The sequence below is a fragment of the Apium graveolens genome, chromosome 8 (genome assembly GCF_009905375.1).
Source record: "Apium graveolens cultivar Ventura chromosome 8, ASM990537v1, whole genome shotgun sequence".
NCBI lineage: Eukaryota > Viridiplantae > Streptophyta > Magnoliopsida > Apiales > Apiaceae > Apium > Apium graveolens.
In genome coordinates this window covers 141,943,157-142,015,245 of record NC_133654.1, presented here as the reverse complement: position 1 = coordinate 142,015,245, position 72,089 = coordinate 141,943,157, and the positions used below count along the sequence as shown (strand labels likewise).

General features: G+C 38.3%; 2 protein-coding genes and 1 non-coding gene across 4 annotated transcripts; 1 reads left to right on the top strand and 2 right to left on the bottom strand.

Annotated features, from left to right (window-relative positions):
* The first annotated feature begins 23,282 nt into the window (after positions 1–23,282).
* LOC141681800 (small nucleolar RNA R71) lies at positions 23,283–23,389 on the top strand. The gene has a single exon (XR_012559224.1). It is a non-coding gene; the product is annotated as a small nucleolar RNA R71 (small nucleolar RNA).
* Positions 23,390–42,479: 19,090 nt separating this feature from the next.
* LOC141676999 (uncharacterized) lies at positions 42,480–43,695 on the bottom strand. The gene is made up of 2 exons (XM_074482730.1): positions 43,224–43,695; positions 42,480–43,101 (listed from the first exon to the last, which is right to left on the bottom strand). Exons 1-2 carry the CDS (start codon positions 43,689–43,691, stop codon positions 42,577–42,579), a joined length of 993 nt encoding a protein of 330 aa, XP_074338831.1. The 5' UTR covers positions 43,692–43,695; the 3' UTR covers positions 42,480–42,576.
* Positions 43,696–45,709: 2,014 nt separating this feature from the next.
* LOC141676647 (uncharacterized) lies at positions 45,710–57,473 on the bottom strand. Of its 2 annotated transcripts, none has more exons than XM_074482340.1 (9): positions 57,330–57,473; positions 56,946–57,027; positions 54,470–56,065; positions 52,961–53,078; positions 52,795–52,880; positions 48,982–49,214; positions 46,469–46,555; positions 46,287–46,386; positions 45,710–46,179 (listed from the first exon to the last, which is right to left on the bottom strand). In XM_074482340.1, exons 2-9 carry the CDS (start codon positions 56,985–56,987, stop codon positions 45,943–45,945), a joined length of 2,499 nt encoding a protein of 832 aa, XP_074338441.1. In that variant the 5' UTR covers positions 56,988–57,027; positions 57,330–57,473; the 3' UTR covers positions 45,710–45,942. The 2 variants fall into 2 exon arrangements, with proteins under 2 accessions (XP_074338441.1, XP_074338440.1); XM_074482339.1 differs by having other exon boundaries at positions 57,334–57,473.
* Between the last annotated feature and the right edge of the window lie 14,616 nt (positions 57,474–72,089).

The window sequence follows — 72,089 nt, the reverse complement described above, 5'->3', positions numbered from 1 at the left end:
TCCTCCACAAGACTCGCACTAAAGATACAGACTTATTCCTAAGCACTCTTTCTTTCTTATCTAAAATCTGTACTGGTTGCTCTACAAAAGATAAATCTGATTGGATCTCGATTGGCTCGTATTCTATCACATGGTTCGAATCAGGCAAATAATGCTTCAACATTGACACGTGAAACACGTTGTGAATATGCTGCATGTGAGGTGGTAACGCTAATTCGTAAGCAACCTTTCCCACACGCTTCAAAATCTCAAAAGGGCCAACATAACGCGGACTCAGCTTTCCTTTCTTTCCAAATCTTGATAAACCTTTCCAAGGAGAAACTTTTAATAACACTGCCTCTCCAACTTCAAATTCCATATCTTTTCTGGTAGGATCAGCATATTTGCGTTGACGATCTTGAGCTGCTGTTAGTCTTTTCCGAATGAGTTCTATTTTCTTCTTCGTCTGTTGGATCAATTCTGGACCCAAAATCTTTCTTTCACCAACTTCTTCCCAACATATTGGAGATCTGCATCTTCTATCGTACAAAGCTTCGTAAGGTGGCATTCCAATACTGGCATGATAGCTGTTGTTGTAGGAGAATTCAACTAATGGCAAATGCTCGTCCCAACTACCTTCAAAATCTAGTGTACATACCCTTAGCATATCTTCAATAGTCTGAATCGTTCTTTCACTTTGACCGTCTGTCTGCGAATGATACGCGGTACTCATGTTCAGCTTCGTTCCGAGACAATCTTGAAAACTTCTCCAAAATCTTGAGTTAAATCGAGGATCTCTGTCTGAAACTATGGATACTGGAACTCCGTGTCTTATCACAATTTCTTTAAGATATAACCGTACCAATTTATCCATTGAGAATCTCTCGTTGATAGGAAGAAAATGCGCTGACTTCGTCAATCTGTCGATAATAACCCAAATAGCATCATGATTCGTCCTGGTCCTCGGTAATCCTACTACGAAATCCATCGCTATATGCTCCCATTTCCATTCTGGAATGTCCAATGGTTGTATCAGTCCACTGGGCCTTTGATGTTCCGCTTTGACTCGCTGGCAAGTGTAACACTTACTTACCCATTCTGCAATTTCCTTCTTCATGCTTGGCCACCAAAAGTTTTCTCTTAAGTCTCTGTACATCTTCGTACTCCCGGGATGAATTGAATATCTAGAGTTGTGAGCATCTCGAAGAATTTCATCTTTCAGCTCGGCTACATTGGGTATCCATATTCTGGAAGAAAATCTTAATATCCCTTTATCATCCTTTTGACTTCCTATCTCTTCTCCTGTCAAACTGTCTTGTTCATGGCTCATAACTTTCTCCTGACATCTTTTAATCTTCTCTAATAATTCTGGTTGAAAAGACATTACACACAACACCTCTGTAGACATACTTGGAATACTAACCTCTATTTCCAGCTTCTCAAATTCCCTGATTAATTCCTCGGATGAAGTTATCATGTTCAATCTTTCTTTTCTGCTCAGCGCGTCGGCCACCACATTTGCTTTGCCTGGATGATATGTAATAGTACAGTCGTAATCCTTGATTAGTTCTAGCCATCTCCTCTGCCTCATGTTCAATTCCTTCTGGGTAAAGATATATTTCAAACTCTTGTGGTCCGTGTAGATCTCGCACTTTTCCCCATAAAGATAATGCCTCCAAATCTTCAATGCAAATACTATAGCTGCCAATTCCAGATCATGCGTTGGATACTTCTCTTCGTGTGGTTTCAACTGTCTTGAAGCGTAAGCTATCACCTTGTCATGCTGCATCAGAACACATCCTAATCCTTTGTACGACGCGTCACTGTAGATCACAAAATTTCCTTGTTCATCTGGCAAGACTAGCACTGGAGAAGATACTAATCTATTCTTTAATTCCTGGAAACTTTCTTCGCACTTCTCATCCCATTCAAATTTCTGATTCTTCCTGGTAAGCTTTGTCAATGGCGTAGCTATCTTTGCAAAATCTTGCACAAATCTTCTGTAGTAACCTGCCAATCCCATGAAACTTCTTACTTCCGTTGGTGTTTTTGGCCTCTCCCAGTTGATTACGGCTTCAATCTTTGCTGGATCCACTTCCACCCCTTTATTGCTAATCACGTGCCCAAGAAATCGTACTTCTTTTAACCAAAATTCACACTTGGAAAACTTTGCGTATAACCTTTCCTGTCGCAGTATCTCCAGAACTATCCTCAAATGTTCTACATGCTCCTCTTCTGTTTTGGAATAGATCAAGATGTCGTCTATAAACACGATCACGAATTTATCCAAATACTTCTTAAATACTCGATTCATCAAATCCATGAAAGCTGCTGGTGCGTTGGTTAATCCAAATGCCATCACTAGAAACTCATAATGCCCATATCTGGTTCTAAATGCGGTCTTCGGAATGTCTGCAGGCTTGATCTTTAGTTGATGATATCCGGATCTTAAATCAATCTTAGAAAACCATACAGCGCCTCTCAATTGGTCAAACAAATCATCGATCCTTGGTAACGGATACTTGTTCTTAATGGTTAGCTTATTCAGTTCTCGATAGTCGATACACAGTCGCATACTCCCATCCTTCTTTTTGACAAACAGTACTGGTGCGCCCCATGGGGATACACTGGGTCTTATAACTCCTTTCTCCAAAAGATCTTGCAGCTGAGATGCCAATTCTTTCATTTCCACTGGTGCCATCCGGTACGGGGCTTTAGAAACTGGTTCTGTTCCGGGTGCTAGAACAATCGCAAATTCAATTTCTCTGTCGGGAGGTAATCCTGGTAGATCATCTGGGAAAACATCTGAAAATTCATTGACAACTGGAATCGCTTCTAGTGCTGAAACTTCTTTACTGGTGTCTATCACATGGGCCAAATATGCTTCGCAATTCTGACGCAATAACTTCTTCACTTGAGCGATCGTTAAGAACTTCTTTTCTTGCTTATTTCCTCGGAATATCACCTTTTTTTTACTATCCAAGGTCTGAAGTCTCACTTTCCTATTCTTACAATCAATCTGAGCGTTATTTTCTGACAACCAATCCATTCCTAAAATAACATCAAATTCTCCCAACTTAAAAGGTATTAAGTCAGCATAGAAATGATGTCCTCCTATCTTAATATCGCACTTCGGGCACACTCGGTCGACGGTAACTTGATCCTTATTAGCTAACTCTATCATTAATGTTTGTTCTAATAACTTAACTTCACAATGCAGTTTATCGACAAAACTTTGAGAAATAAATGATCTTGTAGCTCCAGAATCAAATAAAACTTTAGCATCTATGGAGTTGACTGGAAGCGTACCTGCCACCACGTCTGAACTCTGAACAGCATCCTTCATAGTCATATTGAATGTCCTAGCCTTTGACTGGTCCTTTGTTGGTGGTCCTTCAATCCTTGGCACACCTTGAGATGATGGTCCTGCAATCCTTGGAACATTTACACTTTGTACTTGCTCTTTGCAGTTGTTGGCATAATGTCCTGTCTTCCCACATCGGAAACACGTAACTTCTTGCATCTGATTGCGGCACTCATAGGCATGATGTCCCTTCATATTGCACTTGTAGCACACAGAATTAGCTTTACAAATCCCAGAATGTTTCCTGCCACAAAACTTGCAATCTGGCATTGGTGGACGATTGGACCTCTGCTGATTTGAATTCTGAAAACGGTTGACTGGTCCTCCATTTCCTGATTGTGGTCTTCTGAATCCCATATTCGTATTACCCTGAAAATCTGGCCTTTTGTTAAAACGACTCTGAAAATTACTTGACTGCTGACCTCCCTCTGAGGTTTCCATTTTCCTTTTCTTCCCATCCTTTCCTTTCTGTGACATATCACTCCTACTCTCAATCACCATTGCCTTCTGAACCACTGCCACATATGAAGTCAACTCAAACATGGCCACTCTGTTCTGAATCCAAAACTTCAATCCCTGTTCAAATCTTCTTGCTTTCTTTTCATCTGTATCAACCTGGTCTGGCACGAACCTTGCTAACTCAGTAAACTTAGCCTCGTACTCAGCCACAGTAAGATCACCCTGGGTCAGATTCAAGAACTTAATCTCCATTTGATTCTTCATATACCTCGGGAAATATTTCTCCAGGAACAACTCTGTGAATCTCTCCCAAGTTATAAACTCACCTCCTTCCAATGCTCGCGTGGATTCCCACCAATAGTTCGCCTCACCCTTCAGAAAGTAACTTGCAAACTTGGTCTTCTGCTCAGTTCCTGCTCCGACCAATTCAAAAGCCTTTTCCATTTCCTTGAGCCATGCATTGGCTTCCACAGGATCAGCACTTCCCTTGAACTCAGGTGGCTTCACTGCTTGAAACTGCTTAAAAGTCACTACAGATGGTGCTGCTCGCTGCTGTTGTTGCTGTTGTTGCTGCTGCGTAAGATGTAACATCTGCTGCTGCATCAGTCCCAACATCTGGATAATCGCTGGATCTGTACGACTCGCGGTATGATCCTCTCCTGAATTATTCCTTTTCTTTGGAGCCATTATTCTGGTAAGAGAACAAGCAACATATATAATAATATGTCAAGCATTGTGTCAAATATGTAGCAATTCTTTAGCATATTAAAGTTCGCAAACACTATCTCTTCTCAAAATATCATAAACTTGCTACCATATTAACACAAGCGACATGATTATCACATAATCCTGCTTATTATCTCGAGAATAATAACATAAAGAAAATTTACTCCGAATTATCCAAACCTTATAAATCCTTACTTAAAATCTCAACTAAACCAACAAAATAACAGTGCAATGACACAAGGCCTGAGGCTAAACACAAAACAGAAAACCTAAACAACTTAACTATAACCCAGCCCAATATCCTAAATTTAATCCTATAAAAGCTAAACTACACGCGCCTATCTTATGTGATCTTCCTATGACTCATCTATGACAATCCTGCGCCTGTTTCAGTGACCATAACCTGTAGCTCTGATACCAACCTGTGACGCCCTCCAAACCCGGGGTCTAGATTTGGGGGTCACTCTCCAATAAACTAAAATAAAATAATCACAGCGGAATAATAAAATGAATGCGACCCCTTTACCTGCACTGGATCGATCACAGGTTATAGTATGGAACAGGCACTACTACAAATCAAGTGTTATTACAAACCATAGTCTAATTAGTTTTACAACTTATTCAAATTTTATTACAAACCTCTAGACTAATTAAGCGTCCCAAAATAGTCTATCTGGCATACACACCACTATTTACAAGCACTCGACTTCTGGTCAAACTTGGGACTCAAGCCTGCTCTGGCTTAGCTGAAATATTAGAATAATAAACAAGTATGAGCGAAAGAAATGCTCAGCAAGCAGTATAAAGTTTGTAAATGAACAACAATAACAATATCTGAGTAAAATCAGAAGCTGATATAAACTTTAAAGTTTAAGCGACAGTTTAATAAAACACAATTATGCACTATGCTGTTTCTGATGATCAGTCATGAAACAACACCGGTATCCCGCAGCCATACCGTAAATATAGGTATCGATATCCCGCAGCCATACCGTACCTATTGGATATCCATGAAGAAGGCATATATTCGCCTAGCAAGATATTACACTTTCGTATAATAACTCACGCTGGACCGGTGCCTCGGCCCCTTATGCTAACCAAGAATCAATTCACGAAACAATTTTTGATTAAAGGAGTCGAATCAATGACATCCTTATCTATTCAACTCCCCATGTCACATGGTCCGGAGTTGTCTAAACAACTGATGGCGAAATAACTAGAATAATTAGTTATTTGCTAATCTCAATTCAATGTTCCACTGTATAGAGTGATTTATAGCGAAATACATAAAACGTTTAACTATTCTGAACTTAGAATAGTATGGGAATCGAAAGAATAAAGTTCGGAGTCAATATCAATTGAATGATAAATGAAAATAAAGGTACTTGCATAATATAATTCAAAATAAACGTCACTTGAACAATAAGTGAAGTTAGGGGTACTTGCATAATATGAATCGAAATAAACGTCACTTGAAGGATAAGTGAGGTTAATGTACTTGCCTGGTATGCTCAATAACCTCTTACTTTAACTCTGTTTCTAACTGTTGGCTACTATCTCCGTCTAACAATTGACTGCGCTCCTTGCTACTCGATTCTATAAATAAAAGGACTATCTTAAGTGACAGAACTAAACTCAATCGACGTAACTATATGTCTTGACATCTACCCGATCGTTTATAACTAGCATGGCATTTTAAAACTGTAACAGACAACATGTATATCACGTATCACGTAATCATGGTATTCGTATAACACGTACTCACATATTTCATATAATACATAAGCCAGATCATTATGAGATACATCTCAGTGCGTTCAGAATAAAATTTAGGTCATTATTAGCATTTACCGACCAAATACCGACTTAAACTGATACACAAATCAAATGACATTGCAATACAAAAGAAATCAGGTCTCAAAAGTATTTTTATTAAAAGCGCAATATTTTTCTGAATCTGTACGCGTTCGTTTCGTATTAAACGGACAAACGGTTGATTTATTATGAATTTTTTGAACATTTTTCGGAATAAAAACGATCTCCGAATCATTTAATAATTAAAATAATAGAGTTCAAACACCCTAAAATAATTTTATAAGATTTATCGAGCTTGGAAAATAATTTAAAATAATATCTTAAAGCTCGAAACTATTTTTCAGAATTTTTAAATCAATTTTAAATAATTAAATCTAATTAAATAATCAATTAAAATTAATTAATAACTAATTAAATTAATTAATCAATTAATATTTAAATTAATTGAATAATTAAATAATTAATTATCAACTAAAATTAATTAATTAAATAATTTGGATTTATTTTTAAATTAAAAATAAATTTTCAGAATTAAAATAATTTTCAGAATAATTAAACAATGAATTTTTGAATTATTTTTAAAACAACAATTTCAGAAACAAAAACTGATTTGGGAATTAGGATTTTTGGGGATCAAACCCGGGTTTCTGATCGGGTTGGAACCGGGTCGGAGAAGAAAGTCTCGGGTCGATCAAGAATAGGTCGGAGATTCCCCAGAATCCGGCGACCCGCCTGATTCCGGCGAACCTCCGACGAGGCCCCTAGCTGCTTGATTTCATCCCAGTTTTAATTGGTATATATTATGTTCGATTATACGAACTCACAGCAATCCCTGAACTACAGAATCATCGCCTACTGTCTGTTTCCGGCCATAAATCCGGTGAGCTTCGAGCTCATTCCGGCCAAATTCGAATCCAGTCAATTCGTGACGAAAATTAACGAAATAAATCACAAAACAACGCTCTGAATACATAGAATCTATTCATGGAATCATAAACATCTAACAGTCGATATCAAATCCGGAAAATCAAAACATAAAAACATCAAAACCCGAAACTTTGGTTAACCATTTTTAGCAATATAACGTAGCAATTAGTGGCGTGAATCGACTATAAATAAACACGTGAGGCTATAATTATCATCAGTTTGAACCAACAATCACTCAAACAGAAATCCCCAAATTGGTTATAAACCCTAGAAATATGAATTGAAAAATTACTTATCGTTTGATGATTATGATAAGGGATTATGAAAGAACAGATCGAGGGCTTCATTTTGGTTACTAGAACATCGAAATCTGAATTCGGCATCACCTTCAAATTCGAGTTTGATTCACAGAACTCTTCAAGAACACCAAGAACACATATTCAAGAAAATTTTCAGAAAATCAAACCTTAATTTCTATCTGCTGATTCCGAGGACGGAATCCTTATAAGGTGGGTAGATTGTAATATCCCATATTTTCAGATATTATTTTTATAATTATTTGGAATTATTTATGTGATTTTATGTGAATTTTGGTGAATTATCTGATAAGTGGAATTGATGTTTGGGTGTTTAGATGTGATATTATTTGAGTATTTGAATTTTTATATGTCCAGAATAAAATATAGATAATTGTGATATTTTCTGGTAATTTTTAGAGTGTTATATGATTTTATATTAATTTATGAATTATTAATTATTTTCTGAATAATTACCAAAATTATTTTATAAAGCCGGGAATCGTCCGACTTCAACCGTTTTTGCGTTTTTACAACCCGAAACTCTTCCGAAAACTCCTTCCTAACCTAATCTGGTAATTCCGGACATTTTCCGTGTTTTGACTTTTTCGATCTGGATTACGGTTTGACCCGTGCGTGGCCCGGCGCAATATTTTCGATACGATAACCATTTCGATAAATCAATAAAACCCGTATTCTCGAGAGACGGGATATTTTTACGTTATTTTCGTATATAGTGTTTTATAAAAAGCTCGGTTTTGATAATTATCCAATTCTGGTATTAAATTGTATCGTTATATAGCTACTTAGCGGCTAAGTAATGTACTTTCGGATCCGATATGATCCAATGTGATACTTGTTACGTGTTTAAATTGCATCTATACGAATCGATCCGTAATTTGGACGCGTGTTTATTTGCGTCCTTATCGAGGTATTTGTTTTATCTCGTTTATGTGCATTTGAATGTATTTTATGCGTGTTTGGGTTTTTATTAATTTAAGTATCGTTTTTGTTTTCGAAAATAAACGGACCGGGACACCACCAGGACGTCAAACCCCACAAAATTCATGTTTTTATTTTTATAAAATCATTCGTGTTTTAAATACCTAGTATTTCTGCATTTTCGAATTATTCGCTATTTTGGGGGAATTTTGATGCGAACTTTATATTTTACTGCTTTAAAATTATTCCCCGTAATTATAATTTTGAGGCTTAATTATTTTAATTATGGGCATAAAAACACCCCAAAATTGATTTTGGGTATTTATTTTCCAGAAAATATAAATAGCTGCAGAAATTCCATTTTATTTATTTATTTTCATAAAAAATCAGAAAATAGAATAAAGCCAAGAATAAGGGTTGGGGGTGAAATCTTTCTCTTGAGCTTTGATCAATGATTTTGAGCTAACCAGGAAGCCAAATTTGATGTTCTAGTAACCAAAACAATCCTCATGACGAGACCTTTCTGTTGATATCACTTTTGCAATCTGAGAGTAAGTATTGATTAAAATCGATTTTTTCAAGTATATGGTTAGAATTCATTTTTGATGTTTGAAGGATTGTTTGATGTTGTTGATGCTTGATTATCATTAATAGTACTCTGAGGATTAATTTCGTATATTAGAATGTTAATTTTGGTTCTGTTTTAGCAAAGGCCGAGTTTTTGGTTTTTATAAAAGTTTCAAATCGATTTTTAGGATTATTCTGTGATCGATGATTGATTTTGATTGCAAGAACAGATTGTATATGACTCCAGCTTTGTTTTCATCTATAAATCGTCAATTTTTGTTGCGTTTTGACTGAACTCGTTCTTTCACCGGAAAGAGCTTGAAGCTCGGCGGTTTGTATGGTATTTTGGCCGGAACTCGGGATCTCCGAGTCGTTTGTGGATGATTCCGGTGGGAACGAGATGCCTGAGATGCCAGGAATTGTTTGGGGTACAAAGGTTAGCAAAACAGGGTCTGCAGGGGGCGTTTTTGGCTTTGCCGGAACCTGACCGGAAAGTCTGCAACCGCCGGAATCTGCAGATTTTTCCGGCAGTTCTTGGTGTTCTTATTCGACCCGTTTCCCCGACCCGTAGACCCGGTTCCAACCCAATTAGCGACCCAGTTTTAATCTGAAATTTCCCAATTCCCCAATCAAAATGTTGATTCTGCATTTTCTGATTTAAAAATAAATCAAAATTCAGTTTTTAGTTTTAAAACTTATTTTCTTTTATTCTAAAAATCATTATTTTTAATTCTGAAAATTTATTTTAATTCAAAACTAAATCCAAATTACTTAGTTAATTAATTTTAGTTGATAATTAATTATTTAGTTAGTCAATTAATTTAAATATTAATTGATTAATTAATTTAATTAGTTATTAATTAATTTTAATTGATTATTTAATTAGATTTAATTATTTATTTTTGATTTAAAAATTCTGAAAAATAGTTTCGAGCTTTAAGATATTATTTTAAATTATTTTCCAGGCTCGATAAATCTTATAAAATTATTTTAGGGTGTTTGAGCCCTATTATTTAATTATTAAATGATTCGGAGATCGTTTTTCTTCCGAAAAATGTTCAAAAATTCATAATAAATATACCGTTCGTCTGTTTGATACGAAACGAACGCGTACAGACTCAGAAAAATATTCCGCTTTCATTAAAATACTTTCGAGACCCAAATCCTTTTTGTTTCGAAAGGTCGTTTGTTTTACAAGTTATTCTAAGTCGATTATTGATCAATAAGTCATATTTTTGACCTGATTTCAGTTTTAAACGTACCGAGTCGACCCTTCTGATGAACCGAGCCTTATGTGATATGAATTATGTGATATATGAGTTATGTGCTTATGTGCTATGTGAATTATGTGCGTATGTGGATCAAGAGTCCTGTGATTGTCTATTATATTTATGTGCGGGCTATCGTATGGGTAGACGATAGGATTTTGACGCGTAGTTCGTCGAGTGATTATCGTTTAGACGATTAAAGTTCTATATTTTAATTATAGATGTGGATCTCTCGAGTTGATCGGGACAAGACGTTGGATAAAGAATGAGATGGAATGGTATTGGGTAGCTGACTTCTAGTAATCGCAGGAGCAGCATATCAGTAAAGTGTTGGAAGGGAAGACGATGATGTTTTGAGATAGAATGTCAGAATTGATGCGTTATTGCGAGTGTGCTAACTGCTAAAAACCAAAGGCAAGTACCCTAACCTCACTTATCATTCAAGTGACGTTTAATTCGATTTATATTATGCAAGTATCCCTATCATCACTTATTGTTTAAGTGATATTTATTTTGAATCTTATCATGCAAGTATTGCTTTTCCTATTCTCGGTTTAGAATCGATAAATGTTCTACATATCGCTGAATTATCATGCAAATATTCTTCTACTATTCTATGTTCAGAATAGCTAAGTGATTTTACTTATCAACTTATTGGATTTACAAATGTTTTGGATTTTGAGAAAGATGACGTTGTTTTGGTTTTTCTGCCCAAGTAAATGGGGGAATAAAAGTTTTTAAGGGTGTCGAGTATTATGACCCCTCTCAATAAAATGTTTTTAAGATTGGATGGTTGCGTAAGAGGCCGTGGCGGCGGTCCAGTGTGAGCTATGTGTTATACAGGATATAACACCTTGCTAGGCCGATATGTGCCTTGGGTGCCCCTTTGTTTAGTTGGATATGCTTCGGCATACCGGTGTTGCTCCGCGGCTGATCACCGGCGGCAACACACCGTCGTTCGAGGATTCCAATCTAAATTATGATATTGTTTTGATATTCATAGAATAAATGATTTATCAACTGTTTCTGTTTTGGATTAACGGTGAAATGCAGTTTTGATTCAGATTCTGATTTATGCTGATACTTATGTTGTTGTTAAATATCAAATGTGGTATTAGTACAGATGATTGGGGTTGACTTCAGTATGGAATGTTGTTAGCATCAAAGTTCGTATTGATATCTAATTTGATATGACAACAAAATAAGTATTAATCTCAAGAGTTTGGTTTTGAGTAAAGTTTATGATTCAATCCATAATCATTGTTTCATGTTATTGTGGTTTACGATATTTCCGTAAACACTGTTTTACGAGTTTTATTCTCGTTATGATTCAAAGTATTGCTGAAGCACGTCGCTGGAAAATATAAAAAGGGTTTTTGAATACAATTAAGGAATCAATTCTGGGGTTCCACTACTATAATTTTATGATTCAGCAATTATGATTTTTAAATGTTCTGCGCTGATGCAGATGTCGGTTTTATATCAAACAACCCTATATTTACTATAATGATCTTGCTGAGCATTTCTTCCGCTCATACTTGCCTGTTTCTTTTAAATTTAACCTCCAGTGAGGATTAGCTTGCGCTGTTTAGCTGCGTAATTCGAGGAAGCAAAGAAGAAGCTTTTGGAAGGTGGTTGGTCCAGGGTTTACGGACTAGTGTAAGTTTTATTGTATAAAGTTGTTTATATTATATTATATATAGTTGTATATTTTATTTGGGCCTAGTATACTTTATTTCGAAGTTATACTAGTGGGTTTAGTTTTGAGTTGTAATTTATTGAATAGAGTTTTAAAAGAAAGTGAAAAATTTATTTGTGGAATTTGGATTTCTTGTTTCTAGAACTGTAACCTTAAAAGATCTTGGATTAGTTTGGGGTCATAAATGATAAATATCTTCCGCTGGCATTTATTATTTGATTAAACAGGTTATTTTGGATTGAGGTTTTATAGTGACGACCAAATCCCTTGACCCCGGATTTGGGGGCGTTACAGGTTGGTATCAGAGCTGATGTTATAGTAAACTAGAAACGGGAGTGTGTAGGAGTGTGTATAGCTATGTGAGGACGTTTGAGCTCATATCGAGTTCCTGTTGGACTATTGGATATAGTACCAACGAGTAAGTTAAGATAAGGCGTATTCGTTTGAGATGGTTGTGCTGAGCTGGATGGAACTCCTGGCAGTTGCAAAACTTATATGGTGGAATCTTTCGAGGCTACTACGTTTTGACGATGATGAAGATTATCGATATCCTTGGAACATGAAGAAGCGTCTAGAATCAGATGGCGAGTCAACTGGAGAGTTCAAATTGAAGATAAATATTAAGACTTTGGCAATACCTTTTCTTTCTATAATTCCTTTTGACATCTCTCAAAAAGAAGTAATTGTTAGAGGAGATATTCCCTAACACCCATTTTCAATCATAACTGTGTTTTAAATGTGCTGGAGGCTGTCATGAAGCCTATTTTTCAGGTTTTGATAGCTCTGTCAAGTTGTGATATTGAACTTCCACTTTTCTTATATGGTGGATAGTTTCTTGGTGATATGACACCACTTGCTCATTTGGTGCCAGAATTTTGTTCTCTGGATTTCATTTCCTTCAGAAATATCAGCTTTGAAATCCTTTCAGTTTATTAATTTGATTTTGAATTCCTTTGACATTCTTTTATTCTGACTGGGATGAACAACCCTAACTATAGGAGACACAAGGTATACCTGTCTGTGTGATAGGAGTTGGATGGGACGCCATCACTTGTGTGTATTGTGAATACATGAAGGTTAACAACCTTTAGTAGTGTCTTAATTTGGACACGCAATACCAAGTTCGTTTGATCATATTGATCTCTCAGTTTTTATTTCATTGCAACAATACTTTTTCTCCAATTCAGATTCTATCCTGTTATTATATGAAATTCTTTTCTTTTCTATGATTTTATCATTCCAAATATTCGAAGGTATGCCAATCAAGTTAAGTTGAGTATTCTGTTCAAGACAAAGTAAGGCGGTGTGATGGAAAGTTGGTTAGAAACCCTTAGTACTGTCTTCTGCTGATTCCGAGGACGGAATCCTTATAAGGTGGGTAGATTGTAATATCCCATATTTTCAGATATTATTTTTATAATTATTTGGAATTATTTATGTGATTTTATGTGAATTTTGGTGAATTATCTGATAAGTGGAATTGATGTTTGGGTGTTTAGATGTGATATTATTTGAGTATTTGAATTTTTATATGTCCAGAATAAAATATAGATAATTGTGATATTTTCTGGTAATTTTTAGAGTGTTATATGATTTTATATTAATTTATGAATTATTAATTATTTTCTGAATAATTACCAAAATTATTTTATAAAGCCGGGAATCGTCCGACTTCAACCGTTTTTGCGTTTTTACAACCCGAAACTCTTCCGAAAACTCCTTCCTAACCTAATCTGGTAATTCCGGACATTTTCCGTGTTTTGACTTTTTCGATCTGGATTACGGTTTGACCCGTGCGTGGCCCGACGCAATATTTTCGATACGATAACCATTTCGATAAATCAATAAAACCCGTATTCTCGAGAGACGGGATATTTTTACGTTATTTTCGTATATAGTGTTTTATAAAAAGCTCGGTTTTGATAATTATCCAATTCTGGTATTAAATTGTATCGTTATATAGCTACTTAGCGGCTAAGTAATGTACTTTCGGATCCGATATGATCCAATGTGATACTTGTTACGTGTTTAAATTGCATCTATACGAATCGATCCGTAATTTGGACGCGTGTTTATTTGCGTCCTTATCGAGGTATTTGTTTTATCTCGTTTATGTGCATTTGAATGTATTTTATGCGTGTTTGGGTTTTTATTAATTTAAGTATCGTTTTTGTTTTCGAAAATAAACGGACCGGGACACCACCAGGACGTCAAACCCCACAAAATTCATGTTTTTATTTTTATAAAATCATTCGTGTTTTAAATACCTAGTATTTCTGCATTTTCGAATTATTCGCTATTTTGGGGGAATTTTGATGCGAACTTTATATTTTACTGCTTTAAAATTATTCCCCGTAATTATAATTTTGAGGCTTAATTATTTTAATTATGGGCATAAAAACACCCCAAAATTGATTTTGGGTATTTATTTTCCAGAAAATATAAATAGCTGCAGAAATTCCATTTTATTTATTTATTTTCATAAAAAATCAGAAAATAGAATAAAGCCAAGAATAAGGGTTGGGGGTGAAATCTTTCTCTTGAGCTTTGATCAATGATTTTGAGCTAACCAGGAAGCCAAATTTGATGTTCTAGTAACCAAAACAATCCTCATGACGAGACCTTTCTGTTGATATCACTTTTGCAATCTGAGAGTAAGTATTGATTAAAATCGATTTTTTCAAGTATATGGTTAGAATTCATTTTTGATGTTTGAAGGATTGTTTGATGTTGTTGATGCTTGATTATCATTAATAGTACTCTGAGGATTAATTTCGTATATTAGAATGTTAATTTTGGTTCTGTTTTAGCAAAGGCCGAGTTTTTGGTTTTTATAAAAGTTTCAAATCGATTTTTAGGATTATTCTGTGATCGATGATTGATTTTGATTGCAAGAACAGATTGTATATGACTCCAGCTTTGTTTTCATCTATAAATCGTCAATTTTTGTTGCGTTTTGACTGAACTCGTTCTTTCACCGGAAAGAGCTTGAAGCTCGGCGGTTTGTATGGTATTTTGGCCGGAACTCGGGATCTCCGAGTCGTTTGTGGATGATTCCGGTGGGAACGAGATGCCTGAGATGCCAGGAATTGTTTGGGGTACAAAGGTTAGCAAAACAGGGTCTGCAGGGGGCGTTTTTGGCTTTGCCGGAACCTGACCGGAAAGTCTGCAACCGCCGGAATCTGCAGATTTTTCCGGCAGTTCTTGGTGTTCTTATTCGACCCGTTTCCCCGACCCGTAGACCCGGTTCCAACCCAATTAGCGACCCAGTTTTAATCTGAAATTTCCCAATTCCCCAATCAAAATGTTGATTCTGCATTTTCTGATTTAAAAATAAATCAAAATTCAGTTTTTAGTTTTAAAACTTATTTTCTTTTATTCTAAAAATCATTATTTTTAATTCTGAAAATTTATTTTAATTCAAAACTAAATCCAAATTACTTAGTTAATTAATTTTAGTTGATAATTAATTATTTAGTTAGTCAATTAATTTAAATATTAATTGATTAATTAATTTAATTAGTTATTAATTAATTTTAATTGATTATTTAATTAGATTTAATTATTTATTTTTGATTTAAAAATTCTGAAAAATAGTTTCGAGCTTTAAGATATTATTTTAAATTATTTTCCAGGCTCGATAAATCTTATAAAATTATTTTAGGGTGTTTGAGCCCTATTATTTAATTATTAAATGATTCGGAGATCGTTTTTCTTCCGAAAAATGTTCAAAAATTCATAATAAATATACCGTTCGTCTGTTTGATACGAAACGAACGCGTACAGACTCAGAAAAATATTCCGCTTTCATTAAAATACTTTCGAGACCCAAATCCTTTTTGTTTCGAAAGGTCGTTTGTTTTACAAGTTATTCTAAGTCGATTATTGATCAATAAGTCATATTTTTGACCTGATTTCAGTTTTAAACGTACCGAGTCGACCCTTCTGATGAACCGAGCCTTATGTGATATGAATTATGTGATATATGAGTTATGTGCTTATGTGCTATGTGAATTATGTGCGTATGTGGATCAAGAGTCCTGTGATTGTCTATTATATTTATGTGCGGGCTATCGTATGGGTAGACGATAGGATTTTGACGCGTAGTTCGTCGAGTGATTATCGTTTAGACGATTAAAGTTCTATATTTTAATTATAGATGTGGATCTCTCGAGTTGATCGGGACAAGACGTTGGATAAAGAATGAGATGGAATGGTATTGGGTAGCTGACTTCTAGTAATCGCAGGAGCAGCATATCAGTAAAGTGTTGGAAGGGAAGACGATGATGTTTTGAGATAGAATGTCAGAATTGATGCGTTATTGCGAGTGTGCTAACTGCTAAAAACCAAAGGCAAGTACCCTAACCTCACTTATCATTCAAGTGACGTTTAATTCGATTTATATTATGCAAGTATCCCTATCATCACTTATTGTTTAAGTGATATTTATTTTGAATCTTATCATGCAAGTATTGCTTTTCCTATTCTCGGTTTAGAATCGATAAATGTTCTACATATCGCTGAATTATCATGCAAATATTCTTCTACTATTCTATGTTCAGAATAGCTAAGTGATTTTACTTATCAACTTATTGGATTTACAAATGTTTTGGATTTTGAGAAAGATGACGTTGTTTTGGTTTTTCTGCCCAAGTAAATGGGGGAATAAAAGTTTTTAAGGGTGTCGAGTATTATGACCCCTCTCAATAAAATGTTTTTAAGATTGGATGGTTGCGTAAGAGGCCGTGGCGGCGGTCCAGTGTGAGCTATGTGTTATACAGGATATAACACCTTGCTAGGCCGATATGTGCCTTGGGTGCCCCTTTGTTTAGTTGGATATGCTTCGGCATACCGGTGTTGCTCCGCGGCTGATCACCGGCGGCAACACACCGTCGTTCGAGGATTCCAATCTAAATTATGATATTGTTTTGATATTCATAGAATAAATGATTTATCAACTGTTTCTGTTTTGGATTAACGGTGAAATGCAGTTTTGATTCAGATTCTGATTTATGCTGATACTTATGTTGTTGTTAAATATCAAATGTGGTATTAGTACAGATGATTGGGGTTGACTTCAGTATGGAATGTTGTTAGCATCAAAGTTCGTATTGATATCTAATTTGATATGACAACAAAATAAGTATTAATCTCAAGAGTTTGGTTTTGAGTAAAGTTTATGATTCAATCCATAATCATTGTTTCATGTTATTGTGGTTTACGATATTTCCGTAAACACTGTTTTACGAGTTTTATTCTCGTTATGATTCAAAGTATTGCTGAAGCACGTCGCTGGAAAATATAAAAAGGGTTTTTGAATACAATTAAGGAATCAATTCTGGGGTTCCACTACTATAATTTTATGATTCAGCAATTATGATTTTTAAATGTTCTGCGTTGATGCAGATGTCGGTTTTATATCAAACAACCCTATATTTACTATAATGATCTTGCTGAGCATTTCTTCCGCTCATACTTGCCTGTTTCTTTTAAATTTAACCTCCAGTGAGGATTAGCTTGCGCTGTTTAGCTGCGTAATTCGAGGAAGCAAAGAAGAAGCTTTTGGAAGGTGGTTGGTCCAGGGTTTACGGACTAGTGTAAGTTTTATTGTATAAAGTTGTTTATATTATATTATATATAGTTGTATATTTTATTTGGGCCTAGTATACTTTATTTCGAAGTTATACTAGTGGGTTTAGTTTTGAGTTGTAATTTATTGAATAGAGTTTTAAAAGAAAGTGAAAAATTTATTTGTGGAATTTGGATTTCTTGTTTCTAGAACTGTAACCTTAAAAGATCTTGGATTAGTTTGGGGTCATAAATGATAAATATCTTCCGCTGGCATTTATTATTTGATTAAACAGGTTATTTTGGATTGAGGTTTTATAGTGACGACCAAATCCCTTGACCCCGGATTTGGGGGCGTTACAAACAGCCTAGTGTACTCCTCCTCCGCAGCTCTGTCAGTTAACCGAGGCCTTGCAGCAGTACCCCTCGATGAATCAGCAGTAGGAACTGTGCTGCTGCTGTCAATAGTGCGTGCTCTCTTGGGTGCCATTGATTCGTGAATAAAAGTGTGTAAGAACTGATTTTTGATGTTTGTGAGAGGGTTTAAGTGTAGGAAGTTTTGTGGGAGATATGTAGGATAGGTGTATGTATATATAGGGTGTGGATTAGATTAGGGTTTGGGAATTAAGGAATAAATGATGGGGTAGTGGGAACAATTCGTGGGTTTATGGGCTAAAACTATTTTTGTGTTTTTTTTTGTTTTTTTTTTCTGAACTGTAAAAAAATTTCTGGAACTCGACCCCTGCGCGGCCGCTCAGCATAGCTGCGCGGGCGCGCAGAGGGTCTCTGGAAAAAAAAAATTTCAGCCCCTGTTTTCTGATTTTTTTGTGTTTTTGGATAGGTTATTAACTTCTAAGGGTTCCTGTAACAACAATTCATGGGTTGCCTCCCACGCAGCGCTTCTTTTTCGTCATTAGCTTGACGTTCCGTACCTTTCTCAAGTAGTCAACAAAATGGCACTAACCACCTCTCGGTTTGCCATGTCCCCATAGTAGTGCTTCAACCGCTGACCGTTAACCTTGAATGCTTGGTCCGAATCATTCTCAAAAATTTCCACCGCTCCATGTGGAAACACAGTTTTGACAATAAAAGGTCCAGACCACCTTGATTTCAACTTCCCAGGAAAAAGTCGGAGCCGAGAGTTGAATAAAAGAACTTGTTGCCCTGGCACAAATAACTTAGGATGTAGCTTCCTATCGTGCCACCTCTTCACCTTTTCCTTATACATTTTATTATTCTCGTACGCTTGAAGTCGAAATTCATCAAGTTCATTAAGCTGAAACATTCTTTTCTTACCAGCTGCATCTAAATCCAGGTTCAATTTCTTCAATGCCCAGTAGGCCTTATGCTCAAGCTCCGCCGGTAGATGACATCCCTTACCGTACACCAACTGAAACGGTGACATCCCAAGTGGAGTTTTATATGCTGTTCTGTAAGCCCAAACAGCTTCATCGAACTTTAAAGACCAATCCTTCCTTGACGGACAAACAACCTTCTCTAGAATACGCTTTATCTCTATGTTAGACACTTCCGCTTGACCATTTGTTTGCGGATGATAGGCAGTAGCTACTCGATGATTCACATTATAACGCTGCATCATAGAAGTGAACTTACGGTTGCAAAAATGCGATCCTTCATCACTTATGATTACCCGAGGTGTTCCAAACCTTGTGAAAATTTGCTTATGAAGAAAATTTAGCACTGCCTTTGCATCATTTGTCGGTAAAGCTTTAACTTCGACCCATTTTGAGACATAATCGACTGCCAACAAGATGTACTGATTATTGCAAGACGAGATAAAAGGCCCCATGAAATCGATTCCCCATACATCAAAGACCTCGACTTCAAGCATCACATTTAATGGCATTTCATCCTTCCTTGACAAATTTCCCACTCTTTGGCAACGATCACACCTTAAAACAAACTGATGAGCATCCTTGAACAAAGTAGGCCAGAAAAAACCTGCTTGCAGAATACGAGCTGCCGTCTTCTCACCTCCATAGTGTCCACCATAAACCGTGGAATGGCAGTCTCGTAATATCCCCTCCGTCTCACAGAACGGGATACATCTCCTGATGATCTGGTCAGCTCCCTGTCTAAACAAATATGGTTCATCCCACATATACCACTTCACCTCATGCAGAAACTTCTTTTTTTGAGCGGATGTCAAATTAAGAGGCATTATATTGTTGACAAGATAGTTTACAATATCTGCAAACCATGGTTCTTCCTCCTGAATTACAAACAACTGCTCATCCGGAAAAGATTCATTGATTAACGTCCTATCTTGTGAAGTAGAATCAGGATTCTCCAACCTAGAGAGATGGTCAGCTACTTGATTCTCAGTACCTTTTCTATCTTTGATCTCTAACTCAAATTCCTGAAGTAAAAGCACCCAACGAATGAGTCCCGGCTTCGAATCCTTCTTAGAAACCAGATAGCGAATAGCTGCATGATCAGTGAATACTGTTACTTTCGTACCAAGTAGATACGATCGAAATTTCTCAAAACCAAAGACTATAGCCAAAAGCTCCTTCTCAGTAGTGGTGTAGTTCAATTGGGCACCATTTAAAGTCTTACTCGCATAGTAGACCACATGGAAGAGATTTTTCTTGCGCTGTCCCAGAACTGCACCTACCGCATAATCACTCGCATCACACATCATCTCAAATGGTTCTGTCCAATCTGGTGCTGTAATGACTGGTGTCGTGATCAAACTCTCCTTGAGAGTCTCGAATGCTGCCAAACATTCATCATCAAATTTGAAAGGCACATCTTTCTCAAGCAAATTGCACAACGGCTTAGATATCTTTGAAAAGTCCTTGATGAATCACCGATAAAAACCCGCATGACCAAGAAAACTACGGATTCCTTTCACAGAATTAGGTGGGGGAAGATTTTCAATGACTCCCACCTTGGCCTTGTCCACCTCCAGACCCTTGCTAGAGACCTTATGCCCAAGGATAATGTCTTCACGCACCATAAAGTGACATTTCTCCCAATTAAGCACCAAATTAGTTTCCACGCATCTTTTGAGTACGGCGCGCAGATTATTCAAACATTCATCATATGAGTGTCCAAAGACGGAGAAGTCATCCATGAACACTTCGACGTTATTTCCAATCATGTCAGAGAATATAGCCATCATACATCTCTGAAAGGTGGCAGATGCGCCACATAACCCAAACAAAACTCTGCGAAAAGCAAATGTGCCAAATGAACAAGTGAAGGTAGTCTTTTCCTGATCCTCTGGTGCAATACAAATCTGATTATACCCGGAATAACCATTCAGAAGACAAAAATACTCATGACCCGCCAATCTGTCAAGCATTTGATCAATAAATGGAAGGGGGAAGTGATCCTTCCTTGTGGCTTTGTTCAATTTTCTATAATCCATGCATACTCTCCATCCTGTAACTGTTCGAGTAGGGATGAGCTCATTCTTTTCATTTGCGACCACAGTGATACCTCCCTTCTTAGGTACACATTGTACGGGGCTCACCCACGAGCTGTCAGAAATAGGATAAATGATGCCTGCATCTAGCTATTTCAGAATTTCTTTCTTCACCACCTCCTTCATGATGGGATTCAGTCTTCGCTGCTGTTCCACAGTTGGCTTACTACCTTCCTCTAGCAGAATTTTATGCATACAATATGAAGGACTTATCCCCTTGATGTCTGCTATGGTCCATCCAATAGCCGATTTGAATTCTCTCAAAATCCTTAAGAGCTTGTCTTCCTCACTACCTGAAAGGTCAGATGAAATAATAACAGGTAACGTAGATGAATCACCTAAAAAAGCATACCTCAAGTGTTCAGGTAATGGCTTGAGCTCCAAGGTAGGTGCTTCCTCTATTGATGGTTTGAGCTTCCCTTTAGCGTTCTTGAGGTCAGAAGTACCAAGAGATTCAAATGGTATGTCCAGCTTTCGCTTCCATGGAGAAGCGTTCAGATATTGTAATTGCTCATTGCTATCTTCATCATCGCTGTCAAAATCCCCCACTAAGGCATTTTCCAATGCATCAGACATTAGCATGTGATCGAGTTCCGAAGTAACCGCAGTATCAATCACATCCACTTTTAAGCACTCCTCATCTTCTGTAGGGAATTTCATTGCCTTGAATACATTGAAGGTCACATCCTGATCTTGGACCCGTATAGTAAGTTCCCCTTTTTGCACATCTATCAAGGTACGGCCAGTAGCCAAGAAAGGCCTCCCCAAGATTATGGGAATCTTCTTATCTTCCTCAAAATCCAGAATAACAAAATCTGCTGAAAAGAAGAGCTTATCCACCTTGACGAGCACATCCTCAACTATGCCCCTTGGGTAAGTAATGGAACGGTCAGCCAATTGTAGCGACATGTATGTGGGTTTTGGATCAGGCAGATCCAGCTTTTTAAAGATTGACAACGGCATCAGATTAATGCTTGCTCCCAAATCACAAAGGCACTTGTCAAAAGTTAGATTGCCAATGGTGCAAGGAATGGTGAAGCTTCCTGGATCTTTCAGTTTTGGTGGTAACTTTTGCTGCAGAACAGCGCTGCATTCTTCCGTGAGAGCAACGGTTTCAAGGTCATCCAGTTTCACCTTCCTTGAAAGAATAGTCTTCATAAACTTCGCATAACTAGGCATTTGTTCCAGAGCTTCAGCGAAAGGTATATTGATGTGAAGTTTCTTGAACACCTCCAGAAACTTCCCGAACTGTCTATCCAGCTTTTGTTGCTGCAATCTCTTAGGAAAAGGTGGTGGAGGATAGAGCTGTTTCTCCCCTGTATTAGCCTCAGGCAGAGTGTGTTCAACAGTAGTCTTCCTTGGTTCCGCCGCTTTCTCCTTTTGCTTAGATTCTTCATCTCTAACTTCAGCTTCAACTTCCTTTACCTTTTTAGCATCAGCCACTTTTCCAGACCTTAAGGTAATAGCCTTGACTTGCTCTTTAGCTTCCTTCCTTCCTGGTACTTCCGTGTCACTGGGAAGAGTGCCAGGTTGACGATTGAGCACTGCATTGGCTAATTGACCGATTTGATTTTCCAAGGTCTTGATAGAAACCGCCTGACTCTTGCACAACAGCTTAAGTTCCTCAAAATCAGCACTAGTAGGTACAGCTGCACTTCCCTGTTGAGGATATGATTGCCTTGTAGCATACTGCTGTGGTTGCTGGAATCCAGGTGGGTTAAACTGTTTACTCACTCCTTGCTGATATGGTGGCTGAATAGCATTCTGATTATTCCCCCAGCTGAAATTTGGATGATTTCTGTTGTTAGGATGATAGGTCGCTAGCACAGGCTGCTGTTGTCGCTGATAATTATTCACATACTGAACAGATTCGTTTACAAGAGAACACTGATCCGTAGCATGAGAACCTGCACAAAGCTCACAAACCATAGCTATTTGATTAACTCCATACGTAGCCAGAGAATCAACCTTCATTGATAGCGCTTGGAGCTGGGCTGCAATAGCGGTGGCTGCATCAACTTCCAGAATACCTGCTACCTTGCCTGACGTCATCCTCTGAGTTGGGTTTTGATGCTCATTTGCAGTCATCGTCTCGATAAGATTATACACCTCAGTATAGCTTTTAGCCCATAAGGCGCCTCCCGCTGCTGCATCGAGCATGGGCCGAGATTGGGCCCCCAAACCATTATAGAAACCAGTGATCACCATCCAATCCGGTATTCCATGATGTGGACATTTTCTCAACATTTCCTTGTAGCGTTCCCAAGCCTCGCACATAGATTTTGTAGGTTGCTGCGCAAACTGAGTAAGAGCACTCCTCATAGCAGCAGTCTTTGCCATCGGATAAAACTTCACCAGAAACTTTTGCGCAAAATCTTGCCACGTAGTGATGGACCCAGCTGGTTCAGAATGTAACCAGTCTTTAGCCTTGTCCCTTAGTGAGAATGGGAAAAGCCTCAACTTGATAGCCTCATCAGTCACGCCATTGTACTTAAAAGTGCTGCAGATCTCGACAAAATTCATTATGTGCATGTTGGGGTCTTCAGTTGCCACTCCTCCAAAAGAAACAGAATTCTGCACCACAAACTTGTTAGGGCGAAAACACGCGCTAATATTCACGCAAGTATACGCGTTCGCAAGTAATATAGAATACTTTCTAGTTCGTTCCCTCAGAGACTCAGACTAAATTATTGTCTAATTAAACTCACTCACCAATGTATGATTACTTCTCAATGTTAAGATAATAACACTTAAAATTGTCGATTAAATATTAACTATAATTAACTACTTAATTAACCACTTAACTAACACTTCAATTTATCAATAATAAAACACTCATGAGATCACAACTTCATTATTACTTCCTTCTATAGCCATTGTTATTACCTTTAGCATGTGACAGTGATGATATTAATCGAATAACACGAAACTGATAAAAGCCAACTTTCATTGTACTAATACCATTCTACCAAGCATCCACAATTAAGATAGAAGTTGAATAGTCATCAATTATGCTGAGTTCCTATATGTCTACAGAAATGGACAACACAACGATTTAAGCATAAGTTATTCCTTTTTGATTACATAGGGCAAATAAAACTGTTAGAGTTACCCACTAATCATGCTCAACGTACATGAACCTATGCTAGCATGTCAAGTTCTAAATCTCAAGATCCACTGTCGCTTCACAAGAGATTAACACCCTATCTTATATGTTCGCGACGCACATAAGACGAATACGCACAACCAATACTAGATATCATGCAATCATCACACACTAAAGTATTAAACAATTAACTAAAGAATTCCATAATAAATCCGTTGCAACCCCATGATCACGATTAGCCCATAATAGAACTTATCGCCATCATGGGTTCATATGAAATCATGATAAACAAACACAAGAAAATAATAACTAAACTAATTATATTAAAACAGAGTACGTCACAAGAGTAAATAAGTCAAAGCAAGAAAACTAGCATCCAACGTTACAACGAAACAAGAATCACAAGAATATATGCTCCCTCTTCGTTGCGGTGTGCTAAATCGGTCTTCTTCCTTATCTCCTTCGCTTCTTGCGTAAAACACAATCTTCTTCTTCTTAATCCTCTTAATACTCTCTGTGAAAACGTCTCAAATCTACCTGTATAATAGTCCCATAAAACTCAGATTACATAGAAGTTGGAAGCCAAACAGAAGTAGAAGTCTAAAATAATTTATCTTTTTCCCCGACCCTGCGCGGCCGCTCAGCATAGCTGCGCGGGCGCGCAGGTTGCTGCGCGGCCGCTCAGCATTGCTGCGCGGGCGCGCAGGCCTCTACTGGAAAAAATCCAGGTTTTCTCCGTTTCTTCGCCGTAATCTGCCCATTCCTTTCCTCTCGCAATGGTGAACACATGCCAAGGCTTATTCTTGATGATTCCTCCCTCGAAATGCAACTAATACCCTGAAATGCATAAACACTAGAAAAACGCATCAAATACACAAAATACTTGATTTCAAGACACCAATTTAAGCCATTTTAAGACGTTCTAAGTGGTATAAAATGCCACTTATCACGCCCTTGGATGAAATTGAGGTTGATGCTTCTCCAAACGAGGACGCGCCCTCAGATGCGAAAGTGGAAGTCGAAGACCCCCGAGACTTTGATTTCGATTTGGATCCCAGGATCCTTATGCCCACCGAAAAGACGGGACCGGCCGAAGACACAATATCTATTCCAGTTGATAAAAATGATCCGAGCAGGGTTTTGAAAGTGGGATCCCAGTTGGATGATGAGATGAGAGGAAGTCTTGCCCGCTTTCTAATTGCAAATCTTGACATTTTCGCATGGAGTCATTCAGATATGATAGGAATCGACCCGGAGGTAATGTGTCACCGTTTGAATATCCTCCCGAATTGCAAAGGCATACGTCAGAAATGCCGTCCGGTAAGTGGAGAAAGGGCAATAGCGTTAAAAGAGGAAGTGGATCGGTTGTTGGAGGTGGGGCTGATCAAAGAGTCTTTCTACCCCGAATGGCTTGCAAATCCGGTACTGGTGAAGAAACCGAACGGGAAGTGGAGAACATGTGTGGATTTCACAGATCTCAATAAGGCCTGTCCAAAGGACAGCTTCCCGTTGCCAAGAATCGATCAGTTGGTTGACACCACGGTGGGGCACGCGTTGTTGAGTTTTATGGATGCATACTCCGGTTACAATCAAATTCCGATGTATGGCCCCGATCAAGAACATACATCCTTCATTACTGACAGGGGGTTATACTGTTACATAGGAATGCCATTTGGATTGATTAATGCTGGCGCGACCTACCAGCGGTTGGTAAACATGATGTTCAAGGATCAAATCGGAAGAACTATGGAAGTGTATGTGGATGATATGCTGGTAAAGTCCAAGGTTGCGGGTGACCACATCAAGCACTTGATGGAAATGTTTGACATTTTGAGGAGGTTTCGTATGAAATTAAACCCGTAAAAATGTGTGTTCGGCGTGGAGTCGGGCAAGTTTCTTGGGTTCATTGTCAACCACAGGGAAATTAAGGCCAACCCCACAAAGATCAAGGCATTGATGGATATGAAGTCACCCACCAATGCGAAACAAGTGCAAAGTTTGACTGGGAGAATCGCCGCGCTAAATCGATTTGTTTCCAAGTCGTCCGATAGATGCAAGGAATTTTTCAAGGCGATCAAATTAGCTGGGAAAGACTTTGTATGGACGCCAGAATGTGAAGATGCTTTCAAAAGAATCAAGGAGCAACTGGGAAACCCTCCCATGTTGTCAAAGCCGTTGGATGGGGAGTCTCTAATACTGTACCTCGCAGTTTCTGAATATTCGATCAGTGCAGTTCTGGTAAGAGAAGAAGATGGGCAGCAATCACCAGTGTACTATGTGAGCAAGCGGTTACACGATGCTAAAACTCGCTACACAAGCATGGAGAAACTGGTTTATGCCCTAATTCTTGCGTCAAGAAAATTACGACCGTATTTTCAAGCCCATAGAATTGAAGTTCGTACAGCGTACCCGCTGCGACAGGTTCTGCACAAACCAGTGTCATCAGGAAGAATGCTGAAATGGGCTGTGGAGTTGGGACAGTTTGATTTGGAATATGTACCTCGAACAGCGATAAAAGGGCAAGCCTTAGCCGATTTTTTGTTGGAATTTGATTCTGAAATTGATGATAAAGCTTTGGTAATGCTGCATCCGCCTCATTCTGAGGAGTCTTTGGAAGAGTTTCTGCATCCTTGGTGGATCTTGCATGTGGATGGGGCGGTTAACCATGGAGGAGCGGGTGCGGGTATAGTACTTGTATCTCCGGAAGGCCACCATCTGATGAGCGACATTCATTTCAAGTTTTATGCAACCAATAATGATGCGGAGTATAAGGCGCTGATTAATGGCCTGAAAATCGCTTTGGAAATGGGGGTGCGGAACTTAATTGTAAGGAGTGACTCAGAGTTGGTAGTGAATCAGGTGAACGGGGGATTTCAAGCGCGAGGCCCACGAACAGAATTATACTTAAGATGTACACAGCGCCTGATTGGAATGTTCAAAGAAGTTAGATTGGAATGTGTTCCGCGGGAGAAGAACAGTAATGTGGATGCTCTGACAAAAATGGGGTCGCAACAAGAGGCTGTGTTGTTAGGATCTATCCCCCTTAAAATCCAGGAGATTCCTAGTATCCCAGAGGTAGAAACTATGCAAGTGGATGAGGCTCCCAAGGAAACATGGATGACGCCCATTCTAGCTTACATTCGCGAGGGAACACTCCCCAAGGATAAATTTATGGCTCGCCGACTCCGCTATCAGGCTGCAAGATACGTGATATACGACGAAGTCCTGTACAAGAGAGGGTTCAACCAACCTCTGCTTAGGTATGTTGAAGAAAAAGAAGGAAGTTACATCCTAAGAGAGGTGCATGAAGGAATCTGTGGCAATCACTCCGGGGGTAGTTCGTTGGCAATGAAAGTTTTGCGCCAAGGGTATTATTGGCCCACAATGAGAGAAGATGCAACAAATTTCGTCAGGGCATGTGATCGCTGCCAGCGCTTTGCAAACTACTCGTCTATGCCGGCGAAACTCTTGACGCCTATGGCAAGCCCGTGGTCGTTCGCCATGTGGGGAATTGATCTTAGCGGGGAATTGCCGAAAGCTAAAGGAGACGTCAAATATGCAGTGGTTGCGGTCGATTACTTTACTAAATGGGCGGAAGCTATGCCACTGGCTACTATCACCGCAAAGAAAATCAGAGATTTTGTTTTCAACTCAATTGTATGTAGGTTTGGAATCCCTTACAAGCTTGTCTCCGACAATGGAAAGCAGTTTGATAGCAAGGCGTTGCGACAGCTATGTGAGGAGTTAAAAATCAAGAAGGAGTTTGCGGCAGTCTATTATCCTCAAAGCAATGGACAAACAGAAGCTGTTAACAAAATAATAAAGCATACCCTCAAAACCAAGCTGGAGGAATGTAAAGGGAATTGGCCTGAAGAACTCCCGAAGGTGATGTGGTCATACAACACTACGCCACGATCTACTACGGGAGAAACGCCGTTTATGCTAACTTACGGCTACGAAGCTATGGTCCCCATGGAAGTTGGATCGGGATCACTTCACAGAGATTGTTACGGGAAAGAAGATGTTGAGGTTAATCAAAGGCTTCATTTAGATCTCTTAGAGGAGACGAGGAAAAATTCTCAGCTAAGGATAGCGGTATATCAGCAGCGCGCCGCAAGGTATTATAACAAGAAGGTAAAAGGACAATTGCTGAAGGTGGGAGATTTGGTACTTAGAAAAGTGATGCCCAATACAAAGAACCCCCAACATGGAGTGTTTGGAGCTAATTGGGAAGGACCGTACAAAATAAAGTCCATCCTGTGGAAGGGGACTTATCACCTTGAAGATATGGACGGGAAGCTAGTTCCGCGAGCTTGGAATGCGGAACATCTTCGAAAGTATTACCAGTAAGGCGTGACTTTGGCCCCTTGCATATTTCTTTTATCATTTTGGGTTATGCCCAGATTATAGGCTAGAATTAAATAAATTCCTCCTAGCCTAGGGGGTAGTGCATGTACTACTTACCTTGGGACTAGTTGAAGGGTCATTTTTTAGAAATAATTTCCCCACAGAGCATAGTAGCCGTGGGACTGGTGCACTTTTGACACAAGAGCGCATTATAAATAAAATTTTGAAATTTTCCAAAAAGATATTTGCTTGGTTTGCTTAGTTGCATGACGCTTCCTAAACATAGGGCGCGCCCTAAGTGAGAGCTTTATACAAATGATAACTGAAGTAATGGTTGTCAAAAGGAACAATGAAACTCAAGAAAAATGGAACTAGGAAGTGTACTATTTTCAAGGACGCGCTCAAGTTATCTTGGTTGATGCCCCTTTAAACTGAATGTTACTATTATTTTGACAAAACATAATTGAAAAAGAAAAAGTCCTTGCTACGGACGTGTCCTGCCTGAAGGATGATGTATTTTTGGATCCAAGGTGAGGCGCGTCAAAACAATAAGACGCGCCCACTTGTGCTTTGTGTCTTGATTAAATACGCAGGTATAACATGGGACCATGCTTGTATATTTTTTAAAAGACGCGTTCAACTGAGAGGACGCGCCCATAACGGATATTTGCTTGACTTGTAATGGTAAAAATTGACGCGTCCTAAACATAAGACGCGTCCATATGAATGGCAAAATAGAATACTGAAGTAAAAATATGCATGGGTAAGGCAAAGAGGCTTCATAAAGAAGTACAAACGAATGAAGTTCAAAAATAAACACTACAATTTTCTAGGCTTCAAGGGGCCCGCACCCTTAAAATAGTTCAAGTAAAGTACATGTAAAACATAGGACGCGTCCTAGGCAGGAGGCGCGTCCTGTGGCTTGTCTTGGTCTTCTGCAGGGGGAGGCTGAGTCTGAAGTGGAGCAGGATCAGGGGACGCGTCCTCTTCCTCTAAACCTAGAAAAATCCTCTTGTTCTTGATAGAGTCCGCGGCCCTGACCCTGAAATCATTTACCCATATCTGGGTATCTGCATCAAACTTTGAGAATGTATACTCTGGGTCGTTGGCAATGAACCCAAAGCACCATTCTTCAAACCCAGCTTGGAAGCCGTGCTGGTAAACTAGCTTTTTCTCCTCTGTCCATCCATTTAGCCTATCATCATTCAGGGTGTCAAGCTCCAGCTGCATGGTGGAATTCAGGGCGATGAAGCTGTCCATTTGTTTCTCTATTGAGGAGACATTGCCTACCAAAATAGCTTTTTATGTTTCTAGACGCGTCCTCTCCCCCTCCAGACGTTTGATCTCAGCATCTTTTTCTTGGGCAAGCAGGGTAATGTATTTTTCCAGAGATTTAACTTTGTCTTCGGCCTGGCTCTTCGCAGTATCTGTAACAGCAAGACGCGCCCAGAGCCTAGCGGCCATGTTAGCACTCTGCCTGGCATGCAGGTGAAGCTCAGCTGCAGCCCTCACCATGGTCTCCTCTGTTTGCTGCTCTGTTCTAAAAGTCCAACCTCTGACTTCATCCTCTGTGAAATCCCCAACAGAGGACGCGCCCAGGTATCTGAGAACGAAAGACTAGTCATCAGGGACAGTCTTTTGACGCTTTGAGGCCGCGTCCTCCACGCTTTCAGGAATGTCTAGCACAGTGGTGTCGATTATCTTGGGAGGAGGAGAAGGAGTTGCAATAAGAGGTGGGGTTTTTGCTTTTGAATCAACCTTTGTAGGAGCCTGTTTCCTTGCCCTTAGTTTTTTGGAAGCCCCAATTACGAATCCTTTGGGGAGTGAGGCCATATCTGTGATATAAACAAGAAAATATATTAGTTAAATGCATTAAGACGCGTCCAGGGAGCAAGACGCGCCCATGTTGTGATATAAAATTCTACATGCATGGCAGATTAAAGTAAGAAGGTACATGAAAAGATGATAACCAAAATGAATAAATGAATAATGATATAACAAGGAAAATGAAAGACATGAGTAATGCATATATGTATCAAGCAAAGAATGACGCGCCCTACACATATGGCGCGCCCTTCCTAGAGACATATTGGTTATGACAGGTTATGGAAAAACACAAGCCGTAGGAATATAGAACAAGAAGGACGCGTCCTGTGAAAAAACGCGCCCTTAGCAGATGTATGTGCATGAAACACCTTTGATTCTTATGTAAGTTAACATTTTTTGAATGGGGAGCTAATTTTTATAGCAGTGGACGCGTCCAAAATTTATGACGCGTCCTCCCTCACTTAAACTTACCTTGTTCTAAGTTGAATTGCTTACTAATGTCAATCTTGACCACCTCTGCGGCACTGAGGCCCCTGGTTTTTTCTGAAGTTGTGAGAACAGGTTTGCCGTTATGAAATTCACGGAATTTGCAGATAGAGCCAACCCGGGGTGATAACGTGCCCACTAGCTTGAGGTTGTCTTCTGTAATCATGTCTTTGAGGTTAAAATGCTTCTCTGCATACTGGAGAACCTTGTCTGCCCTCTTTTTCCTTTTCCCTGATAGTTCCTTCTAGACTCTTTTGTCTAGAGATAAAGGATGGTACGAATTTGTTAAAGAAAAAGGGAGGACGCGCCATATCAAGAGGGCGCGTCCAGTGTATGAAAACATGTTTTTTGAGTCACTTACTTGGTTCTAGGTTGAAACGAACTCGGGATCTCTTGACGTCATAGATATAAAAGAAGGGTTCTTTCCAATCCCTTTCATGGCTGATCTTGCCCTCATTAAATCCCTTGTTCTTCAGCCACTTGTTGACAACGAAGAAGTGATAATCAGGAATTGATTTTCTTATGTTGAAAAAGAAGCTGAATTCCTTCATAGAGGGTGCGCCCAGCCTGAGGTTGTGATACATCATGTACAAAGCCCAAGCTAGTTTGTATGAGTTTGGAGACAACTGGATCGGAGCGACGTCATACCACTTCAGGATCTTCTTAATGTATGGGTGCAAGGGCGCGCCCACGCCTAGAGAAATCAATTTTGGAGTAAGCACCATTCGGGGGATCCTTTGATTCCCAATGTTAAAAATATGTGGCCTCATTGCTCGAAGAGGGCGCGCCCAGATGCCTTCCATGTCGTAGTATTTCATGTGCCACTGGATTTCCAGGTCAGACGCAGTAGAATCAAGAGCTACGCATGCCAGCTTACCCTCTTTTTTCCTTCTGGCATTTTTCTCTGCTTCAGTAAGGGTACCGAGCCTCGCCCAGTCATAATCTATTTGTACATCTGAAGGTTCCTAATGCTCTAGGGGAGGATCAGACTTTTGAGGAGATACGGGATACGTCTCAGGGTTAGGAATCCTTCTTTCGAACTCACTTACACTGTGTGGGGACGCGTCCCCAGAAGGAGCCGCGCCCTGAGAAGATGACGCGTCCTGTGTGTTTGACGCGTCCATATCAGAAATAGCCATTCCTTGAGGTTTTTGGCTTGTAGTAGGGATAATTTCGTCGTCCGTCCAATCTTCGATGGCGGCCCTTGTAGGGAGAATTGGAGTTCTTTGCCTTTTGACTCCCTTCTTTTCCATTCTTGAAATTATGGGAACATGGTCCATGGAATCGGAGCTGGAATCAGACATTATTGAGTTTTTTGATTTAAGGGAACCAAAGACGCGTCTTTCTGCTCTAAGGAAGGAGTTCGTCCTGTGGATTTCGGGAAAGTCGGGTTTAAAAGTGATCAGATGTGGGGAGTAGATTCCAAGGCGTTTGTTGAGGGCTTTGAATGGATGAAATGGTGAGAAGGAAGACGCGTCCTCCAGCTGCAAGAGAATGAATAAATATTTGAGGACGCGTCCATATGTTAAAAAAAAGGAAGAGAAAAGAGGAGAAAGGAAAAACTGAAAATATGGAAGGACGCGTCCTAGAAGTCTACCACAAAGGGTGTAGTATAAAGACGCATCCTAGTATGCCACTGGCCTTGTGTTACACTACTTGCTCGGAGCAGTTTAAACGTGTCTTAGATAATAAGATGTAAGACGCGCCCTGATGGGAGGACGCGTCAGTTATGGTTGCATCTTAATAAAATCTTAATCGATTACAGTCGATTTTTGGGAAAATTCTCTACAGAAAAATAAACTAGAAACATGCGACTACAAGATTGAATAAGCAAAGTATGAGACAATTACGTATATACGCACATATACATACAAGGAGGATTAAGAACGGTGCATGGAAACTTGAAGCATATGAACGGGTTTTTTGCTCATTAAACTCGATTTACTCAATTAAATAAGAAAGTAAAAGAAGATTTGTGTACCTTTTGAGTTGAGGAGTGGATTGAACTAAAGAAATCAGGAAATGACCGGCTAAATTGTCGGGGTTTCGAGCTCAAAAGCTTGAGAGCGGAGGTAATGGTGGTTTCCGGAGAAAAGAAGATAGAATAAGGTGCAATTATGGTGAACCTAGGGTATTTATAGAAGAAGGACGACCCTAAGGACAACACCTATACACCACATGCAGAAGGTGAAAGTAAGACGCATCTTCCTGTCACGACGCGTCCACCTTTTTTGAGCCAAATTTCGCTTGGAAAGATATTCCAATTTTGTTTTTAACTGCAAATGGAATTTGGGGGGTAGTTGTTATACCCAAAATTTGGCATTGGATTGACTCGGGTCAAATGCGGGCTAATTACAGTCAAACTCAGTATTGCGTTGTGAAAGTGAGGACGCGTCCAAGCGTTCAGGATGCGCCTAATTGAGAAGAGATTGTTACGAGGCGAGAAGAGTGCATGGTCACGGAAGGACGCGCCCAGGCTTTATTGACGCGTCAATGTTTATGAAAGTGCTTGGCAGATAAAATCTTATGGTGATGGACGCTCTAGGACGCGCCTATTTTAGCAAGGACGCGTCATAGGAGGTGAAATGTTGTGCATGATGGTTTAGAGGAGACGGTGCAAGTCTAATAAGGTTAAGGACGGGCCCTAAATTCTAGGACGTGTCCTGTGATTTTGAATGTTATAAGGAACGATTGATGAGGAAACAGGTTTGGATTTATGGAGGTGAGGACGCGCCCAAAGGGTTAGGACGCGTCCTGTGTTTGATCTACATACTTTTGATGTTGAATTCAGGACAAAGCTTGCATGGAGAGGAGCAATGGAGGTTATTTTTACTAATGTATTTGTTGCAGGTACTCTTTGAAGAATTCCCTCCTTGAGACGGTCAAGGAGGGGGATGTCCGTGAAAAGCTTGAAGGCCTCCAGGGGTATGCCAGATGATTGAAGGCCTCCTCCTGTATTCAACGGGTGTCCTCGTTGGGGATGTGGGGTTTATTTTGGTGTGTGCTTTGGGAGCTCTGTTCTTGTATTCAACGGGTGTCCTCGTTGGAGAACTTTGGAGTCATCCTGCACTTTGGACCCAAGAGCTTGGGATCACCTGTCCTGCTATCTGGTGGGTTATCCTCATTCGGGGGACAGGGACGTGTCTGGCATTTGGGATGAACCGTGGCTATACCTGCGTTCGTAAATCAAGGGAGATAGCTGTAGCGGAGTGTTATCCTTGCGCAGGGAGATGCACTATCCATGAAGTCCTACGATTACGGACGAGCCTTGGGCCTTCGCGATTGGGCCTCATAGTTGGACATTCCTAAAGCTAGTGGAAGAAGGATATCGGATGGGCTTCTACTGGGTTTAGGAGTAAGAAGTCTAAACTCATTAGACTTCTTGTTCTACGAGAACTACGCCAGGCTTCATCCCTATATAAAGGGTACGTAGGCACATTGAGAGGGTAAGAAGTTGAGAGCTGATAAGAGAGCCACCACTTACTCTGATCAATCTCAGCCTAAAACAACCACAATCAACCATACACCGCTTATGTTTCCGGCAAAGAAGCGCCGTCACAGATCTTAGTTCCGGCGAGAAACCTCAATCTTTGTTGTTACCAGATTCCTCCGTCAACAGAGATGTTATGGTATCCCCTTGAAAAAACAATTGAAGATTAAAATATATTTATCATCAATTACAAGCGTAAAAACCGAATTAAATATGGGTTTTTTTAAAAATAACCAAGGCTAAAAATATTTTTACAAAAATACTGTCATTTTTAAAAGAATTTACGAAAATACTTTTTAATTTGTAAAAAATACTATTTCTCAAAAAAATTTTACAAAAATACGGTTTTTTGACAACTGAAATCAACTTGATGTAAACTTTGACGAGTTTCTGCAACTACATGTAATCTCAAATCAACAAAAAAAATTATTCAACTAGTTGCATATCTGGTTGATTTTGGTTGACTTCGTATTTTTGCAAAAAAAAATCAGAATATAGTAAAATCGCAAAAAAACTTAGAAAAATTAATATTTTGGTAAATTATCAATATTAGCCTTATTATACTAAGATAATAAGTAAATTTAATTATATCTATCATGTTACAGTTAGTTAGATCATGAACAAATTTATAATATTTACATTCACTTTATAGATATGACTTCACAATTGAAAGACAAGAGACCAGACAAAATAAGATATCGTCAAATAAGAAATTCTGAAACGAAAGAGCAGCGGGATGAGTATAATGATAAACGTCGGAAACAATATGCGGCACGGGTATTAACATCTAAGTTCACTTTTTTTCTTTATTTTATAGAATTATTCAATAAGATGATAATATCTCGAGTTCTATGCAAAAATAGAACGATGTTGTTAGAAGAAAAAGAAAAAGAAACTCAACTGAATGGGGATCTTCTAGATCTTAGCTGAGGTTGTATAAAAAAAATTATAAATATATATATGCATTACTCATCCCGCTTTTTCGTTTCAGAATCTCTTATTTGACGATATCTTATTTTGTCTGGCCTCTTGTCTTTCAATTGTGAAGTCATATCTATAAAGTGAATGTAAATATTATAACATTGTTCATGATCTAACTAACTGTAACATGATAGATATAATTAAATTTACTTCAGATTATCTCAGTATAATAAGGCTAATATTGATAATTTACCAAAATACTAATTTTTCTAAGTTTTTTTGCGATTTTACTATATTCTGATTTTTTTTTTGCAAAATTATGAAATCAACCAAAATCAACCAGATCTGCAACTAGTTGAATAATTTTTTTTGTTGATTTGAGATTACATGTAGTTACAGAAACTCGTCAAAGTTTACATATTAAAGTCAAATTATTTGTCATTAGAGATAATCTCAAGTCTCAACTACATTTAATTATATATATCACATTGCTCTTAGTTAAATCATAAATAGGCTTATTAATATGATATATTAATATTTTATATTTATATTTCAAAAGGGTTACGAGAGTTAATTATCTATAAATATAATTTGAATTTTTGATCTTGGTCCCCCTATTTCCCATGAGCTACCAACTAGTATTACTAGTATTAGTAAAAAAGACACATTTTAATAAATAAGTTAACTAAATTTCCATTTTTATTTCCAACAATATCCTAATAATGATTTTGTATACACAATTTAAAAGTAAATAAAATTGACCAATTAATTTTGATATAATCCAAGTACTAATAATAGTTTTTCGATTCTCTTTTAATGTCTCCATAAGGAGTTGAGTTTCCATTTGTTTTTGTTGTTTTTAATATGCAAGTACAGTTTATTTCTTTATTTGTGTTTATGGTAGCATTACATACTGTAATCATAGAAATATAACACCCTGCTTAACATAAATTTTGACCAGTTGAATTTTACCTTCACTCTCCTAATGGTTTCTGTTGGACCAGGACAAGACGGCCCAAAGAAATTATAGTTAGAACAATTACAATACATTATGTAAAGCCCAAGAAGGCCCACATTGTAAGGATTGAGCCCATTTGGGACTTAGTATAAATAAAAGACAACAATCCTATTTGAAGGGGTTGGCAAATTAAGCAAAGAAGATCATCTCCTAAAATTATAATCTAATAGTAATAATATTATTGGAACATCATTTGGCGCTAGAAGGAGCTTTGCTTTAACAAGATCCAACCAGAAGATGATTGTAGAAGAGCTTGATCCGGGAACCGCCGGACCTACGCAGGTAAAGGAGTTGACGGCAGAAGTTGCCGCCGACCCCTCGACCCACGGCGATCGCGAGCTCCCTAAACAACCGGCATTGAAGCCGAAGTGTCTGTTCCCTCCATCTGAGGCTCCTCCAGAAGACCAATTTCTGGGCTTGAAGGACTCACTCCAAAGGGACAGAAAAAGAAAGATTGTATCGGATCAGCGTTTTAGAGTTCAAACATCTAAAGGAAAGAAAGTTCTCTCAAGCGACATGCGGTTGCATTTGGAAAAGAAAGAAAGGCTAAAAGCCCAAAACCAAGAAAATCCAGAAGACTCACTTGATTCAGATGAAAAGCTCGAGTTTCTAGAGCATGAAGCTCAAAGATTGCAGGCCAAGCTTGAGCGAAAGCGCGAGATTCACCGTCTTCGTCGAGAGCTCCAACAAGCCCAAGTTCAAAATGATGGTCGAGACGATGAATTTTATGACGAGGACGATGCCGAGTACGAGTATGAACCGTCGGCAGAATTGACATATTCACAACCACACGTCTGCCGATGTTTCACGTCAAACGGAATCCACGGAATCCATATCTCACGAGGAATTCGCTAAAATTCAGGAGGAAATCGCCCAGATGCGTACCTTGATGAGAAATCGGGCAGGCTTTGAAACCGTTTCCGAAAGCCCCCTATCATTAGTACTCGAGAAGGCGCGCATCGACATGACATTGAAGACACCTGCTCTGGATCATTTCGACAGATCCTCGGACCCATTAGCATTCCTAAACACATTCGATGGTCGCATGGCTTTCTTCGGCCATTCGGAGATCGCTAGGTGTCAGTTCTTCTCCACGTGCCTCCAAGGCACAGCTCTGCGATGGTATAATAACTTGCCACCTCGGTCAATCGATTCGTGGACAACTCTGAAAAGCAAGTTTCAGGCCCGATTTTCTAGCAACTACAAAGGATTCAAAGTTATAGCATCCTTGATGACAATGCACCAACGCTCTGGCGAAAGTCTAAGAAGTTTCCTAACTAGGTTCAGAGAAGAGATAGCAGAAAATTCAGACTTAATAGAACAGATGGCTGTCAATTTCCTGACAGCCGGCATCGATAAGTCTAGGCATGGCCTCCTTTTAGAAGAGATCTTTGAAAAAAGGCCGAAAACTTTGCAGGCCGCGTTCCAGATCATAGAACACCGAATGATGCTTCAGGAAGCGGTAAGTTGTATACAGTCTCCACGGAGGTCATCGAAATATGAACGACGCCGAAGTTACAGTTCACGTTCCCCGCGAGGGAAAGGCGCCGAGAGCGCCGTAGGTCTCCTCCACCACGCACTTCGGACCTTCCCCCGAGGGATAGAAGGGAAAGAGATTGGCAATCCCATAACCGATCGGAAAAAGAATTCACTAAACTCAACACCGAAAAAACGACAATTTTGGCGGTGTTAAAAACAGAACCGGATTATCGCCCTCCAAGGCCCATGAAACCAGGAAGACCCCCAAGCTCCAGATATTGTGAATATCATGAAGACACTGGTCATACAACGGAGCAATGTTTTCAGCTTAGCAACCTCATCGAAGGAAAAATTCGTCGAGGACAACTAGTCCATTATGTGCAGCACGATGATGAACCCAGACGCCACCATCGAGGCGAAGACGATCGAGTAATCGACGTTATTTTTTGCGGCGTAGCCACCGGAGGCCTTTCCCACAACTCTCGCAAGATTTATGCTCGAGAAGTCTTTAATGTCAATCCCTCGACAGCTAAACGCCCTCGAACGAATCCCTCCCCAGTCATCTCTTTCTCCGATGATGATTATCGTCCCGGTCTCATCGAAGGCCATCAAGATGCCCTAGTCATTACAATACGGGTGGGAAACAACACGGTTAAGAAAATGCTGGTCGATAATGGTAGCTCTGTCGACGTGTTATATCATCACGCTTTTTCCCGAATGGACATAGGAGATCGAAGACTTGAGAACTCCCGAACCCCGTTATACGGGTTTACAGGCAATGAGGTTCACGTGGTAGGAACCATCGACATGCCAGTACTTTTCGGTTCTCCACCCTGTCAGATTTGGAAAATGGTCAAATTTTATGTGATTAGTGCTTCCTCAAGCTTTAACGCTATTTTGGGACGAACAACGATCACCGCACTCCGAGCTATAACATCTATCTCCCATTTAAAAATGAAATTCCCCACAGATTTCGGCGTGGGAGAAATGATTGGTGATCAGGTAACAGCAAGACAATGTTACCTAACCACAGTCTCTCCAAGGAAGAAAACAGAGGAAGAGTTAGAAGTCAATCAGGTACTTGACATCGACCCAAGAGAATTGATCGACCCATCCACAAGCAATTCATGCTCCCCTCTCGAGGAAACAGAAGATATAGAAGTATTGGAAGGAAACCCCGATAAAACAACAAGAATTGGCAAGAATCTCTCATCAGACCTCAAAAACGAAATCACAAACCTCATCCGGGAATTCTCCGATATTTTTGCTTGGGCCCCAACAGACATGCCTGGCATCCCAGAGACCATTGCTCGACATTCGTTGCATATCAGTAGGGACACCAGGCCTGTGCGACAGAAACAACGCATATTCTCAGCCGAGAAAAGAGCAGCCATCGACCAAGAGGTCAACAAACTCCTCCACGCCGGTTTCATCGAGCCCGTGCAATTCCCCACATGGATATCAAACGTGGTTCTGGTCAAGAAGAGCAATGGGAAGTGGAGAATGTGCATTGATTACTCATATGTGAATAGGGCATGCCCCAAAGACTTTTATCCTTTGCCCAACATCGACCAACTCATCGACGCCACAGCGGAAAATGAACTCCTGTCCTTTATGAACGCCTTTTCGGGATATAATCAAATAAGAATGGATCCCCATGACTGGCAACAAACCGCTTTCATCACTCACAGGGGTGTCTTCGGATATAAAGTAATGTCCTTCGGGTTAATCAACGCGGGCGCTACTTTTCAGCAGACGATGGATAAAATTTTCTCCTTGCAGATAGGGAGAAACATGCTAATATACGTTGATGACATGATCACAAAGTCAAAAGTTGCCTTCGACCATGTGTCAGACCTTCGAGAAACGTTCACCAACGCAAGGGCAAGTAACATGCGACTGAACCCTACAAAGTGTTCCTTCGGCCTTACTGCAGGAAAATTTTTGGGGTTCCTGATTACCCAGAAAGGCATCGAAGCCGATCCAGCTCAGACAAAAGCTATTCTAGAAATGAGCAAACCAAGGTCCATTAAAGACCTACAAAAGCTCACAGGGTGTATAGCCGCTCTTCGAAGGTTCATCCCTCAATCTTCGAAGCGGTGCCTACCATTTTTCTCTGCAATGAAAAAAGCTTCCAGATCATCACAGTTTGAATGGAACGAAGATTGTGAGAGAAATTTCACGGAGTTAAAGATGTTTTTGACAAATCCTCCAGTTTTAACACGACCTTTAACAGGTGAGCCGCTACGGGTATATCTCTCAGCTTCCGACGAAACTGTCGCGGCAGTATTGGTCCGTGTCGATGAGGGAAAAGATGTCCCTGTGTATTACATCAGTCACTCACTCCGAGATGCGGAAACAAGATACCCTCAAGTCGAGAAACTCGTATACGCTCTCGTTGTCGCGAGTCGTAAGCTACGTCATTATTTTCAAGCAAGAGAAATCCATGTTCTGACCAATCTCCCCCTGAAAAGAATTCTGCACAAGCCCGACATAACAGGCAGGCTCGCTGCTTGGACCATCGAGTTAAGCTAGTTCTACATCGAGTATAAACCTCGAACGGCGATCAAGGCCCAAGTCCTCTCAGATTTCATCGCCGAATGCCAGTTCCAATCCAAGACACATAAACCTGAAGAGGGTCAGTCTCGTCCATGGCTTCTGTTCGTTGATGGTTCCTCGACATCCAACTCTGGAGGAGCAGGGGTCATATTAATCAGCCCAGGAGGATTCAAAATCCAACAGGCTCTCAAGTTCAGGTTCTCCGCCACAAACAACGTGGCCGAGTACGAGGCACTCATCGTCGGGCTAAAGCTCGCATCCGATCTCGAAGCAGAAGTAATTGACATATTTGGGGATTCTCAGTTAGTTTACAAACAGATAAGTGGCGAATTTAAGACACATAATGAAAAGATGGCCCGATATTTAGCAAGAACCCAAGATCTTCTTAGCAAATTCCCTTCATGGAAGATGTCAAATGTCGACAGGGAAGAGAACCAGTGGGCCGACTCTCTGGCCAAACTAGCCTCTTCCAACCTCCCCACTAATCTCAGCCCAACATACGTCGACATTTTGGAGACCCCCTCCGTCGATGAAGAATCAATCAACCAGATCCAGGCTAGGTTCGACTGGCGCCAACCCTTCCTTGAATACATTATCGACAACAAGTTGCCTGAGCTTAAGTCCGAAGCCCGCACTCTTATGTTCAAAGCCAGGAACTACTGCGTTGTGGGTTCGGAGTTATATCGACGTGCCCTCTCTGAGCCTCTACTCCGTTGCTTGTCTCCAGAAGATTCCCGCCAAGCGATCGTAGAAATATACAAGGGAATCTGTGGTGAGCACCTAGGAGGGAAAACATTAGCCCTCAAAGTTATCCGACAAGGCCTGTTCTGGCCTACAATCCAGAAAGATTGTGAAGATTACGTCAGGAAATGTCAAGCATGTCAGCTTCATGGAAATGTAAATCGTCGACCCACGACTGAGCTAAACTCTATTCTCAGCCCATGCCCCTTTTTCCAATGAGGAATAGATATTGTGGGTCCATTTCCAAAATCCAAAAATCAGTGCCAATACATCGTAGTCGCCGTGGATTACGCAACCAAATGGGTCGAAGCAAAACCCCTTGCTAAAATTCGAGAAAAAGAGATGATAGAATTCTTTATGGAATACATTGTCTTTCGCTTTGGGATCCCCAGAATCTTAGTCTCCGACAATGGTACTCAGGTTGTTGGAAAACAGTTTGAGGAAATACTGCTTGAATTAAAAGTCCAGCACATCAAAGCATCTGTAGCATACCCTCAAGCAAATGGACTAGCAGAGGTAACAAATAGAACCATCCTACAAGGCCTGAAGAAAAGAATTGAAGAAATGCCCCGATGTTGGGTCGACGAACTCCCGAATGTATTGTGGTCGTATAGGACAACTCCCCGAAGTGCGACGGGCGAGACTCCCTTCCGACTTGCCTACGGAGTCGACGCCGTCATACCTGTCGAGATAAGTCTCACCTCACCACGGGTCGACGTATTCGATCCTGCTCTATCTCTCGCGGGACTTCGCCTTCACAATGATCTGTTAGAAGAAACAAGGGAAGAAGCCCGAATGCGGATGGTCGCCCAGCAAGAAAAAACTGCAAGGTACTTCAACAAAAAAGTCAAACCCAAACACTTCAAGGTCAACGACCTTGTCTTAAGAGATTCCGCAGCATCACAATCTACTGTCTCAGGGAAATTCAAGCCAGCATGGGAAGGCCCTTATCGGATCGCGAGACTTGTAAGTGCGGGGACCTATGAGCTTGCTCACCTCAACGGGAAACCCATCAAAAATGCCTGGAATGGAATTCACCTTAAAAAGTTCTATCAGTAATTTAATCTCAGTTGTAATTTATTATCTTGAGGCAGTAAATGCCATTTCAAAGACAAACCCTCGATGTAATGGGGGTCATCACGAGCCTCCCACCGAGGGGTGTTTAGGTTATGACGAACAAATTCCTTTAATTTGGAAAAAGCACAGACTTTCACTTTCTTCGCTCCTTACTTAACTAAAAAAAAAAATCATCATCATCATTCATTTCTAGGCAAATGTTTATACAGCCTCTTCACGTCGACGGTCTGGGCAATAAAACCTCTCTCATAATGTAAACACTCGACCACGAACTTGATAAACGGCTTAATATTTTAAAACCAGCCAATATGTAACTGCTTACAACATGGAAATAAACTTAAACAATGGATCGCATACCTTAAACTTTCTACAAATCCATCATCCGGTATTATCAATAAAACTCTTAAACACATAAAAATATTCAAATCCGATTACAAAAAACCACAGGGCATACCCTGCCTTCATGCGTTATCACCCTTCGATGCCAGGTCACGAAGGTAGTCATCAAAGGCATGACCCTCGACGGCAATACCAACCTCTTCCATCCGCCGGAGACATCGTCCATAACCGTCGCCCAGAGCATCAGCGATATCTTCAACAGCTTTCTTTACTTCTTTCTTCAAATCTTCATTTTCCTTCACGATCAACTTGTAGGAGCCATCCATTCCTTCGACCTGTCGGTCCAAGCATTGGCGCTTGCTTCTTTCCTCTTCAAGCTCCCTTTCCATCTCGAGAAGTCGACCCTCGAGTTCTCGTACCCTCCCACTCGACACCTGCTCAGCAGCCTCCATCTCAGCAACCTTTTTCGACAATGCGGAATTTGCCTTAGACAAATCAGCCACCCTATGCTCGAGTTCCGCAAAACCCACCGCAACCTTCTTCTTTTCCCCCTTCAAGGCAGCAACCTCAGCTTCGAGCTTGGAACAAGCCTCACCATCAACATCAGCCTTGTAATCCTCCAGTATATGCATAAAATCGGAAAGAAACTGCAAAAAAAAAGGGGGGGGACATGAAAACAGGGTCGACAACTATGACCATAAACGACTATGACCGAACATGAAAACAAAGGTACATGCACATAAAAAAAAAGAGAAGGGAATGCACGTACCCGCCCAGCCCGGCTCTTACATCGATCAACAAGGTCCTCACGCTTCCTCCCATCATAAGCAACCAAATCCTGAGGTAAGTTAAAGAGATTAAGTGCTCTCAAGGGCACGGTTGATCCACCCGTCCATCGCTCCGTGGGCTGGATCTCGACCCTCATCACCTCTTTCTTGGATCGAGGGTCGACGGTCTTTCCATAAACCCTTTCCCCGACAATGGCCGCAGTTTTGTTCACAACCTCGACTCCGCCCCCCCGTCCTCCAACAACTACCTCATCATCTTCCCTCCGAAATCGCTTTCGAGGATTACCTTCCACGCGGACGAGATCTGAAACAACCTTCTCATTGTCTTCAATTACCTTGTTTCCCTGGTCATCTAGCAACTCAATTGAAACTGAATGAGGAACCCCCGACGGTCCAGCCCTGGCCGCATCAGCAGGCTTCCTCGCGGCACGCTGCAGCAACAACATCATTGCCTTGTCCATTCCTCCTCGAATCCCACCATCTAAAACCTTTTTAAGTGAAGCACCTTCCACTATAAAGAAATAAACAAAACAGCAAGTCAGCCACCATATATATAGGCACTTACGAAAATTAAAATAAGCAAGAGCCGACGATGACAAGTACAAAAACTAATACATCAACAAAATAAGGGCAATAACAAGTAAAACATCCCCCTTACAATCGTGCATCTCCAAAAAACCAGAGTCCTTCAAATCTAAGTGTGTATACCACGTCCTCGTCCCATGAAACTCATCGAGGTAGGCAGTATCGTGCTTCTCCATGTTATTTAAATAATCAGTCGTGCCCTGACTAACTTTCCCGCAAGGCTTTACAAATTCCAAGTCAGGACCCCCAACGTACAGCCATTGGGAGTGATAACCGGAGTTCGATGACCTAACACTAACAATCTTCATCCTTCGATGTCGGGAGTCGAAATATACTTGACCGCCATAGTACCGCACACCATAAATAGAGAAAAACAATTTCAGAGTCGGTGATCGACCCTTATCACAGCACAGCGCCACAAAACCACTTAACTGAGCAACAGAATTCGGTGTCAGCTGCCCTAGACCACAACCGATAGCCTCATACATCGTCAGGAAGAACGGGTGCATCGGCAAACGAAGCCCAAACTGAAACATAATCATTGCAACCCCATGCATCCCGAACTCGGGCATCATCCACACCCTCTCATCTGCTGTCGGCACTCGATACCGATATCCATTAGATGAATCCATGTAACTCTCCAACTTACTCACGGGTGGATCGACAGTGATATAGTAACTAAGATAATTCAGACTAGGCTTGCCCTCGAATTCGACCCTACCTAGCCGAAGACTTTCCTCGACCGTTCTATTCCTAAGTTCCAGGGTACGAGGACTTAGGGGTGGAGAGGGCATAGGACCTGGAGGCACCCCCTTCAAAAACTCATCGCTCCCTAAGAAATCAAAAGATCCACACTGACCTAGGTCCGGGATCTCTAGATTATCCAAGTTCAAAACAGACTCCTCGTCACCCTCCTCTAACGGTCGCTTCCCGGGGTCCCGATTGGTGGTACTATGTGACGACGACGACGAAGGAAAGTCGGCCATTATTAATTGGTAAACTACAGATAAACACGACCAACCCGCAGATAAAAAAGAAAAGGAAAAGAGAGAGAGTAGACGACTTACAATGCGAGCCAAGGACGCGCAGCGATCCCCTTTTAGATGCCCGGAGAGGAAGTCGAAGAGGTTAGCCCGGAAATCTGCAAAAAAAAAAAACAGGAAAAACAAATTCAAAAACACACATGAACGGATATATACCTTCAAAAAAAAGAAAGAAAAAGAAAAAGAAAGGAGAGAGAACAACAACAAGACAAAAAAGCATTGCGTTCAATTCCTTTCTTTTTTCGGGCACACACAGTTGACTCCTATCTCGAATTAACAGTTATTTCTTATTTTTCTTTTGCTTCGTTTGTTCGTTTTTTCTCTGATTTTTCCCTTCATTTTTATTATCCTTTCCGTTCACTAACTTTATTCAGGTATCAAGAAAAAAATCTCGGAATTCAAAACGCAAGGGTGAAAAGCACGAAAACGCAAATCTAAAGATATTGCGCAAAACAAGGAGGGGGACTAATGTTGGACCAGGACAAGACAGCCCAAAGGAATTATAGTTAGAACAATTACAATACATTATGTAAAGCCCAAGAAGGCCCACATTGTAAGGATTGAGCCCATTTGGGACTTAGTATAAATAAAAGACAACAATCCCATTTGAAGGGGTTGGCAAATTAAGCAAAGAAGATCATCTCCTAAAATTATAATCTAATAGTAATATTATTATTGGAACATCAGTTTCAAAATTTCTCTCCTTAAGCAATTTTGAAAAGCTCATTATCGGAATGTAGGTCCTGTTTTAAGCTTCGTATCCCACTGGTTATCTCTGGTTCAACAGGCAAACCAACAGTAAACTGCACATCCTTTCCTTCCTCCTAGTTGAGATGCATCATGAATTTATAAAAAGCGCAAAAAGTTGTATAACGAGGGAAGACACACCTTTTCTTAAAAAAAATTAAACGGCAACTCGATATGCACCAAGAAATGTTGAACAACCTTGGGACTGAAACAGTTCAGTAATGTTTTTTCTTGCATCTTCTAGCTTATTACTGGGTGCATTCTATACTATAAGCAACATACCTACACGCATTGACACCTATCATTTATAGAAAGGCAATGTAAGCTAGCTAATGTTTTGTACTGGACGGAAAGAATTTACGACACTTCCATTAGCAGCACTGCATCTCTTGATGACTTTCTGGAACAACTTAGTCTCACTGAAGATCAACAGGGGATAATGTAACAGTTCTAGCCTCTCCGATGGTGATGGTTGTGTAAATCCAAATGAAGTTTCCCATACCTTCTCTGTTGTAGGAGTTGCAGGCAAAACCAATTTTTCAATTCCAAGCTGTGTAAGCATCTGTGGATCAAGAAACAGGAGTATAGTTATGCACTATAACAGCACATTTGTTTGTGATAAGTTTCAGTGCACAGGGACACAGTAAAAGACAAAAAGTCACATGTTACCTTCTCTAGTTCAAGTATAAGAAGTCGAAACATTCCCTGCCCGCGATATTTGAATCTAGTACCCACTAGGGGCATCTCTGCTAGCTTTTGTCCATGTATCCTAAGAATACAACGGCAGAACAGTGACTTCTTCCATAAGGTAAAGAATAAAGACAAATTACTTCAAACTGCCCAGCAATTACCTCACTGCGGCTGCAGAGATAATTTCGTCTTGATTCTGTAAAACCATGAGGTAAAATCCACGAAAGTCCAGTCTTTTAAGAAGTGACCTGACATTTTACAGTGTTTATGATCCATATACATGAATATTTCAGGAATCGAGATTTTACTGCCCATACTACTCTCTTAGACTTTGAATCAATAGAACTGCTACTACCTACTCACATATTCAATAGTCCTACTTCATCATTTTAGAGAGAGAGAACATATTCACAAAGTAATACAAGCAGTGAGGGAATATATGTCCTTCAAATTTAGTGGAAAGGAGGTTCAAAGAAACATTAAACTGGAATAATATTAAATCTCCACATAGTTGAGACATATAAGTGCCCCTAATAGCTTGAAGAGATAGTCATAGACCCGTAAAGAAGAAAAAGAAAAATCCCCATCCCTCAGTAAAATTGAAAAACGGAGGGTCATCTCTTAAATACTGAGCACACGTGTAAGAGCCTCCAACTAAGTTAAATAAAGACCCTGGACACACATCTGTCTCATATTAATATAAATAACTAGTGATGTCTCTCTTGCACTTTCTATGAATATCGCTTAAAACTAGAATGTTTCTTTCAAAATTATTAATTTATTTAATGTATATTTAGCCATTTCAACATATTCACTCTCAGCTAACCTTCTACTGTTGCCTGGTGCTAATGATTTGCATTCATCTAGTCTACTATGATTGAGTGGCTTACACGTTCATCTTGTCATATAATTATCTGAACACTCATTTCACCAAGGCTGGCATATCTGTGGTTAATGAAGTTTTACTATATTTGGGAAAATAATGTGTTCTATAACTTGTAGAATATCTACTTAAAACCTATCCATTGATCTCTCTATTTCTATAAATAATATGCTCGTTATTCCGAGTTGTCCTCTGCCGCACCCTGTGACAAAATCAAGATATTGAAGGACCTGGGACTAAATTAATTTGATGATGTCCCTGACCAGGGTTTAAAATATTTTATTCATTGACTTCTATAAATCAGTCGGCTAACATGAATTCTCTAAACCAACACACGAATGTCAGCCTGGGCCACAGCCTCTTCCTGATTTCGCCACTATCTGTACTACTTGACCATCTATGAAGAGGGTTTTAGCTACCACATTTTCACCTTGGCTAGACACCAACATTCTACTCAGTCTGGAACCTTTTAATCAAGGTATCCATGTCTACTCTCAGCATCTACCACCAGGCTAGTCTCAACTTCTATTGAGAAATGAAACATAAAACTACATATGTAAAGACACGGTTATCAACTCTTTGCATTCTCATCCAAATCCAAGGTAAGTATCAGACGCAATTCAGCTTAGTTGATAAATTTCTGAGTCTGTTCAGGATCATATCTTAAAGCACATTTTATAGAAGGTCAACCCATTCTTTTTGATTGCTTACAATGGAACACTGGAATCTTCAAAAGAACCCAGACTTTATCCATTGCTAAGGTTGATAAAACTATACCTATCACTTCTTTAGTTTGTAAAGTATTTGACTTTTTCCGTTTACATTGAACATCTTGTTCTGCAAATACTTAGTTTAAGATCTGCAGCACAAATATGTTTAGAGCCTCGCCAATGCAGAACTTTACACTCTATTGCATCGATTACTGAGCATTTTAACCCTTATGATATGGTAAACGTCTATGCTAGAATTGTTAGTGACAATGGTCTAGCCGGAAATTTTTTATCCTTACATCTACACCCCGCCAATGCAGAACCTATTTCTCTACTGCGCTGACTAACTGAACATTATAACCCTTAAAAATATGGTAAATAAGTTATGCACTATAAATTGTATGTGCATCTGACTGTTTCATGGGATTAACCTCATGACTATATACGATCATGTTATCGTGATATTTTTATTGAAATAATTGCATGTACAAACTTTCATCACGTTCGATTTCATCTTTGGGAGGATTATTAATTCAACAATCTCCGAAGGTGTTTTTAGTGCCATGAAAACGAACTTAAAAATGATTAAAATCTAATTCATGACATAACTAAAGCAAAATGTATAGGATAAAATTAAAGCAAACCAGGTAAACACTTTGGAGATCAAAAATTTTCCCTGAAATCTAGCAGGTGTCTAAACACATAACCATCTCTATTAGGTAAGTTTTTTTTGCCCTTCAAGGGTTACCTTAGATAGCAAAGTCTTCCCATAAAGGTTCTACCCTTGGATCCTCGAAATTGGAAGATAGAGAGTAACACAATGTGAACCTAGTTGGCGGAATATGGCATAACAGATGGCAGATAGCAAGTTAACATGAGTTAGTTTCTGGTTAAACTTCCGGCAATAAGGTTTAGATTACCTACTTCATCAATGTTGAGGCTTAATGTGTAGTTTTTAAACTTTAGGAGCAGCATGCTACACAAGGGTACACTTCAAGGCTAAAATTGCCATTTAGTCTGGTTTTCATAATAAGAAGATTATGCAATTATGTTAAATGAACAAAATAAGATAAGAGCTTACACTGAATTGAAGATAACATCATCCACCAAATCCCTTTGACCATAAGGCTCAATTACTGGCAAAAAGCACTCCTTTATAAGTTTGCTGACATGAGATAGACAACAGCTCGTATCAGTTTTTCTTGTTCCATACATAGTACAATCATTTTCACCAGATCTTAATAAGGTCCATGTCAAGCCTTCCACATTTGTTGCATTACGAGATCCAAGCATGTGATGAAGATGTGCACATAACTGGGAAAACAAAACAACATTAGCTTGATTGTAACTTAAAAAGTTAAAGGTTTGAAATAGATACTGATAATATTTCATATGAACTACACAAACCTAGATGAGAGTTAATTTTTCCTTGCGACTGCTTTAATATTGAGAACTGAATTAAGTTGAAGAAGTTATACAAATTGAAATTTAGAACTTTCGACTTGAGAGTTAGTTCAGAATTACTGGTATTTTATTTTGAACACTTCTATTCATTTCAATGTTCTAAAAATAATTTCAAGAATACACCATGAATTCAAGGAGGTTGTAGATTTTGATTTCATTTTAATTCTATTAAAATTGTTGAGATAAAGCACTAGCATGTGACATAAGCATGTTAGCCTACCATGACATATGGAATTGTAGGTAGTTGCACAAGCAGAACAAGAAGGGGAGGGGGTGTTATTTACCTTGAAATATATTACACGACTAAATCTGCTACATAATTAAATATTAAAATCAGTACAGTGTTTAAGAATTTTAATATTTAATTCAACCATATCTTAAATTTACCATAAAATGACGAATGAATTTTAGAAAACAAACATTTTAATTCAGATTATTCTATAGTCAACTATGCATCTTTTTGTATTTAGCCTTGAAATTTACTAATTAAAAAAGAAAAAAAAAGAATAAATAAAGTGTAAATGGAAGTAAATGGGCCAAATAAGATTTTATATGAATGCCACATAGAAGGCCTATGTAGCGCTATCTCTTATAAGAGATCTACAACCTATTGCACTATTTTGGAGTGATTTTCACCCAAAAATGGTGTAAAACTACACTATCTTCAAAATAATAAAATGGTGTGGTAATCAACCTAATGAAGTTGGGTTGGAGATGGTTTTAGAGCAGTATACGCTACTACTCCTTGTATCATCTTTTTTAAACACGGGCAAAAATTCAGTTTTTCAAGAATCAAATCACTTACAGTACTATCTCTAATTAATAATAAACTAACCATTTGCTGGTTTTTTAGGGTGGGCCATGGACAGAGGGAGACCATTATAACACAAACCCAGATTTTCTTTTTTCACCATCGGCCCCCAGCCAGATCCGCCACTGATTGTAGTATGAGTGGGGGACCGGGTATTTAATTTTTAGAAGAGCGTCATCCAGTAGTGATGTCAGCATCTATGTGGCAGGGTACTAGGAGTAGGTGCCTCCCTAAAGGAATTACAAGGGTGGCGCCAAGGATGCCAAGTGTAGTTGCCAACTTTTCGCACCCCCTCAAAATGGATAAAACACAAATTTTTGTATTAAAAGTTTATATCATTCATACATATTTTATTATATCTCATTTCTCTTTTATCTATTTCGGGATCATTTAGGCACCTTGCATATGGTGCCAACTATTAGAGGTAGGTGTGATATATGACATGGATGAAAAATATAACAAAAAATATTATTGACAATGTTTGGCACTCCCCCCGAGTCCCCCCTAAGAGACCGCTGCCTCCTCGTAATAGTAGTAGCAGTTGACACATATTCCTGCATAACAGTATAGTTCTCCTACCCTGTTTTCTCTCTTGTAAACAACAATAATGTCAAATTGTTAAGATGGCATTAGGGTGGATTCAAAATTTAGAGAATCAGGGACATTATCTTGTTAAAAACTTAAGTTTCACACGCGAAGCCAAGTGCAGATTCTATTTTAACACAGTTGTGCTCAGTTTCCATTCTTCCTTACCTTTTACCCTCAAAACAGGCCTGAAGCGTGATGTGAAGGAATACAAGTGACAAGCATCAAGGGGCGAATCATGTGTTAAAATCCAGCCGGAAGAAGCTTGTATTTGAGGGTACTCCATAAAAAGATGTGGTGTTTTGAACAGTCGACTAGACCTGTACTTTTTATTTTGTTTAGTTAAAGGACAGAGTTCTGACAGTGGCATTTCTTGTGTTCCAACATGGTCTCAACTATCAGTGAATCATCCTTTCGAGCTTAGTCCCAGTATGTTCAAAAGTTTAATATATTAAATCCTCTTTATTTGGATTTTAAGGGCATGCTCAAGGGCTCTTAGTTATTCACTCTTCGATCCCAAATCAGGTCTTTTATTGCAATCCAGGATCTTGAGTCAGGAGGCGTCTTAAGATCAAGGGTGGCACTAACTATATGCCGACAATCTTAGATTTATTTTTCATAAATAAAATATATATGCATCAAAGTCTTTGAACTGAATTAAACTAGGCACTATAAACTTCAGGACCGGTCCTGGTAAAGATAGAGCATGAGCATGACATCATGCACATGATAAGTATGTTAGGTCACCATGATATAATGGTAAAGTAGCATGAGTAGGGACCAAGTATCGTATTTCTATATAAAAGACCTCCGCCTCTTTGCAATATTGTAGCACTTAACACCATGGAGGGACCAGGTGAGGGCTGCCTCTGCGCCGGCCCTGACTGAACTTTAAAAAGTTTTCTCTTATTACTTGCTAAGTAAATCTACTATCAGATCGTTTTCCATCTGGTACTCCCATGCTTCTAGTGATTAAAAAAATTTATGAGGCTTTTTGAAAGATCATACTTTGTGATGGTTGTTCAAAGAACTTATCCTGTACTAACTATTGTAGAATGTGAGATAGGGATGTGGCATGGCAACATTATTATTACGTCGCACTTATTTATGAGAAGTCCACAGAAAGTGGACTCCTAAGTCCTATATGCTAATAGGGCTCGTAATTTACAATTTAAAAAAATATAATTTAATGAAGGATAGTTTAGGTCCTAACATTTACTCAGTAGAAAGATGAGTTACAGAAAGTAGGTTCATCCGGGTCACAGGATGTAGGTCAACTGTCTTTCACCAGCTCCGAAGGAGACAAATATACATTCATTGCTATGCCAGGAAAAGCTTTACACAAGTAAGAACCTTATACCTTCCGACAAATAAAGAGTTGCTGTGCCAAGTAAACCATGTTCAGATACGTAGTTCCCTATCCTGATTATGTGAAATACACTAGCCAAATCATCATACCGGATGGATCCAGGTATTTCAAGGCCAGCACAAATTATGTAGCAATATATATATACACACACACGCACACACATATACCATAAGTAATAATGTATATGGCACTTGATAAATCCCTAGCTTTGCCTCAAGCTTTTATCATTGACAAAATACAGTTGCCATCAAAAATTTAAATTGACATGGTTTGTGTAGCTGTAGTTCTTTATAAATATCTTCTTCTGCGGTCACTTTATTAGGCATGATCCTCATTCATGATCAAAATATTCACGCCAACATAATTTGAGAAGACATTTGATTGACACATTTTAATTTATGATTCTGTTCTGTAAAGGTAAGTAATACGGTCAACAGAACATATCAACTATAGTCTTAAGTTTTCTGTTTGAACCAGGCAATTAACAGATTGCTCTTGATAGATTTTCTGCCAAGTATTGTACAATAAACTCATGTCCTTTTCTTGGTACCTAAACTGTCTGCAAGTTATACTTCAACCCTACACTGTCCTACTTAAACAAAGATAATGATGATACTTCAAGTTGTACTAAAGCTACCATTTTTATATTGAGATAAAATTAGTACCTCAAAACAGTTTTGGCTGCAAAATGGCTGTGATGGACGATTTCTAGGAAATAAAATTCCTGCTTCAGTCATACAATCCACATGATCTGGAGAGTACATGAAATTGAAACAATAATTAACTAAAGTGTACATGACACATATAAATAACTTTTGTAATTGAGCTCACATTGGCGACTGCACTGGTGACAAACTTTGGTAAATAAGCGATTGTCATTACATGAATTTCTAACACCACATAATCCACACCGACAAGCTGGACAGAACCACTCTCCATCTGGAACAATCTAAAATCACAATTAAAGAATCAGGACTTTAGAACAACATTTTACTGCCCGACTTTCAATATGTAGATGTAGTGTAGGATGTGATGCTGTTCATTAGTATAACATTAAGATTTCAATTCTAAACTGAGATGGACTACTATATTTAAATGAGTGCAAGTTCAATATATCTTAAAATCTGCAAAAGTCAATAAGACTGATTTTGGGGTAGAGCCAAGTACAAATTTTCAGACAAGGACAAAAGTATTTATCAATGGCAATCTGTTTTGGAGAATTCTCATAAGTAAATATAGCTTTCACAAGACGCCCAAGCAACTTGAAAGACCAATTATCTTTGTAGATATATAAGACATGTTAGTTGCGTTCAACTCAAAAACACTTATTATTTAGCTCTTGTGACATGCAAAATATGCTCAATTGTGGTAAACTGGAATATTCATTTAAATACTCAAGTGTCTGCCAGCAAGAAATATTATAAGCATTTAAAAGCTATACAAGTAATAAAGAGTACCAAGGACCAGATAAAACTCATTATCAAGAAAACAAAATTCAAACAGAATCCAACTTCCTACATATGCAGTACTCCTAGAAGTGATGACATGAGATTTCCATAATATACAATTTTTCCTATTAGAATATCTCTATTCCTCTCTCTTTGTAAAGATACTTATTATGTATTGATATAGATATATTTTAATATAGATATGTTTTTCAAATTTATTATGTATCTTTGAAATGATTTCATGCCCCTTTGTACTAGGTAATTGAGATGGTGTTAGATATACCAGGTTCCAACTGATTTTTACAGTCTTGGATGGATGGATGACTAGATGTGATGCGGAACAAAGAATTGATAAATTATTTTGAATTTATTTATGTTATTAATTAAGAAAAGATTTGATTGTAATGTAGTAGGTATTAGTTATATTAGATAAATATATTATCAAAATTATTCTAAAAATAAAAGGATTTATTTCCTTTATTAAAAGATCTTTACTTGGTGGCTAAGTTTAGGGATTTCCTCCATATAAGATGTAATCTTTTATTACAAAGAGGACTTTGATTGTTTATTAAATTGAGATTGTTCTCTTCTTGTTTGAGTTGCGATCCTAACAAACTTCTCTCTAAAAGAGAAATCCTAGGGGCAGTGATTCATTCTTCTTCTGTTGGATCACCTTAGACGTAGGTTTTCTGCGGTTAATCTACAAATATTTATCTTTTTATTGTTTTAATTGTTGCCATGCATTCAGATGGATCTAAGAAATGTGAACACTATGTGTCTGAGAATATTTTGATCTTACTTCTTAACACAATGAAGGTGGTTTTGGAAGCAACAAATTGAAGAAACACTTAATTTTTTCAAACAAAATATTTGGTTACGAAAGGGCACATACCTTTAGACTGATGCATGTCAAATGATATGTAGATGGGCAGTGATCACAGAGAATAAGCTCTCCTCCATCATGACAAGCCATGCATACTATGTCATATTGATCATCACTGAAGTAGGGCATCTTCAACCTCTGCCTCTGAATCTTGGACATTTCATCATTTGGAGTCAACTTACTAACAGAATATGCCACAGGCTGATCCCGATATTGACTAGTACATGCATTTTCTTTTGTTGGCATAGTTCCTAAGTCTTTACTTTCTACATCACGAAAATGACTAGATTTAGCAGAGGATTGATGGGATACCTGTTGGTCAGTAACATGGGTATATTTCCTATTCCAACTCAGTTTCTCGTCACGCATGGCTAAGCGAATGGAGCTAAGTTGATAAGCTAATGTCAATTTCCGTTTTTTGATGATTAAATCCCAACCCTTATCCAAAGCAACAGCAGGAGAATCCTGATGCATTCTTGAGGAATCACGTTTCTGCATTCTATCCCTGATTGGCTTTATATTAGCAACACTTGGGCATTTCTGAACCAGATTACTTCCACGATAAAAAGCAATAGATTTCTCTCCGTTCTGCGATCTCAAAAACTCATTTTTACTTCTTTTGTATTCAGCTTTCCTATCTTTCCTTTTTCTCATATGTTGAAGATGAGTCTTGAGTGTATCTGTGCTAGACCGACCTATGGTTGTGGACTGGTTATCGTCTTTACACTCGTGAAGTGAATTTTGCCAACCTCCAAATTTCTGAGATCTAATTATACCTTCTGAAGGCATGAACAAAGAAATTTTCTCTTCTTTATATGAACTTTCCTTTTGATGTTTGTGCAAACTGTCACTGTAAGGGGAGACAGGTTTAGCCGGGTGATCTAAGGAAGAAACTAAATCAGGTCCCTGACAATTTGTGGACTCGCCTAATCCCTTTTTTCCTATATATGTTTGTAGCTTTGGGATCCCATTGTCTTGTAGACTTAATTCGACTGCTATTTCCATAAGAATATTCATAACATGTCGATTCCATGAGTTACAAGTATAGCATGTCCAAACTGAAATCATCTTATGATAACCAACTTTTGACCGCAGGCGATTCCACACTGCTTTTACCAGATAAGCATCACCCCTATATTCCTTCACCAGGTTCACAAAATCCCATGTACCTCGCTCTTTCCAACAATCCAAGAATTCGTCCCACTTAAGACTGAGACGCAGGTTACTCAGTTTGCATACATGTTCATCACCTTCATCAGGAAAGTAAACTAAACAAGAATTTGAGTCATCACCAGGATCAAGCACTACTCCTTCCCACCATGCATCTTGAAAGAAAACATCGACACAAGTGCCAAAGTCCGTACATGGTTTCAGTGTATTCGCCAGGGATTGAGGCGGCAGGGGTCGTATTCTACCACGATAGTTTATCCGGCGACGCTGTAGGTTACCTTCAATTGCACTTGTGACCGGTATTAATTCAGTGAGCTTCTTACAACAATCATGATCCAGGAGTTCATCATATGTTACTGAACGGCATAAATTATCAACATTAACCACCACCCCAGGATGCCACGAGCCTCGCAAGCCTTCCTCAAGTTGCCTCACCTTAACAAGTCATCACTTATCTATCAGAGTATAAACACACATTTATCCCAGATATTATACATGTGTTAAATAAGTAATTCAATAATGAGAACAGAAGTTTGCGTGACTTCTGAAAAGAACTATATCTGCAAGATGCTATTTCCACAATAACTTCAAATTATATCCATTTTCTTCAGTTTTTATGTGCACATGTCACATAAAAAACTACATGCATACAAAATATGTAAGCGCATATTAAAACTTTGCAAGAAACATATACATAGAATAGGCTAAATACGTGCAAGATGAAAGTTGAAACTGTAAAGAAACAAAAAGCCTATAATGATACACCACTGCAAATATCATGTTTGTGCACATGTTAAAGAACCAGAACAGAAATCACGTCGCAGAGATATATACTCAAAAAAATAATGATACAACACGAGAAAGACGACAAGAACGTGCAGATGTACTACACAAATCCCCAAATCATAACTATTATCAAACGAGTTCTGTTTTTCTGAGTTCAAATTTGTGATTTGTTAGCAAACAATTTATATATTACAACCACTTTGACAATACTAATGGAGAAAATGTCAAAAAAGAAAAAAGAAAAGTAAATATTGAAACAAATAAAATTAAAAAAAGTGGTGAGTTTGTTAACATTAATATATGGGCACAAGGCAAGTGGCAGAAAAGAGACAATGTGATCCTTAAAGAGTGATCGAGGACATGTTATCTATGAAACACCAGGGTACTCAGCAGCACCCGACCTATTCCAACCAAAACAAAAGAGGGAATAATCCACTAAATAAACTAATTATATTAAAGAAAAGATACAAAATGTAGAGTAAAAAAATGTATAAAAAAAGGGAGGGGACAGACGAAGGAAGATACAAACCTCAACTTTTTGACCTAGCAGAAGCTTTCTTTTATTGTCCATTAGATGAAATGGGGGGGGGGGAGTTAGTATTAACTAAAACCTGATTCAAAAAAAACAACAAATAAATAAAAATAAAAGGTGAATATAACAAGAATCAAGCTTCATGCAGATAGTAATTTTGGCGGTGAAGAATATAAAACCAAACAAATGTGTTAATAATAAAATGAATCAGGATTCCCAGATGGTAAATCAGTTAAAATAAATGCGGGTTTATACAAAGTAGCGAAGATGACAGGAGAAATGTAAAACCCCCAAATGCAAAAGACAATGAAGACAGAAATGCAATTTGAATAAGAAAATAAATAAATAAAAAGGGTGGCATGAAGAAATGGTAATCCTTACTTACAGAGAGTTACAAACCGGTGAGTGTAGTAATAAAGGTACACAAACAGTACTTCTAGGTAAGCTAAGGTAGTTGTCTTCTTGTTTAATGCTGCGTGTCTTTTCGTTTTTGTTTTATCGCCCCCTCCCCCTGTTCCAAGTGAGTTTAAGTGTGTCTTTATACTCTTTATGTTAAACACCGGCCTACTAATTCACTGGGATTTCTTTCTTTACGATACCCCTTGTCTTCTTGTAGCATCCCCTTCATAAAATAGAAGTAGATATTACCTATAATCCTTAAATCTGCGAATAGAGCACTAATATATTTCTAAATAAAAATTAAACAGTCTAAAATCGTCAAAATAATATTAAATCTTCAAACTGTCTAAACCAATAATATGAATTCTGAATTCTCTAAATAAATAATTAAGTCTAACTAATGATAAAATTCTGAAATCCTAATCAACGAATTGGGGTAGCTCTCCATCACACAATCCCAGATTCCCCTAAGCACCTGCCAGAAAAAGAATACGGCATGAGTTAAACGCCCAGTACGGATTTGGAATAAAATTTATAAAACAAAAGATCAGAAATAAATAATCATCAATTTATAATAAAACAACAATTTTAAAAATAAGTAAGGTTGAAGCAACGAGGGGCTAGGATATTTCATACCGAGATCAGAACAGATACAAACACACACATCATAGGGTACCTAATGCGTGCAACAGAATGGATAACGTGTACGGCATATACAACGTCACCATAAATCAAATCACAAATCAAACTCTGGGTGCACCCACGTATCCTGAACAAATATCAAATGCGCAAAAGCTCCTCCCAAGAGCTAATAGAAGGATACGCCGTGACCAATCACACTGTCACGGAAGTGTCATGTCACTCGAGCCGCAATGACATGGTTGTAGTACCCCTACAGCTGGTTAACTCGGTATACCCTAAATCACTAAGGGTTCAAAATAAAACATTCTTGCAAATTTAAAATCACCTGATACGAGTAATTCAGATTTCCAAAACAGAGGGTGTCATAAATAATATTTCAAAAAGAAGTAAACAAATATATATAATTTTGCAAATCCATTTTAAAACAATTTTCGAAAGTCAAAGAGGTTAAAAGAATTTTTAATGGAACAAACAAAAGGTAGAATGAAACGAATCAAATATATATAATATCTAAGAGAAGTAGCGCAGAATAAAAGGGGACAGAATCCGTACCTTACAAATTACAAACTATAATACGAACAATATTCAAATTTCAAATGATCCGCTACAAAATATTCGCCCGCAATCTAATCACAAAATTAGAATTTTTGTAAAATATAAATTTCTCACTTACATATATTATTACCATATTCTTAACTATCATTATTATCGATTTGTAATAATTAGACCAGGGGATACTAACTTGTTTTTGGCGAACAAAGTGTGACATAGTTCTTGACTTAATAATTTGATCTATATATATATATTTGACTACCTGGCTTTAACACCTCTTAATTAAATAAAATTTACATCTTGCTTCATTAAGAAACTGTCACAATTATAAAATTGTAAAAATAGAATAGGTTGCCATAACTCTTAGCAAGTAAGCAACCATGATTTTCACTACAAATCATGTACAAGAACCTACTTGTCCATGTAACATATACGGATGTTATTTCTAATATTATCCAACCCCACCAGTTCAATTACTAATACAATTATAATTTATTTTTATATCACCTTAATAATTATTAAATAATAGTTAAATAATAAAGCAAGCCGTATGGCCTTTGACCAAAATTCATGAGTTACTACAATACCCAGGTTCTTTATATATAAATCCAAGAACATAAGTGTTGTTGTAACTACATAATTAACTAACTAAGTCATGTGCATACAATTTTAATCATTAACCAAGAAATCAAAACAAAGCAAACAGTAAATCTTTATTTACCACGTTGAAACCACAATATGCATAACTAGTAGTACAAACTAAGGTAGATAATATAAGACCATAAGATAGTAATGCAGACCTGTAATTCTTAAACAAACAACTTTAATTCTCGAACAAACAAAATCGCCTCCTCCGTCCTGCTTTCCTTCCTCCGCGGCTCCGCAAACTATTATTCTTAGCAAAATTAGCTTTTCTTTTAGCTCCCTCTTATTTATATATTATTTTAGGTATCCTATCATTATTAGAATTAGAGTTTTAATTAATAGCAGTCCTTTTCTTTTACTCATTCTAATTGTAATTCAAACTATTATTATTATTATTATTATTATTATTAAATGCACGTATATTACATATATATCCCCTTAAAAATGATTCTGTCCCCGGAATCAAACGGAACTAAATACTCATACCTTAATCAAATAAATGTGGATATTTCTCACGAATGGTCTAATTCCCAAGTAGCCTCTCTGTCAGAATGATTTTTCCACAAAACTTTCACAAATGGAATGGTATTCTTCCTCAAAACTCGCTCCTCTCGAGCTAAGATAGTTTTGGCTTCTTCCTCACAAGAAAGATCCTCTCTAATCTTATTTAACGGATACTGAACAACGTGTAATGGATGATATTTGTAGCCCCTCAAAACTGACACATGAAACGCATTATGTACATGAGATAGTTGTGGCGGTAACGCAACTCTATAAGACACTTCCCCCACTTTCTCCATAACATCAAAAGGTCCAACATATCTCGGACTAAGCTTTCCCTTCATACCAAAACGCTTAACACCCTTACAAGGAGATATCTTCAAGAACATATGATCACCTGGCTCAAATCTACCAAACTTCCGATGTTGATCCGCATAACTCTTTTGACGAGATCGAGCTTCCTTCAAACTTTCTTTAACTTTCTCCACCTTCTCATTAGTGATTCTAACCAACTCTGGCCCTTCAATAACTCTCTCACCAACCTCATCCCAACAAGATGATGCCCTACACCTCCTATCATACAAAGCTTCAAATGGTGGCATACCAATACTCGCGTGCCAACTATTATTGTATGCAAACTCTACTAGATACAAATATTTATCCCAATCACCGGTCCACTCCAAAGCACATGCCCTCAACATATCTTCCAACGACTGGATTGTCCTTTCTGACTGTCCATCGGTTTGCGGATGATAAGTTGTACTAAAATTAAGTCTCGTACCCCAAGCTTGCTGGAATCCCTTCCAAAATCGCGATGTAAATCTCGTATCCCTCTCAGAAACTATCGAAACAGGCACACCATGTAGTCTAACAATATCTCGCTGAAAAATCTCTGCCAACTCGTGAACAGGAGTAGTCTCTCTAGTAGGCAAGAAGTGAGCGGACTTAGTGAGTCTATCAACCACCACCCATATGACATCATTCTTCTTGAAAGTCCTTGGCAAATGAGTCACAAAATCAATAGTAATGTTTTCCCACTTCCAAACTGGAATATCTAGCTGCTGCAATAACCCACTAGGTCTCTGATGGTCTATCTTCACTTGTTGACATGTAAGATATTTTCCCATAAATTCTGCTATATCTCCCTTCATTCCATTCCACCAAAAGTGCTTCTTCAAATCCCTATACATCTTGGTGGAATATGGATGGATAGAGAATGAAGAACTATGAGCCTCCTTTAAAATTTCCTCGCGAATTATTGGATCTGCAGGAACACACAATTTTTCACCCAACCATATCACACCCTCATCATCAACACGAAAATGTGTTTGCTTTCCACCTGCCACCTGAATCTAATAGCTTCCAAACCTATATCATTGTTCTGGGCTTCCTTAACCTTTGAAACAAGATTTGGTTCCACTTTCAAATTTGCAATGCTACCATTTAATCCTCTAACATACAACTCGACACCCAAGTGCTCCAAATCTGAAATAAGGTGCGGCTGAGTAATGAGAGATGCAACACTCCCCAAGTTCTTCCTACTAAGAGCGACTGCCACTACAGTCGCCTTTCCGCAGATGGTACTGAATATTTGCATCATAATCCTTAAGAAGTTCAAGCCACCTCTGTTGCCTCATATTAAGCTCCTTTTGAGTAAAGATGTATTTGAGACTCTTGTGATCAGTAAAGATGTTACAAGTCTCTCCATAAAGATAGTGTCTCCAAATCTTCAAAGTAAAGACCACTGCTGCTAACTCCAAGTCATGGGTAGGATAGTTCACCTCATAAGGTTTAAGTTTCCTAGAGGCGTTAGAAATCACTTTCCCATGCTGCATAAGAACACACCCCAATCCTCTCTTAGAAGCATCATTATAAACCTGAAAACCTCCACTTCCTGATGGCAACACAAGTATTGGAGAAAACACCAACCTCTTCTTCAACTCCTGAAAGCTCTGCTCGCGATCATCATTCCACTCAAACTTAATGCCCTTCCTCATTAGCTGAGTCAATGGAAAAGTTATGGAAGAGAAACCTTCCACAAAACGTCTGTAGTAAACTGCCAAACCCAAGAAACTCCTCGTCTCCGTCACATTGCTAGGTCTGGGCCAATTTGTAATAGCATCGACTTTCGCAGGATCCAACTCAATGCCCCTAATAGACACAATATGCCCCAAGAATGCCACTTCCTCCAACCAGAATTCATACTTGGAAAATTTTGCAAACAACTTCTTCTCCCTCAAAATTTCAAGTACAGTACGTAAATGCTCCTCATGTTCCTCTCTGCTCCTAGAGTATATCAAGATATCATCGATGAAGACAACCACGAATTTATCCAGATAATCATGAAAGACCCGATTCATCAAATCCATAAATACCGCTGGTGCATTCGTCAACCCAAAGGACATCACGAGAAACTCATAATGACCATAACGAGTGTGAAATGCAGTCTTCGGAATGTCTTCCTCCCTAACTCGTAACTGATGGTAACCAGATCTCAAATCTATCTTCGAAAAGTACTTCGCCCCTTACAACTGATCAAACAAGTCATCAATGTGTGGCAAAGGATACCTGTTTCTGACAGTCACCTTATTCAACTCCCTATAGTCAATGCACAATCTTATGGAACCATCCTTCTTCTTCACAAACAATACAGGAGCTCCCCACGAAGACACAGTTGGCCTGATAAATCCTCTATCCAACAACTCCTACAACTGTTCCTTCAATTCTTGCAACTCAAGTGGTGCCATTCGGTAAGGCGCCTTAGAAATAGGTTCAGCACCTGAAACAAGTTCAATAGTAAACTCCACCTCTCTATGTGGTGGAAAACCTGGTAGCTCATCGGGGAACACATCTTCATACTCCCTCACAACTGGATAATCCTCGATACGAGGTTCATCCTTCGATGTATCCTTCACGAAAGCAAGGTAGCCATCACAACCCTTAGATAATAATTTACTCGCTTTTAGAGCAGAAATTAACTTAACATCCCCATTCGGTTGAGACCCTTGATATACAAATTCTGGTTTATCTGCATCCCCAAAGATCACCCTTTTTCCTTGACAATCAATTATGGCACGATGTTCACTCAACCAATCCATACCCAAGATAACATCAAAGTCATGCATCTCCATCGGAAGCAAGTTAACCTTATAATTTATATCTTCAACAACTATCGGACACTATGGATATATATTAGATATAATAACAGAATTCCCCATCGGGGCAGCAATAGACATATGCGGATATAATAATGAAGGTGCAACTCCAAGATGATGAACAAACGATAAAGACACAACAGAATGGGTCGAACCACTATCAAATAACACATAAGCATCATGTCTACCAACAAGAAGTGTTCCTGAAATGGTACCTGAATTAGCTGCTGCCTGATTTGCCGTCAATACAAACACTTTGGCTGTAGGATTCTGCTGACTGCCATTACCACTACCACCGCCAGCTCCTCCTCCACCAGGGTTGCGTGACACTGTACAATCCTTTGCCCTATGGGACATGCTACCACACAAGAAACAAGCCCCAGTCTGTCTGTAACAAGCTCTACCCGGATGATGTCCACCACATGTAGCACAAGGAGCCACTGGAATCATATTGGGATTTCCCCCATACACTGAGTAACGGCTCTGCCCCTGCTGACGATTCTGCCACTGCCTAGGCTGCTTCTGTCGCTGAAACTGCTGATTCTGATTCTGACCAACATACTGATTCCAGCCATGGAATGACTGACCACCCCTATTCTGATTCTGTCTGCGCCACTGTCCCTGCTGACCACTCTGACCTCTATACCACTGTCTACCCTGTGCAAAACCCTGATCATCCTTAGTCCTCTTACTATCACTGTTAGACCTGGAAGTCCTGAAATCTATCCGCTCCTTCTCAACATCCTTTGTTGCATCAGCCACCTCTGCCACATTATCAAATTTTAAAAAAATTATGGAACCCCTCAGATAAGACTTCAACCCCCGTTTAAATTTATCCACCTGTTGTGCAGCAGTCACTGCAACTGTCCCAGCAAATCCAGCCAACTTTATAAACCTCGCTATATAATCATTAATGCTCTCATCATGGTGCTGCACAATAGAATGGAACTCCCTCAAATAAGCCTCCCTATCAGCATTAGAGAAGTACTGCTCATAGAATACCTCCTTGAATCCCTGCCATTCTAAAGTCTCTGCATACTGCTCCCCTTTAGTAGCTTTCACTCCTCTCCACCACCTTTGAGCATCCCCCTCCAACTTATACACAGCTAACCTAACCTTCTGAATCTCATCACAACCCAGTGCATCAAAAATCTTCTCGAGATGAACAATCCAATTTTCAGCATCAATGGGAGTCGGTGCTACACTAAAAGAGTCTGATTTCTGCTTCACAAACCTCTCCAACCATACAAACGGCTCCAACTGATAGCCCTGACCGTTCTGATTATGATTTCCATTGCCATTCTGATTTCCTTGTCCATTCTGATTTCCCTCTCCATTCTGATTTCCTTCTCCATTCTGATTTCCCTCGCCATTCTGATTTCCTTGGTTTAGCAAAGCCTGCTGTACATCCTGAGCCACTGCTTGTCCTATCATCTCAGTAAGCTAAGCGGAGTCAATATGAAAAGGATCACGTCTAGGAGGCATCTACAATATAAGATAGCGAACGAATGAAGATTACGAGAATAAATATGATGAAGCAGTTATAAACAGATTTTAGAATGATGAAGCATAATTAAATAATAAGGAGCAAAATGAAACAAAATTAAATGGAACGCCCATCCTATCGTCTACCCAAACTCACAGGTCAACCTAAGTAGGTTTTCTACAAGAAAGAACCTAAGTTCTGATACCATCTCTATAACACCCCCTTCTTAAAATAGAAGGAGATATTACCTATAATCCATAAACCTGCAAACAGAGCACTAATATATCCCTAAATAAAAATTAAACAGTCTAAAATCGTCAAAATAATATTAAATCTCCAAACTGTCTAAACCAATAATATAAATTATGAATTCTCTAAATAAATAATTAAGTCTAACTAATGATAAAATTCTGAAATCCTAATCAACGAATTGGGGTAGCTCTCCATCACACAATCCCAGATTCCCCTAAGCACCTGCTAGAAAAAGAATACGGCATGAGTTAAACGCCCAGTACGGATTTGGAATAAAATTTATAAAACAAAAGATCAGAAATAAATAATCATCAATTTATAATAAAACAACAATTTTAAAAATAAGTAAGGTTGAAGCAACGAGGGGCTAGGATATTTCATACCGAGATCAGAACAGATACAAACACACACATCATAGGGTACCTAATGCGTGCAACAGAATGGATAACGTGTACGGCATATACAACGTCACCATAAATCAAATCACAAATCAAACTCTGGGTGCACCCACGTATCCTGAACAAATATCAAATGCGCAAAAGCTCCTCCCAAGAGCTAATAGAAGGATACGCCGTGACCAATCACACTGTCACGGAAGTGTCATGTCACTCGAGCCGCAATGACATGGTTGTAGTACCCCTACAGCTGGTTAACTCGGTATACCCTAAATCACTAAGGGTTCAAAATAAAATATTCTCGCAAATTTAAAATCACCTGATACTAGTAATTCATATTTCCAAAACAGAGGGTGTCATAAATAATATTTCAAAACAGAAGTAAAAAAATATTTAGAATTTTGCAAATCCATTTTAAAACAATTTTCGGAAGTCAAGAGGTTAAAAGAATTTTTAATGGAACAAACAGAAGGTAGAACGAAACGAATCAAATATATATAATATCTAAGAGAAGTAGCGCAGAATAAAAGGGGACATAATCCGTACCTTACAAATTACAAACTATAATACGAACAATATTCAAGTCTCAAATGATCCGCTGCACAATGTTCGCCCGCAATCTAATCACAAAATTAGAATTATTGTAAAATATAAATTTCTCACTTACATATATTATTATCATATTCTTAACTATCATTATTATCGATGTGTAATAATTAGACCAGGGGATACTAACTTGTTTTTGGCGGACAAAGTGTGACATAGTTCTTGACTTAATAATTTGATCCATATATATTTGACTACCCGGCTTTAACACCTCTTAAATAAATAAAATTTACATCTTGCTTCATTAAAAAACTGTCACAATTATAATATTGTAAAAATAAAACAAGCATCCATAACTCTTAGCAAGTAAGCAACCATGATTTTCACTACAAATCATGTACAAGAACCTACTTGTCCATTTAACATATACGGATGTTATTTCTAATATTATCCAACCCCACCAGTTCAATTACTAATACAATTATAATTTATTTTTATCTCACCTTAATATTTATTAAATAATAATTAAATAATAAAGCAAGCCGTATGACCTTTGACCAAAATTCATGAGTTATTACAATACCCAGGTTCTTTATATATAAATCCAAGAATATAAGTGATGTAACTACATAATTAAATAACTAAATCCATGTGCATACTATTTTAATCATTAACCAAGAAATCAAAACAAAGCAAACAGTAAATCTTTATTTACCACGTTGAAACCATAATATGCATAACTAGTAGTACGAACTAAGGTAGATAATATAAGACTATAAGATATTAATGCAGACTTGTAATTTTTAAGAAACAACTTTAATTCTCGAACAAACAAAATCGCCTCCTCCGTCCTGCTTTCCTTCCTCCGCGGCTTCGCAAATTATGATTCTTAGCAAAATTAGGTTTTCTTTTAGCTCCCTCTTATTTATATATTATTTTAGGTATCCTATTATTATTAGAATTAGAGTTTTAATTAATAGCAGTCCTTTTCTTTTACTCATTCTAATTGTAATTCAAACTATTATTATTATTATTATTATTATTATTAAATTCACGTATATTACACTTCTCAATATGGGGCCCAGGATTATTCCCCTGTATTTCTACCCCGCGCTCTCGAGTTTTAAAAGGGTTGAAAATAAATGCAACGTAAATAAAATAGTTTTACTTTCATTTTTAATTGTGTTCCCTAATTTTTAAAATATTTAATAAAACTTAAGAGTAAAGCCTTATTATCAATATTTTCTATGTCTGGGCACGGCTTGCTTAGAATCATAAATTAAGCCAACACATAGATCTTATAATGAGGAGTCTGATTCATTATATAGAGTTTAATTTTGTGTATGACATGTATTAACATAACAGGACTAAAACTATATCAAATTGATAATTTTAAAATTTAGTTGACTTATAATTTGTATATAATTTGTAATGGTATTTCTGGGTTTTGTAAAAATGTTTGAATAAATTAGACTGGAGTATTTTTAGTAAAAAGCCAATAAGATAGGAATAAATCTCAAATACTCATGACCTCCCGCAAAGGGGTACAAGAGTTCAACCACTTCACCAACACTTTGTTCGCATAGAGAAGTCACTTTACTTGTAGAGAACTCTATTTACTTGTAAAGAAGTCAATTTGATCTATAAAGAAGTGGAGATGTCGACAAGTCAATCTGGCATGTAGAGAAGTGGAGATATCGACAAGTCCAAACACATGTAAAGAAGTGGATATATCGACAAGTCATTTTCACATATAGAGTAGTGAAGATATCGACAAGTCATTTATACATGTGGAAAAGTGGAGATATCGAAAAGTCAAAACACATGTAGAGAGTGGAGATATCGACGAGCCATTCTATATTACAACACATACATCTCTATACACTTTGAAGATCTCGATAACGGCTTCAATTACATAATGCATCTATCATGCCGATTCAAGATTATATGTCAACAAACCATTTTATCATTAAAATGAAAAGTTTACAAATACAGCTTGAAGAGTGCAAGATCAAGGGCCAAGACGAACTGGACAAATGAGGGTAATAGACCTAAAAGATTGTATGCAGATTTGTAGCACTTGAAATAAAAATAGACAAAAGGACTTTAGAAAGTATGTTAGTCTACTTTGGTGCAATTTCTGTAAACTGTGCATGTTGATCTATAAAACATGTCACGGGTCCTTAGTTCTAGTAGTAACAAAATAGTCTAGGATTTCTTGTATTCTCTCAAGAAGTAGCTGAGTTCTTAAAAATTCAAGAACACATATTTATAGCATACCATATTTAATTTTAATATAAAGAAGTAAGTTTTGATATTTGTTTTCTGTGTCTTTTATAGTCAATTGATTATCACTACAAGTTTTATATAGTCTGTCGAGTTCAAAAGTCTAACATTTAAGAATCATGTTAGGTATTTGGGAGACTTGATATGCAAGTCTCTTTCTTGAAATTCCAATCTTATGGGATCATGTTGTGCAAGACATGCATGTACATAACAAGACTAAGTCAATATGACAAACATAAGAATCAGTTGTATCATAAACTTATTGTATTATGTATTTGTATTTCTTGAGTCTGTAAAAATGCTAAGGAGATTAGACTGGAAGATTTTTCTATAAACAACTATCATGCTAAGGAATAAACTCTAGAAGAAGATCAATCCCGATTATGCCTCATAGAGAAGTGTAGAAGTTTGGAGTTCAATAATGTTGTTCCTGGAAAAATGTGCTAAGTCAGATATTGACAAGTCACAGATCAAGGAATATAAAGATGTATGTCGAGAAGTCAAAAATGACTTGTAGAGAAGTCCAAAGTGATATTGACAAGTCAATCTACTTGTAGAGAACTATAAATATCGATAAATCAAAAAGTCCATGTAGAGAATTGGAGATATCGACAAGTCAAAATCTACTTGCAGAGAACTGAAGATATCGACAAGTCAAAATTTACTTGTTGAGAACTGGAGATATCGATAAGTCAAAAGTCTATGTAGAGAACCAGAGATATCGACAAGTTAATCTACTTGTAGAGAACTGAAAATATCGACAAGTCAAAAGTCTATGTAGATAACTGGAGATATCGACAAGCCAATCTACTTGAAGAGAACTGGAGATCCCGACAAGTCATAATATTTATCGAGAAGAAGAGATATTAATAAGTCATTTTACTTATCGATATGTGACTTCTCTACACAATAAAAGAGATCTCGACAAAAACTTCATAATTCAGAATACAGACAACTTGAAAATTTAAGATTATCGGTCAACAAACAATTCTATCACTGAACTGGAAAGACTACAAATGCAGCTGAAAGAATACAAGATCAAGGGCCAAGATGAACCGGACAAAGGAGGATCACAGACCTAGTAGATGCTGAAGGGTTTCGAGGCATAAAACACAACGGAAACTGTAATTAAAATCGTAAAAACCAGAATTTTTAAAACCCACCATGTGATTCATGCAAAAAATATATATTTAATACGTAGATCATATTGTTTATCTTAAGATGTTTTACAAATTGGTTGACTAATGGAGATCCAAATCTTGTTCAATCACCACGCATCCTGCTCTCACGATCTACGCTCTATCGGTATCCACACGAATGCTTGAACACAAGGATTGAATGTGTACTAGCACAAACTTGTTTCTTCTTGCTCTCTCCATCTTCTCTCTTTGTGGCTAGGGTTTTTAATAAAAGTCTTGCATAAAAAATCAGTTACATAAGAGATATTATATAGACGGTGGAAAAATGAATTATAACTCTTAACTCATTAACAGTTGTTAGGTCACACACACTGTAGAAGGGGGTTGAATACAGTGTTTACTACAATTAAATCGAATTAAAGAACACACGTAACAGAACACAGATTTTATTCAACACAATAAACTATGTTACAATATGGAACTGTCCTCTCTCAGTGATGAACAAATTATCACGAGAGCTGCTAGGGTTACAATGAATAATAACTTCGATAATGATAACACGTATAGTGTAAACCCTATGCCTGTGTTTATATACTACACAGTTACAAGATAATCTTCTAATTGATATTGAATATAATTCTGCTTCCTAAAATATATCAATCAGTTATCTTTTCTTCCAAGTATTCTATTTTTCATAGAATTCCTTCTTCATGCATATTTCTTCTTGCGTTTGTCTTGATCTTCTTTCCTTTCAATCAGCCGCCTGCCTTATCTGAAAGTCTCCTTAAGTCCTGATATTATCTCCTGATAAATATCTCCTGATAACTTAAGTTCTGATATCTTAAGTTCTAACTTCAGTATAAGTACTGATTTCCAGTTAAGTACTGATTTGTCATGTTAAGTAAGATCTGAAAACTAAACACAAATCATATTAGACATGATATCACAAATATATCTAACAATCTCCCCCAACTTGTAAATTAGCATAATATACAAGTTTAACAGATATTTGATGATGTCAAAAACATTAAGTACAAATGCATGAGAATTTTGACTAGATAACTATAACTTACAGTCCTTATAGCTTTACCATCCTTAAAGTCTGATAACAACTTCAGTCTGTATACACTTCAGAATTTAAGCAGTTGTAGATCTTCGGCTTGGCTTCAATTTCTGATCTCTTTGATGTCAGGAGTTGTTTTGATATAGTTCTTTAAAAGACATCTCTTAGCATATTCAAGTTCATTAACCATCCTCCTTTTAGCATTTTTCAATTCAGCTGTATCTTCACAAGTTTGAAAAATAGCAGCCCTGAGATCATTTATTTTAGCTTTCCTTATGTCCTGATCTAGTCTGATCAGATATGCCTTGTCAGACTCTAGATTGAATTCCACAGCCTTATAACCCAAAAAAGTAGTTATGTTCTTAGCAGTGTTAGGCTTCATTTCAACAATATCAGCTTTGTGATCTCTGTACTTGGGACAATATGGGCTGTCAGACTTTACAGAGTAAAGCTTCTTCTATCTTTAAATTTGTGACTTTAAATAACCCGCAGCACCATCTGTTAATCTATTTTTCACTTGAAGTAGGAATAGAACATGTTCCAGTTCTTCAAAATACTTCAATGGAATAGCATTCTTCCTAATCTAGAATACCCTACCATCTGTCATAAAATATAACATGATATGTTCTTTCAAAACAGAATGGTAAACCATTTGTACAGATTCAAGTTGATTCAATCTTTCAAGAGTTGCTCATACTCTTGGTTTACTTAAGGAAGTTGGATCATTTGTAGTGTTGTTTACTCTTCTTTCATCAGAACTAACCAATCCATATTTATCTCTTGCTTCCTTTCCTGTAACAACTCTTGCTTCAAAACCACTTGTTACAGTCTTTAAAGGTTGAGTCTGTTTATCTTTGGTGAATCCTGGTAGGAGTATCTTTGAAGGTTTACCATGAACAATATCAGAGGTTTCCTTTTCTTTATCTTCTTATATCAAGTCAACTTGAGTTATGTCAGAGGTTGCTTGCTTCACTGTCATATCAGAGTTTACTAAGTCTTGACTCTAAACAACATGAGCCATGTTAGAGGTTGTTTGAGAAATCTTCTTTTGCAACAGAGTAAGACTAGCATCTTCTTCATCAATTATTTCTTCATCCATGACTGGCATATAAACCTTTACAGGTTCATCAACTTTTTCTTTGCCCTTGGACCTTGAATCTATTTCCACTTGTGATTTGGCTTTGGTTGCCTCAGAATTTGTTCTTTCCTTTATCACAACACCCTTAGGCTTTGGAAATTTCTTTTCAACAACAGAAGCTTTAGATTTTTTCTTGACACTTTCTGCTTTGAGTCTAGCTTCTTCTTCCTTTAGACTCTCAAAGTCCATTCCTGGATTTCTTTAAGAAATAATTCCTTTGAAATTTCTTCATCAAGTTCCGGATGTTCACCAGAATTTATCCTTTTACCAGTATCAGAACTTATTCTTCTCCCAGTATCAGAACTTGTTCCTTGACTTGTAATTCTAGCTTTACTTGATGAAAATCCTTTGCCTTGAATTTGACCTCTACCCTTATCAGAGTTTCACTGGTCATCATTTCCATCATCCTTTCCCTTCAGTGTCTGAATAGATTTGCATTTGGACTTAATCACTTTCTCCCCCTTTTTGGCATCAGCAGGTAAAAGAAGAGAGACAAGCAATTCCACTGAGGATTGGATCTCATTGAGTTGAGTTTGCTGAGAAGCTTGATTCTTTAGAATTTCATCAATCTGAGTTTGTTGCTTCTCCTGAGTTTTCTCAATGTAGGCAATTCTGTCAAAGGCTGGCTTGAAAAATCCGTTCTTTTCAAGTTTCACATTCATATCTTGCTAGATCAAGGTTTCTTGTATTTTGTTCACCTTGGCATGAGTTGTTGATTGTATACCTTGAAGGTGCCTAGTACTTAATGCAGTAACTCTCAGCTGTGCCTTAAAATCATCATTTATCAGTATTTCATCAGCTTTTTCCAGATGCTCAGCAAGAATCTTTTCAGAAGGAATAAAACTAACTTTGTTCCATTCCTTAGTCCACTCCTTTCCTCTAGGAGTTTCACTCCAAGGTACTGGTGCGTCCCCTTTAACAAACTTCTTGACTAAATCAGCT

Bases quoted from the DNA above. Each gene is read 5' to 3' on its own strand.
- LOC141676999 (XM_074482730.1), bottom strand. From the start codon at position 43,691: ATGATGTTGTTGCTGCAGCGTGCCGCGAGGAAGCCTGCTGATGCGGCC. The intron at 43,102-43,223 runs GTACGTGCATTC...TTTTTTTTGCAG, and splicing joins GTAAGAGCCGGGCTGGGCGG to TTTCTTTCCGATTTTATGCA.
- LOC141676647 (XM_074482340.1), bottom strand. From the start codon at position 56,987: ATGGACAATAAAAGAAAGCTTCTGCTAGGTCAAAAAGTTGAG. The intron at 52,881-52,960 runs GTGAGCTCAATT...TGTACTCTCCAG, and splicing joins TCACCAGTGCAGTCGCCAAT to ATCATGTGGATTGTATGACT. The intron at 46,387-46,468 runs GTAATTGCTGGG...TTGTATTCTTAG, and splicing joins ATCTCTGCAGCCGCAGTGAG to GATACATGGACAAAAGCTAG.